The 72,089-nt window shown below is 40.3% G+C and overlaps 1 protein-coding gene across 1 annotated transcript; it reads left to right on the top strand.

The window, feature by feature from the left end:
* Positions 1-35,864: 35,864 nt before the first annotated feature.
* On the top strand, positions 35,865-40,655 carry LOC116410794. Its single transcript, XM_031901850.1, has 5 exons — positions 35,865-35,927; positions 36,151-36,225; positions 36,335-36,457; positions 36,555-36,680; positions 36,765-40,655. Exons 1-5 carry the CDS (start codon positions 35,888-35,890, stop codon positions 37,439-37,441), a joined length of 1,041 nt encoding a protein of 346 aa, XP_031757710.1. The 5' UTR covers positions 35,865-35,887; the 3' UTR covers positions 37,442-40,655.
* Positions 40,656-72,089: the final 31,434 nt, after the last annotated feature.

Below are 72,089 nucleotides of genomic sequence, written 5' to 3' on the forward strand. Positions count from 1 at the left end.
CATCGCTGGTAAGCATTATTGGCATAAACCTGCACTGAGCCACCACTAAAGCTGCCAGCACCTCAGAAACACTATCTATTTTGGCATATACTCATTGTGCTTTATTTCATTTGCTACAGTTTCACCTCTATTTCCTCAATCAACCAGTAAAGTTCAACAGATTTCCCCCTTGGTCTCTTTATTGGAGTGTGGGAAGGTTTAGCTGTATGTTAAGCTACACACTACCCCAGGGGAACACGTGGTGAGGGCAGAACACCAAGTGACACAAAAACCTTTGTAACTGGAAGAAATCAGGAAACCAGAGTACAGAATACAATATAAAGAAATATTAAAAGTCCAATTTGTAGACATTTCCCTTTTTATTCCCCCAGGATTCTCAGTAATTCCCAGCCCTAAATAATTCTGTTGGCTTTTGTGTTCAGTTCAGGCCTTAGAAATAACATATAGCACTTGGGAATGAATATACAGCCCAATAACCCAGCACTGGAGGATAAGATGGCAAATATCTCAACTGCCAACATACTACTGCCCTTACTGCTCAGGTATGCAGGGACAAATGCCCCCCACACGCTACAGAACCCCAACATACTGAAAGTGATGTTTTTAGCCTCATTAAATCGGTCAGGGAAATCCTTGGCTAGAAATGCAGCAATGAAACTCAGTAGGGCCAACGTTCCTATATATCCAATTATACAGAAGAAGAAAGAACCTGATCCTTCATTACACTGTAGAATAATGATATCTGCATCAGAAAGAGTATCATCTTCTGGAAATGGGGGATTGGAGGCCAACCATACAATGGAGATTATAATTTCACCCAAACAACATACAATGACTAATATGATGGCCAGTTGGGTTCCTACATACTTCTTCAGCTTGCTCCCAGGCTTTGTGGCATTGAAGGCAATAATAACTGTGAGAGTTTTAGCCAACACAGAAGAAACAGAAATAGTAAATACAACCCCAAATGTTACTTGTCGGAGGAGACAACATATCTGAGTTGGGCGCCCAATGAATAATAAAGTGCAGAGGAAACACAACATGAGAGAGATGAGGAGGAGACAGCTGAGATATCGGTTGTTGGCTCTCACTATAGGAGTCTCGCGGTACTTTATAAAGATTCCCAGGATTACAGCACAAGTGATGGATAATATTACAGAGATGGAGGATAAAGTAGAACCCAAATGGTCATCATAGGAAAGGTAATTTATATCCCTCGGGATGCAGCTGGTTCTTCCACTGTTTGACTTTTCATATTTAGAGCATTTTGTACAACTCTGGGCATCTGTAATAACATTGAAAAAAGGAAAATAAGTTGTTAGATTCTGAAAAAGCTTCAGAAAAAGCTGAAATACAGGAACCTTGTTCCACACAGAAATTATTTTCTCATCCATCCTTACATCTCACTCTCCATTGTGCAGCAGAAGAACAAGGGCGGGTCAACTGTCCCAACAGCCAATCCTTTGCTCTACAAGGTCAAGTGTAACTCAGGTACCAAATGCATTAAGGTTTCTCTCCCCAGTGTTACACTCATGAATAACCGGGAAATGTTATTAACAGTGATTGAGTTATTTCATTACTAAGACTGACATCCTGGGAAACAAGTGGCCATGGATATATTTACTTTAAAATAATGAAACAGACATAACTATGAAGAGCATAGGTCCAAGACAATGACAATTGTACCCTTTATCCTTCTGATATTGTGTTACCTCCTCAAATTGTGTATGGTTTAAGAGTCTTTAAAGAACATGTGCTCTGTAAAGTTCATGCAATGAAGAATGCAGGCTTACACAGGCAGAACTTACTTTGTTTAAAAAAAAAAAAAAAAGTCCTGCGTAGATTGTGTAGTGCAGTTGTTAAACTGATCTCAGGAGAGGAGGTTTGGAGAAAACACATGTTTCTCTAGCAGAGTGCACAGCTAAAGCAGAGTTTCTATGGAAATCAGGAGTGCCATATCTTGATTGGCTGCTAGACTGGAGGGTGAGAAGAACTGAGCATGCTAAGTAGTCACGAGGCAAAGTCAATTCCAAAATGAGGGGCCAAGGGAGTTACAGGAGGAGAAGCAATCCTGTGGTAAGGGGGTGCTGCAGCCTTACTATTAACCTTTTATTTGACGATGACCCACATTGCCATTAGTATGAGACGTACCTGTTATGTTAGACATCTCCCCATCGGCACACAGTACACAGGTATAACAGCAACTCAGTTGCCCTTGTATCTTAGCCTTCCTGAATCCAGGCTTACAGGGCTCGCTACACTGAGACTGGACAAACTGTGGGGCAGAATAGAAACATGAATTTATTGCATATAAAATAAATATGAGAAAATAAAGATTTAGGTAAAATTAACTTATTTCCAAAAGAATATTTAAAATGGGGTTTGCTCCAATATTGTGAGCAGTATAGGCGTGTACAAGCAATTGACAGATTCCATATTGGCTTGGTTTCATAAAATAATAGTATTAACATTGCAACGTTGCAGTTGAGACCCTCGCATGTACAAATGTCTTCTTTTTACTCCCCATCACTAATGGTGGAACCTATCCACCTATCCCCAGCAATCTCTTGGAAGAGAAGATTTATGGAAAACAGTTCTGGGACTCCTCCTCCTTCCTCTATATCAGTGCTGTCCAACTGGCGGCCCGCGGGCCGCATGCGGCCCGCGACCCCCCTCTGTGTGGCCCCCCACCTGTCTGGCTGCTTTGATGGCTTACCTTTGAGTAACCATTAAATGGTATCAGTACTGAGATTAGCTGGCCCCCTGCATGGTTCTCACCTCAGATTCAGGCTGTAATCCCTCTGTATTGTTTAAACATGTAATCCCCTGTGTTTTTCACACCTTTTAATACCTGCATTGTTCACCCCCTGCAGTGTTCACACCTCAGGCTCAGACTGTAATCACTCCCATTGTTCACTTCTTCACACCTCAGACATAGGTACTGTAGGCAGAGTATGGCACATACAGCCAGCATAGGGCAGGTAGAGTGGTACACACAGGCAGCATAGGTCAGGGAGGGTATGGCACACACAGGAAGGGTAGGGCAGGCAGAGTATGGCACACACAGTCAGGGTAGGGCAGGCAGAGTATGGCACACACAGTCAGGGTAGGGCAGGCAGAGTATGGTACACACAGGCAGGGTAGGGCACACAGAGTATGGCACACATAGGCAGGGTAGGGCAGGCAGAGTATGACACACACAGGCAGGGTAGGGCAGGCAGAGTATGGCACACAGAGGCAGCATAGGGAAGGCAGAGTATGGCACACACAGGCAGGGTAGGACAGGCAGAGTATGGCACACACAGACAGCATAGGACAGGCAGAGTGCTGCCTGTGTGTGCCATACTCTGCTTGCCCTATGCTGCTTGTGGGAGGTGAACCTGGCAGGGGTTTGTTGTGGGAGTTTGTTAGCAGTTGGAAATAGCCATTAAATGGTCCCTAAGGTGTGTAATTATGTTCTGGGGGTTGCTCTGCTATCCACAGGGGAGGAGGAGGCATATGGAATTTAAGGGTATATCTTAATATCACATAACTCTTTCACATATGAATGATGGTTGATATGCCCACAGTAAGGACCAAGCATTTGGGATTTTGCTGTGCTACGACCATTGTGATAAAATAGGTGTGGTTTGAAGTGGGTGTGGTTTCAAAAAGGGGAGTGGTCAAAACTGGCTTCCATTAGCGGCCCTCCACCATGTATGCTAGAGAAATTCCGGCCCTTGGCACCGTAGAAGTTGAACAGCACTGCTCTATATCCTTCCTGCTTAAAGCTCAAATCAGTTTTGATTAGTCTAAAACAAAAGAAACAGACACAAACCATAACAAAAACCCACAATTACTCACTAAACTGCAGGGGCACAATGTTTCAGGGAGGGTGGTCCATTGTCCCCCAATTGACTAAGACATACAAAAAATCTCCTTTGCTTTAACATCCTTGGGGGGGACAGGAACCCTGGGGACTTACTAAAGCAGCCCCATCAAGTAAAATACAAAGCAAAGGGAGAAACAAGTCATAGTCTTCCTCAGTTTGTAGATACAACTGATTGTTCCTGCCAAAACTGCTCTCTAAGAAGAACATCTCTAAAACTTAGCAGATGTGTGAATTGGAGACCATGGGGCAGACCTACACAGCCCTAATCTGCAGAAACCTTATTCCTCCTAGCCCAAGAAGCAATTAAATATCTGGTTGACCTCGCCCTGGGGATACTTGTCAAGAGCTATATATGCCTGCAGAATTGTTTCTCTGATTCATCTAGAGAGTTTTGTTTTTGTTGCAGAATCATCTTTCATTGACCCTAAGTCGGTATTGCAAATTGAGGCTGTCTACACAAATTAGTCCTCCTCAAACCATTATCCACATCCAATAAATGAAGCCTAGATTCCATGGCATTCTTCAGATTAGGAAATAAAGATTGGACCACGATAGGCTAGTTAACATAATACTCAGACATGGCCTTGGGAAGAAAAGCAGGAAGTGTTAAAAAAAAAGGAAGACCAGATAATGTGGAGAGACGGATCAGTTCAGCTTCGACTGATGAATTATCCAGAAATTCCTTCCAGGTTGGCCAACAAAGATCAGAAGGGGCTCCCTATCAGGATAGGTGCAAAATCCAAAATGGTGGTGCCCACAGTCACCAGGTAGGGTGCAGTGCTGGCATGGTCACATGTTGGCCATGGATTGGATGGTGGGCACTCCTGACACAGATTAGGCCCCTAGAGCAGGGTTGTATTAATAAATGGGTAAAATGGGCTTTTGCCCATGGCCCACCAAGGCAGGAAGCCCACCATTCAGACCTTTCATCTGCTATAACCTTTAACTAAAGCATCCCTCTGAAATACTTATTACACTGGAAGAGCCCTACAACACAACAACATTTTTAGGTTCTCTACTGAATTTTGCTTTCCTATTATGGTTTATCCCAGGTCCATGATGGTGTACCTGAACCCTACCTGTTTAAGGATACTACTATGACAAATTTATTGGGGTGGTTGCAGGCCATCCTGAATGAAATGGGTTAGCCCCCTACATGGGAAACCTGAAAATCAAGTCAAAAGTTTAGGCGCACCTAAGAGCTCACTGAGTAAGACCTATATTTGGGATTAAACTTGTGCCCTTGGCATTCTATTATTTTGAAATTGGCACCAAACCGGGTCAGCACGTGACATCATCATGCTACCAAATTAAAAAAAGGAGTTTGTATCCTGATCCCATGTTGGCTCCCATGAACTCAAAACACAAAGGAACCAGACTTCATCTGAGATGTTACCTCTGAAAAGTATGGGCCCCAGAGATTGGCGCTGTTATTGACAAACAATTGATCCCCATCAGATCTGGATGTGACAAAGCTCCCAACCTTTATGCTCTTTTTATTTCCTTCTCCAAAGAAGTACCATTTCAGAATATCATAACGGGCTGGTGGGTCTCCATTGTCTCTAAAGTATATCTGGTCCCCAGAAGACGTTCTGAATGCCACATGCCGCATCAATGCATTTAGCTTAAAAATATATTAAAATAAATATGTAATTTCTTTAAAAAATATTATAATATCCCTATACAGGTTGCCAAGTCTACTAATTCCCTTGAAAGAATTATGAATCATATAATCTAGATCATACAATTATCCCCAGTGGTCTGGAGGAAACATGTGGCTTAGATGTTGGATAAAGAAATTGAAAGACACATAGACAAATGCAAAGTGAGGCTACAAACTTGCAAAAATTACATAATAGTGTTGTGTATTTAAAAAGAAAAATAAGTTCTTTGATGTTGAACAAAAACTGAAAGATCACAAGTTGAGCACTGATATAAAGTATTTCTGGCACCATCTTGTCCTACTCACCCTTCTGTCATTCAATTCTTCTTACCTATAATTGGTCCCAGTATCTATAAGGATCCCAACACTTTTGGGTGCAAGGAACACCCACCTTCTTCCTGCCATTGTGATTGGGGTTGAGTTGGTAATTTCAATCCATCGGTACAAAAATAAGCATTCTTAACTACATCTTTAACCTCCAGTGGGAAAGTGTTAAAACAAGTAGTTGAGCCGAGGTACTACACGTGGGTACCATTATATCTGGGTACAAGTGACCCTTACAGGCTGGGTTATAGGTCTTAAAGTATTAATGTATAATTACTGTACAAAGGAACGTACCTGCCATTGCTTAAAGTACATGTGTAGGCTCTCTGCTGATTTAGGGGAATGTGTCATTGTGCCGTACAGTTCATGGAGAGTGTGAGCCATTGTGTAAACTGCAGTGTAAACCCCATAAGCTATTCTGTAATTAAATGTTCCGTAGGATTCCAGAACTGTATCATCAAATGTTTCATTCCCGGTACATTTTGCAAAAGGAAACTTGGCGGATTTGTCTGAAAATCTGCAATCAAATAACATTTCCCAGGTTTTTGAGAAGGAAGTATCTCGATATTTATATGGATTTACGGAATAGAAAAACTGCTTAAAACCAGGAATCTCCCCTTTTTGTAAGGAAAGTACCAAAGTGCCATTAAAAGTTACTAGCATTTGTGAATATCGCAGCTCGATTACACGGGAGAAAGATGAGGACGCAATCCATATTTTCTTCGGCATTTTATTAAGGGCAAAAAAAACATTAAAACTTTGAATATACTGTGAACTGATAAAAAGAATGATCACATTGGCTGTGGTCTTGTAGATTGTCTGCGCTATAGGCCTATATATGTCTGTAATATTTACTTTTGTGTCTGACAAATGTTGAAATCTAATGAGGAAGGCCAAGCAGCCGCCATCTTTGTTCATTTGATTTTGTAGCCTTTCACTTGCCCTGTGCCCAGTGAAATCGTCCGATACAATAAGCCCAACCCATTTCCAACCAAAATGCCCAATCAGGCTCATTATAGCATCAATTTCAGATAACTCATTGGGGATCATTCGGTAGAAAGACGGAAACTCTAGTCTGTTATTAAATATGGGATCAGCAGAGCCGTAACTGATCTGTAGATACAAGACAAAAAGTCAACAAAATAAAAATAAGAAACAGACATGGCATTAGCTACGTGCTACATAAACTAATACGTATCACTCCATAGATGGTGAAGGCAATAGACGGGCACTCATTTGTTGGTGACTTTTTCACTTTTGGCACAGGAATCTCTGTAACTGTTGGGCAGAGAAGTTATGGAATAAGGGACTCACTGGTGGGGTTCAATATTGGGTCAATGTCTTTTTAGCAACAAAATTATTGAAGAATATAGTTGAATAGAGGTGTAGCGAACCTCCCAAAACAAGTTCGCGAACCCGTTTGCGAACTTCCGCCAAAAAGTGCGAACTTTGCGAACCCCATAGACTTCAATGGGAAGGCGAACTTTAAAACCTAGAAAAGCCATTTCTGGCCAGAAACCTGATTTTAAAGTTGTTTAAAGGGTGCCACGACCTGGACAGTGGCATGCAGGAGGGGGATCAAGGGCAAAAATTTATCTGAAAAATACGTTGTTGACACAGCGTTGCGTTTTGTGCTGTAAAGGGCAGAAATCACACTACATTTCTAAACTTGTGTAATAAACTGCTTTAAAACGTCCGGCGTCTACATGCCAATCAAGTCGTGTAAAGGTTACAGCCGGTTCAATGTGTGGTTGGTGCTTGGTGCACTACTATGTGCAGCACACCTGTCTCCAACACACACAGACGGAGCTGCAGTACACAATGAAAAGAAGACTAGAGTAACAGTTATCAGAAAATAAAAGCAGTCCTTACAAGGACTATTGGGTTACAGCAGATGAGATCAGCAGGACAGCTGTCCCCAGCAGCTACATACAGAGCAGTAGAAAGTAGATTACTAGTTAGCAAAGCTACCTAAACTGTCCCTCAAACCCCTGCACAGCTCTCTCCCTATGCTAACTCATCAAGCACACACAGGCAGAATGTAAAATGGCTGCTGGGCTTCGGTTTATATATGGAAGGGAGTGGTCTGGGGGTGGTCCTGGAGGGAGAGCTGCCTGATTGGCTGCCATGTATCTGCTGGCTCTGGGGTGAGAGGTCAGAATTTGGCTCCAGCTAAGGCGAACCCAAAATTGCGAACTTCGCTAAAAGTTTGCGAACTTGCGAACTTGCGAACACCCGATTTTTGTGCGAATTAGTTCTCCGGAGAACAGTTCGCTACATCTCTATAGTTGAAGTGATCAGCCAATCATATTGCCCTTGGTGAGCAGTAAGGAAATGAATTAGCTGATGGATGCCCAGCTTTGGGGTTATTTGCTTTATCTGATTAACCCTGTAGAGGGTTTAGGAATGGTTGAACCTGATGTACTTTTTTAAAAAAATGTTTTATCCCCGTGTTATTAATAAGGGCAGAATTTCTAAATCCTAAAGTTTTAGAACCATCTTAGAGTATCCCATACTTATCATATCATCTTGCATGTTTTTCTGTCTCTAGCATTTGTTGGTTCAATTTATTGAATGTGAAAACAACCAAGAAAATATATCCTGCTTAATGCAGTCTTACCATTGACCAGTGGTTGGTTTCCAGAACTTTTTTAGCTGAAACCCAACTTTTTGGTGCAAAATTTGGCCAGGATGCCTCTTAGCATAAAACAGTGTCAACATATAAAACGGTAGATCTATCTGCCATTCAACCACATTGTACCACAAAAAAATAATTGTTTATTGCAAATCTTAACCTAAATGATCTTCAAGCCCATCAGTCTCCTGAATCTCACTTTAACTGGTCACCTCAACCAGAGCTCCAGGCCCTCTAGAGGAGCCTCAAGATTTGGGAAAAGCGGCCATAGACTGTGCTATTTAACTAATATTAAAGCCATTCAATAATTCTTTGGAACTCTTAAGCATTCTAAAGTACAGTATTCAATTCCAAAAATCTGATGTGCCTATTAGTTTAAAACTCATCTAGTGACTTTAAGCTCCTAAATGTTTTAATCAAAAAAGTATAAGAAACACAAAAACAACTAAAAAATATCTAACAGTCTTGATCTGCAGAAGAAACCCCATTTTTTAATTGACAGTGAACTACATTTTTCCATTGTCTTCTTCAAAAACAGACAGGATTAAGATGGCAAATAATTGTTATGTCAGAAGAAATGGCTGCCACTAGACCACAAGAAGACTTTGTAGGTATTTGTTCTACCTGAGCAGTGACTGGGGGCAACTTTGGATGCTAAATTTCTTTTCTCCAAGTCTGTACAGATGGAGCAAAGCGCTTTGTGCCAAGCCATACATGTGTTGATTTCTACATATTACTTCTTTTACTCTGATGGAGTTGAATCAATCAATGACTCAATGCACACCTAATAACCACAAATAGGCAGCAAATGGTATGTTTAACATATAATGCTCGTTATATGGTAAATATTCACAAAACAGTAAAAACAATTACAATGCATAATATACATACCACCAGTTGGACAAAATGTAATATACAGAAAAAGCAGATACATGTGGATTGAGAAAACCCCAATGTTTCGGAACACAGTCCTTTGTCAAGGGGATTCTTTGATGGAGTTGAATCCCATGGCCTCTTATGTCAATGAACTGGAAGGTCTATCATTATTCTCTTCTTAATTTCAATGTTCTTCATGGGTTGAGAAATAAGCACCAATCAGCTTGCAATGAGCAAAATGAGCAGCTCTGATTGGCAGTTGAAGGAATCTAATATTCCTCACCTCTGGTCCCAGATTGATTTACCAGTGACTTAACCATAAATTGAGAATTGCCAATATCAGGATAAATTGTCTATCGCAACAGATTGACTGTGACTTAACGGGATGAAATTATGGTGCCACTTTGCAGAGAGATTTGACAAAATTGGAAAACTGGGCAGCAAACTGGGAAATGAGCTTCAGTGTAGGAAAGTGAAAGGTTCTGCCCTTTAGTAGATATAATATAAATGTGAGTTATACACTAAATGGAAGTGAGTTGGGGGATCCTTAACCCTTTTACTTCTAAAGACGTACAGCCTACATTATTTGGCAGATAAAGATACTCTCTGCTGATGAGGCATGTGCCGCCGCTGCAGAGAGTTTTTAGAGATGACAGCCCCCTGGTCAACAAGCCAGGGGGGCTGTCATGTCGGTCCTGCTTCCTTCTTTCCCCCAGCGCCACCTCCCAGTGACTTCCTCCAACATGGAGGACAGGACTGCTGCACCGAGGACCAGGCAAGCTTCAGGACAGGTAAGGGTGATTGTTTTGCATTTATACACACATTTACACATACTTACATACATTAACTCACATATAGCACACAATTTAGCAGGTTTTTTTTAGTTTTTTTTTTAAAAGTCACAAAGCCACTAATTTTAGGAAAGCTTTGCAGATTGGTACTTTGGTGTTGAAAGGACTCTTTACCCATGTTGGATTTGTCAGAATGTGTACTTTCCAAAACTATAAGGTTTTATAGGTTTTTCTGCATAGTTAGGGGGTCTTACGGCACATAATACGCTGACAGGGGGCTCTGTAGGCAAAAGCTGAGTTGGCAGGCGAGAAATCCTTATGCGCTATTTTCATTTTGGGGTCAGTACATACCGCAGACTTTGGTATATCTATGCATATTGGGCATCAAACTGTTCAGTAGGCCTCTGGTGTTCCTATTTGGGGTGATTTGCCTTTGTACGCAAGAAATTGTGTGAGATAAATGCAGCAAATTGCAAAATGTTTATGCAATTTTCTGAAATGTCATAAAAATCGGCAAACTTAGGAAAGCTTCGCGACTTGGTACTTTGGAGTAAAAAGAAATGTGTACCCATTATAGATTCAGGGGAATGTGTACTTTCCAAAAATATATGGCTTTGTGGGGTGAGCGTACTTTTTTGTAGCATTAACCCACATAAAGGATGTAAATGTGTTGATTTTGCAGGAGCTTAAATGACAGATCATATCGGGTATGTTCCCATTGGGGCCCCTACATGCCACATACTTAGCTAAACCTATACATATTAGGCATCAAACTGTTCAGTGGGCCCCTGGCGTTCAAATTTAGGGTGTTTTATCTTGGTACCTAATGCTATGTGGGAGATAAGATGCTGCAAAATGGAAGCTTTGAGGGGATTTTTGGAAATGTCATCAAAATTGCCAATTTTTGAAAAGCTGTGTGGCTTGGTACTTTGGAGTAGAAAGACATGGGTACCCATTTTAGATTCGGGGGAATGTGTACTTTCCAAAAATATATGGCTTTCTGGGGTGAGTGTACTTTATACTAGCTTTATCCCACATATAATGATGTAAATGTGTTGATTTTGCAGGAGCGGAAATGATAGAAATGACAGTACATATGGGGGTATGTTCACATTGGGGCCCCTACATGCCACATACTTAGGGAAACCTATACATATTGGGCATGGAACTGTTCAGGGGACCCCTGGCGTTCATATTTAGGGTGTTTTATCTGGTTACTTAATGATCTGTAGGAGATAAGGTACTATAGACTGAAAGCTTTAAGCAATTTTTTTTTTAAATTTCACAAATTTTGATAAAAACCAATAACTTTAGGAAAGCATTGTGACTTGGTAGTTTGGAGCAGACAGACAGTTGTGCCTATTCTGTATTCCCCAGAATCTGTTCTTTTCAGAAATGTATAATTTTCTGGGATAAACCTTTTTTTAGTGGAATTTTTGGCCTTGAAATCTAAAGTATGCAGCTTTCTGGAGCAGTGCTTTGGGAATTTGGTAGTGTACTGCTGGGAGTTTGTGACCTATACAAGTGAGAAGTCTCCATAAAACTATATATATTTGGTATTGGCACGTTCAGGAGACATGGAACTTTCCAAATCAGTTGAATTTGAAATCAGTTGAAATGCATAAAATAATTTTTGTTTCTGGTATGTGTGTTTATATTATGGATTTTTTTTTTTTTGACATTTAGAAGGATATATCTTGTTATAGAATTGGAATTACACTAAAATTCTACCATATTTTGAAAGTTTAGGTTGTCCTTAATAAAAAAAACAACATATTGTTTTTCTGGGTAAACTAAAAGTCCCCACCGAGGAAAGGCCCATAAAGTGAAACAGTGCAGAATGTTCAAAAACTGTCTGGCAATACAAGTTGCGATTTGACCAAAACGGCTGGCAGTGAAAGGGTTAATGGAGAAGGATCTGGGGGTTTTGTAGATAACAAGTTGTCTAATTCCAGGCAGTGTCATTCTGAGGCTGATTTCACTTGGAAGTGTTAAACTTGAGGGACTTTGGTCTTTTCAAACCAAGTTTATTATGTGACTATGTTTGTACTAACTGTACCGAGCAGGTTTTGTAACAAAGCAAATGGCTAGGTGCTACGGTCAACATTGAAGAAACTGCCAAATCAAACAACCAAATCTTTATATAAAAATAACAATTACAATTTAAGACAATGAATGGGAGCAGCCTATGGAATCTATCCTTTTCACACAGACCTGAGGGTACCTGTAGATCCCTGCGAGCCACGCGATGGACAGAGATGATTCTGAAGACAAGTCTCCTATGAACCCCACAACCTTCCTGTTATTCCAGCAGCTGTAATTTGGGATTGGTTGTTCTGTTCCAGACAGGATGCCAAAAGCACTTGCAAAAGACTTTATTCCCGAGGCACAGGAGTCATAGATCCGATAGCCCAAAGTCACATTAGGCAGTATCTCCGGGTCCTTATTGATCTCCCCAATCGTATAAATGAAAACCAGTAGGTGGCGATAGTGTCTGAATGAGATTCTGTTATATAGGGAGACAGGCTTAACTATTAGATTCTGTTAATGAGATTAAACATTACGATAATGACAAAGCTTGCTCTATGTTATCATTTTATAACCCCCCCAAAAAATAAAGTAAATATCAATCCTGTTTCTTTACAAAGTGTATTGCCAAACAAACTCTACAATTTAGCATTTTTTGGTTGTATATAAAGTGCACTGAGACTGAATGATCTTGACACCAAATGGGGCAGTTTGTATTCAATGTAGTGTTATAAATCCTATAGGCAAAGTGAAAAGAAAACTAACTTGCCCTTACTGTGTGCACTGTGTACCCCAATGAAAATGAAGGAACCTATCATTTATCTGGAGAATTCCCCCAATGATCAAGTCCCCGTCACTAAAGTAGTTCATCCTGATGTTACTGTTCAGCCGGCACCCAGAGCTGGGACTGGGCATTTCAGCTGCAGAAGGGAGTACCTGGAACATCAGAACCAGTAGCAGAACCTTGAGTCTGGCAGGAAACAGAACCTCCATTGATCTACAGAACAGAGTAAAGAGATGATGCAGGTTCCTGAGCTGATGGGGGCAGAGAGGAGACATCCTTGTGCCAGTAACAGAGCAGCCAGAGTCTATATCCCTAGCAATGTTCCCTTAGTTATATATCTTCCCTGAACTGCAATCTATGAGCAGCTGCAGCCACTGACATATTTTAGCAGCACAGTTATAGAGTTTCCTAAATCAGCCATAATAGCCGGTGTCCTGCTCTTCCCAATACAGCAGCCGCCTTGGGATTTATGGACTTTGCTTAGAACGTCTCATTTTTTTCCATTCTTGGAGATGAAACTTAAAGCTGTGGTTTTTTGATGTTTTTAGGTTCAAACTCAATTCTAACATAATTCTAAGCAATATATATTCATTACAAATTTACACATAACTTTTAAAGCACTAAACGTTTTCAATAAATTCACACTGGAAAGTTGCTCAGAATTATGTTTTCTTTTATTAGGCAAAATATTATTTTGGCGTTGACATGCCTTTTAAAAAGCAAAGGCCCAAGCACTGACCCCTGCGGTACTCCACCAACAACACTGGCCCAATTAAAAATTGTTCTATTTACCCCCACTCTGTGTAATCTATCCTTCAGCCAGTTTTCTATCCAAGTACAAATAATATGTTCTAGGCCAATATTCCTCAATTTGATCATTAACCTTCTGTGAGGTACTGTATCAAACTCTTTAGCAAAGTCCAAGTAGATCCCATCCACTGCCATTCCAGCATCGAGGTTCCTGCTCACCTCCTCATAAGAGACAATTAAATTAATTTGGCAAGATTTGTTAAAAACACATAAAACCATGTGGCATAAACTTATAATATTGCGATTTGTAATGTATTCAAGTACCCTATCCCTTGTTACCCCTTCCAAAAGCTTTCCTACTACTGATGTCAGACTAACAGGCCTATAGTTTTCAGGATGAGAACAGTACCCCATTTTGAATAAGGGCACCACATTAGCAATCCACCAGTCTCTCGGCACCATGCCAGGCCTCAACAAATCCTGAAAAATTAAGTGAAGAGGTTTGGCAATCAGCCATAACAATGACTAGTTTTGGAGAAATCATGACTTTTGAATGCTGTTAGGTGCTACTAGGGCGTAGAAATGTTGCAACGTTGCTAACACCGCCCCTTTGTTCTAGGGTGTAAGCCACTAGATGGCAGAACTAAAATAACGGATGTACCTGGCCACACTATGGAGCTGGAGGAACTTGTTGGTGTAATGAAGGGTTTAAATATTGCATCAATTTCACACAGTTTCGCCAGGGCCGCCATCAGGGGGGCACAGGGGGGACTGTTGTCCCGGGAAACCATTTTTTAGCTCGGGCCCCCTTTAAACAATTATGGGCCCTGTCATTGGTGGCCAGTGGGGATTTCAACTGGTTGCGCCCCATACGTCAGTACGCACGGGGCACAGCTATATAAAACAGTGGATGCGGCAGCAGGGCGAAGCAGGCACTCAAGTGAGACGGACGATGGGGCAGCAGGATGATCCAGAGGAAGCAGGCGAACGCTGGCGGTGGGAGCTGGAAGATGTTAAGGGGTAGCTGCAGTACACTGGGAGGGAGGGGGAGCTGGGAGAGCTGGAGGACGCTGTGGGGGGGAGCTGGGGAAGATGCTAGGGTGGAGCTGGAGGACGCTGGCGGTGGGAGCTGGAAGATGTTAAGGGGTAGCTGCAGTACGCTGGGAGGGAGCTGAAGGATGTTAGGGGGGAAGCTGGAGGATGCTGGGGGGGAGCTGGAGGATGGTAGGGGAAACTGGAGGAAGTAGGGGGAGCAGGATGCAGTGGGGGGTGGGTCATAGTATGAGGACACTGGGGGGGCAGCAATGTTTTAGGGGGCCCTGGGCTGGCTACCAATGTTTTAGGGGGGCCTGGCTACCAATGTATGTGTGTCCTTTGTACTGATGGGAGTGGTCACTGGGGGAGGGGCCATTGGGAGGAGGGGGGCCCAGAAAATTTTATTGTGAGGGGCCCCGTGATTTCTGATGGCGGCCCTGAGTTTCGCAAAACATTCCTTCAGGAGCTACTGTGCATTTTTATCCAAATCCCTCCAACAATAAAGCTTCCCAGAGAAAGGTGGGGACACCTGGGGAATCAGAGTTTCATAAGTCTACCTGGTATGGGATGAGAACCCACGAGGCGTACCCACCAGAGCATTATGTGACACAGGCTCTCAACTGACTATTATTTACATGCCTTTCTACCTGAAATATCATAGTCATATCCCCTGTAGCCTGTGGGTACCCTGCCGGTATTTGGTGTGATGGTCATGTCTACATGGACTATTGCCTTGCAGTAGAGCCTGGTTTAGTAGAAGGCAAAGATACCCCTCTTAAAGTCTTCTCTTGTGACTGTAAAATATTCCATTCATACATTTCTGTTACAAATGCCCACAAACAGATGTGATCACTATAAAGAACATTAATTCTAACCAGTTGCCCGGCAGGGAGTAGCATATTTCTATTCTGTAGGATGTTAAGACTGCCAAACATGAGTAGTGTGAGACTTGGCAAAATTATAATCTTAGGTATTCTGGTACCCCCCCAGGGCACAGACAGTATGAGTATCCCAGTATTATTAACCATGATGCATAGTGCCAAAAGATCAAGAACCCAATATAATAACGAGATGCCCTGTGCCCCTCTGTGGCTTTGGTTCATTGGTTGATTGGATGCTAACCATGGGCCATGATTGCCCGTACTGCTTTGTCTTGATCATACATGAACATTGGCCAAGCTTCTTCTTGTAAATTCACAGGATCTAGTCTGATGGTAACCCTGCTTTGTGGGGGTCACAGGTATGTCAATGCATTGTCATAACAAATCACCCTCTTTTAGCTCCTGAGGTACAGAAGGGGGTAAATAAGCACTCACCCTAAATCTCATTTTTACTTTCCTTCAGGCTGGCCCCAGTGTGGGACTGGCTTGTCTGGGTACCAGGATTGTTTCTTGGGTGGGCCCTGCCCTTAGTGGTCCCTTTGCCCTTTCTGGAGCACAAAACATTTACTTTTTCTAGGTTCTGCTTTGTTTGAATTATTCACAGCAACGAGAAATATACAGAATACAATATAAAGAAATATTGAAAGTCCAATTTGTAGACATTTCCCTTTTTATTCCCCCCCAGGATTCTCAGTAATTCCCAGCCCTAAATAATTCTGTTGGCTTTTGTGTTCAGTTCAGGCCTTAGAAATATGATATAGCACTTGGGAATGAATATACAGGCCAATAACCCAGCACTGGAGGATAAGATGGCAAATATCTCAACTGCCACCATTCTATTGCCCTTACTGCTCAGGTATGCAGGGACAAATGCCCCCCACACGCTACAGAACCCCAACATACTGAAAGTGATGTTTTTAGCCTCATTAAATCGGTCAGGGAAATCCTTGGCTAGAAATGCAGCAATGAAACTCAGTAGGGCCAACGTTCCTATATATCCAATTATACAGAAGAAGAAGAAATAACCAGATCCCTCATTGCACAGGAGAATAATATAGTCTGGGTCAGAGAGAGTATCAGCCTCTGGAAATGGGGGGTTGTAGACCATCCACACAGCAGAGATAGCAATCACAACTAAAGAACATACAATGACTAATATGATTGCCAGTTGGGTTCCTACATACTTCTTCAGCTTGCTCCCAGGCTTTGTGGCATTGAAGGCAATAATAACTGTGAGAGTTTTAGCCAACACAGAAGAAACAGAAATAGTAAATACAACCCCAAATGTTACTTGTCGGAGGAGACAACATATCTGAGTTGGGCGCCCAATGAATAATAAAGTGCAGAGGAAACACAACATGAGAGAGATGAGGAGGAGACAGCTGAGATATCGGTTGTTGGCTCTCACTATAGGAGTCTCGCGGTACTTTATAAAGATTCCCAGGATTACAGCACAAGAGATGGAGAATGTTACAGAGATGGAGGAGAAAGTAGAACCCAAATGGTCATCATAGGAAAGGTAATTTATATCCCTCGGGATGCAGCTGGTTCTCCCACTGTTTGACTTTTCATATTTAGAGCATTTTGTACAACTCTGGGCATCTGTAATAACATTGAAAAAAGGAAAATAAGGTTTTAGATTCTGGGGTACAACTCAGTTGCCCAACTTATTAAACTAAAGAAAAAGCTGAAATACAGGAATCTTGTTCCACACAGAAATTATTTTCTCATCCATCCTTACATCTCACTCTCCATTGTGCAGCAGAAGAACAAGGGCGGGTCAACTGTCCCAACAGCCAATCCTTTGCTCTACAAGGTCAAGTGTAACTCAGTAACCAAATGCATTAAGGTTTCTCTCCCCAGTGTTACACTCATGAATAACTGGGAAATGTTATTAACAGTCATTGAGTTATTTCATTACTAAGATTGACATCCTGGGAAACAAGTGGCCATGGATATATTTAAGTTAAAATAATGAAACAGACATAACTATGAAGAGCATAGGTCCAAGACAATGACCATTGTACCCTTTATCCTTGTGATATTGTGTTACCTCCTCAAATTGTGTATGGTTTAAGAGTCTTTAAAGGACATGTGCACTGTGAAGTTCATGCAATGAAGAATGCAGGCTTACACAGTCAGAACTTACTTTGTTTAAAAAAGGGTCCTGCTTGGATTGTGTACTGCAATTGTTAAACTGATCTCAGGAGAGGAGGTTAGGAGAAAACACATGTTTCTTTAGCAGAGTGGTTTCTATGGAAACCAGCAGTGCCATATCCTTATTGGCTGCTAGACTGGAGGGTGAGAAGAACTGAGCATGCTAAGTAGTCAATTCCAAATGGAGGGGGCCTAGGGAGTTACAGGAGGAGAAGGGATCCTTATTGGTAAGGGGGTGCTGCAGCCTTACTATTAACCTTTAATCAACCAGTGTTGCAGGTATATACAGATTATTGGTGGGGGTTTACATGTATTTTAAAGTTGCCACCCTCTGCCTTTCTGTCATGATTTTGCTCCCATAGATGCTCTTTGTCGGAGGTATTTGACGATGACCCACATTGCCATTAGTATGAGACGTACCTGTTACGTTAGACATCTCCCCATCGGCACACAGTACACAGGTATAACAGCAACTTGGTTGCCCTTGTATCTTAGCCTTCCTGAATCCAGGCTTACAGGGCTCGCTACACTGATATTGGACAAACTGTGGGGCAGAATAAAAACTTGAATTTAAAGCTTATAAAATAAATGTGAAGATTTAGGTACAATAAACTTATTTCCTAAAGAATATTTAATTTGGGGTTTGCTCCAATATTGGGCTTGAAGTGAGCAGTATAGGCGTGTACAAGCAATTGACAGGTTTTTGTGAATCCATATTGGCTTGGTTTCGGAAAATAATAGTATTAACATTGAAACATTGCAGTTGAGGCCCTCGCATGTACAGATGTCTTCTTCTTACTCCCCATCACTAAAAGTGGAACCTATTGACCTATCCTCAGCAATCTCTTGGAAAAGAAGATTTATGAAAAACGGACAATTCTGGGACAACAAGAGAATCTGTGCTTGAAGAGGCCTTTATGGGGAGCAGTCACAACATGGTGTGCATAAGGAGTTTTTGGTATTACTTACCATTAAATCTCTAGTCACAGACAGGAACCTTGGGGTTAAGCTCCTCCTTATAGGAGGCAGGACACTGAAGTTAAAAAGGACACCTCCTTCTCCTTCCTGATTAAAGCCCTAAGTCAGTTTCGAATAGTAACTCCAAAACAAATGAAACACACACAAACCATAACAAAAAACTAACAATTACTCACTAAACCGTAGGGGCACAATGTTTCAGGGAGGGTGGTCCTTTGCTTTAACATCCATGGGGGACACAGGAACCCTGGGCACTTACTAAAGCAGCCCCTGTTCTCTAAGAAGAACATCTCTAAAACTTAACAAATGTGTGAATGGGGGACCATGGGGCAAACCTACACAGCCCTAATCTGCAGAAACCTTATTCCTCCTAGCCCAAGAAGCAATTGCATGTCTGGTCGGCCTCGCCCTGGGGATCCTTGTCAAGAGCTATATATGCCTGTGGAATTGTTTCTCTGATCCATCTAGAGAGTTTTGTTTTTGTTGCAGAATCTTCTTTCATTGACCCTAAAGGTATTGCAAATTGAGGCTGTCTACACAAATTAGTCCTCCTCAGACCATTGTCCACCTCCAATAAATGAAGCCTAGATTCCATGGCATTCTTCAGATTAGGAAATAAAGATTGGACCACAATAGGTTAGTTAACATAATACTCAGACATGGCCTTTGGAAGAAAAGCAGGAAGAGTTAAAAAAAGGAAGACCAGATAATGTGGAGAGACTGATCAGTTCAGCTTCGACTGATGAAATATCCAGAAATTCCTTCCAGGTTGGCCATAACAGACCAGAAGAGGCTCCCTATCAGGATACATGCAGAATCCAAAATGGTGGTGCCCACAGTCACCAGGTAGGGTGCAATGCTGGCACGGTGACGTGGTGGCCATGGATTGGATTCTGTGCCGGAGAAGACAGGATCAGTGGTGGGCACTCCTGACAGGGATTATGGCCCCGAGAGCAGGGCTGTATTAATAAATGGGTAAAATGGGCTTTTGCCCATGGCCCACCAAGGCAGGAGGCCCACCATCAGACCTTTCATCTGCTATAACCTTTAACTAAATCATCCCTCTGAATGTTTATTGCACTGGAAGAGCCCTACAACACAACAACATTTTTAGGTTCTTTACTGAATTTTGCTTTCCTATTATGGTTTATCCCAGGTCCATCATGGTGTACCTGAACCCTACCTGTTTAAGGGTAGTACTATGACAAATTTATTGGGATGGTTGCAGGCCATCCTGAATGAAATGGGTTAGCCCCCTACATGGGGAACCAGAAGATCAAGTCAAAAGTTTAGGCGCACCCAGGAACTCACAGAGTAAGACCTATATTTGGGCATTAAACTTGTGCCCTTGGCATTCTATTATTTTGAAATTGGCACCAAACCGTGTCAGCACGTGACATCATCATGCTACCAAATTAAAAAAAAGAGTTTGTATCCTGATCCCATGTTGGCTCCCATGAACTCAAAACACAAAGGAACCAGACTATCTGTGATGTTACCTCTGAAAAGTATGGGCCCCAGAGATTGGCGCTGTTATTGATAAATAATTGATCCCCATCAGATCTGGATGTGTCAAAGCTTCCAAGCTTTATGCTCTGTATATTTCCTTCTCCAAAGAAGTACCATTTCAGAATATCATAATTGGCTGGTGGGTCTCCATTGTCTCTAAAGTATATTTTGTGCCCATAAGAGGTTCTGAATGCCACATGCCGCATCAATGCATTTAGCTTAAAAATATATAAAAATACATATGTAATTTCTTTAAACAATATTATAATATCCCTATACAGGTTGCCATGTCTACTAATTCCCTTAAAAGAATTATGGATCATATAATCTAGATCATATAATTATCCCCAGTGGTCTGGAGGAAACATGTGGCTTAGATGTTGGATAAAGAAATTGAACAAAAACTGAAAGATCACAAGTTGAGCTCTGATATAAAGTATTTCTGGCACCATCTTGTCCTACTCAACCTTCTGTCATTCAATTCTTCTTACCTATAATTGGTCCCAGTATCTATAAGGATCCCAACACTTTTGGGTGCAAGGAACACCAACCTTCTTCCTGCCATTGTGATTGGGGTTGAGTTGGTAATTTCAATCCATCGGTACAAAAATAAGCATTCTCAACTACATCTTTAACCTCCAGTGGGAAAGTGTTAAAACAAGTAGTTGAGCCGAGGTACTACACGTGGGTACCATTATATCTGGGTACAAGTGACCCTTACAGGCTGGGTTATAGGTCTTAGTGTCCAATTAGTGAAACTTTCAAGAATCTACAAATGTAATGCTAGTCTTTTTAGAAAAACAATTACAAAGCCTAAAATGAGCAAAACTTATAAAGATCAAGACTAAAGGTATAAATGTACCGAGCTAGGCCTAAACAGATGGTGGTTATAGGGGATTCGATCATTAGGAAAGTGGACAGGGTAATCTGTCGAGCGGATCGCTTCAACCGGACAGTTTGCTGTCTTCCTGGTGCCAGGGTTTGGCATGTGGTTGATCGGGTTGACACATTATTGGGAGGGGCTGGGCATGACCCGGCTGTCTTGGTACATATCGGTACTAACGACAAAATGAACGGTAGGTGGGGGACTTTAAAGAGTGAGTTCAGGGATCTAGGCTCTAAGATTAGGCAAAGGTCCTCCAATGTAATTTTTTCGGAAATTTTGCCGGTGCCGCGTGCAAGTTTAGGGAGACAGCGGGAGCTTAGGGAGCTAAATGCGTGGCTAAAGTCTTGGTGTAGGAAGGAAGGGTTTGGGTTCCTAGAGCACTGGGCTGACTTTTCCTTGGGGTACAATCTATACAGCCCTGACGGATTGCACCTCAATGGAAGGGGGTCTGCTGTGCTAGGGGAGAGAATGGTTAAGAGGTTGGAGGAGTGTTTAAACTAGACAAGGGGGGGGTGGGTGAGCTAGAATTCCATGGGAAAATTAGTATAGACGGGGTAGGGGGACTAGCAAAGGGTTGTGGGGGAGGAGTGAGGGGGGCATATAGTTTATCAGATAAGGAGCTTCCGTTACAAGGAAAGCAGTCTCATAATTGCCTTAGCTCTAATTCTCCTTTAGCTAATGTAACATCAGAGGGAGAAGTAATAATCTCCGCTGCATGCTGGCTAATGCGCGTAGCTTGTCGGGTAAATTAGGGGAGCTGCAAGCTATTGCATGTATTGAAAATTATGATTTAATAGGTATCACTGAGACCTGGTGGGATGATAAATGCGACTGGGCTGCGAATTTAAATGGTTATACACTTTTTAGGAGGGACAGAGAGATTAAAAAGGGTGGAGGGGTTTGTCTTTACGTAAAGTCAGACTTAAAGCCATGTAATAAAGACATTACCAATGAAAACGTTGAATCTCTTTGGGTAGAAATTTCAGTAGGGCTGAAGGTCACAAAGAAAATGATCATTGGTGTATGCTATAAACCACCCGTATAGATGAGGGGGATGAGGCCCAGCTATTGTTGCAAATGGAGGAGGCTTCAAAACTGGGTCAAGTTGTTGTTATGGGGGACTTTAATTATCCGGCACTGACTGGGGTAATGGGGTGGCTAAGTCAGATAAAGCTAGTAGGTTTGTAAATATGCTAAATGACAACTTTTTATTTCAGGCGGTTCAAGAACCCACTAGGAATGACGCTATTTTGGACCTGGTGATTTCTAATAATAATGAACTCATCTCTAACATTTGTGTGGGTGAGCATTTGGGGAACAGTGATCACAACATGGTCTCCTTTGAGATAATGCTGCAGAGACAGCTCTATAAGGGAGTAACTAATACGCTTAATTTTAGATGTGCAGACTTTGCCAGTATAAGGGCATCTCTGCAATGTGTCAACTGGGAAAGGCTTTTCATGGGGTTAGACACAGAAGGAAAATGGAACATCTTTAAAACATTGCTTTGTAGGTATACACAACAGTATATTCCCCTTGTAAGCAAGGAGAGGCATCGCAAAGCAAAACCTTTATGGCTGAATAAAAGTGTTATTGTAGAGGTTGGTAAGAAAAAACGTGCTTTTAGGGCATTCAAGTTAGCTGGGACAGCTGGGGCTTTCATCAGGTACAAGGGGGCAAATAAAGCAGCAAAAAAGCTATCAAGCAAGCTAAAATAGAGATGGAAAGGGATATTGCTGCTAGGAGTAAAAAGAATCCTAAATTATTTTTTAATTATGTGAATAGTAAAAAAATGAAGCAAGAAGGGGTGGGAACTTTATTATCACGGGGGGGTAAGTTGGTTGATGAGAACGGGGAAAAAGCTGAAATTTTGAACTCTTATTTTTCATCTGTCTATACATCTGAGGAGCCAGATAATGAAGGCTTCCCTTGTAATATGCCCAGTGCTAGTAATTTAGCTACTGACGCGTGGGTCACTCGGGAGGAAATTCAAAAGAGACTTGAACATGTAAAGGTAAACAAAGGTCCAGGGCCGGATGGGATTCATCCCAGGGTATTATATGAGCTGAGCGCTGTGATTGCCAAACCTCTTCACATAATTTTTCAGGATTCATTGAGGTCTGGAATGGTGCCAAGAGACTGGCGGATTGCTAATGTGGTGCCGTTATTTAAAAAGGGATCCCGTTCTCAGCCTGAAAACTATAGGCCTGTTAGTCTGACATCAGTAGTAGGAAAACTTTTGGAAGGGGTAATAAGGGATAGGATAGTTGAATACATTGCAGTTCACAATACTATTAGTTTGTGCCAGCATGGTTTTATGCGTAACAGATCTTGCCAGACTAATTTAGTCGCCTTTTATGAGGAGGTGAGCAGGAACCTTGATGCTGGAATGGCAGTTGATGTTATTTACTTGGACTTTGCTAAAGCGTTTGATACAGTACCTCACAGAAGGTTAATGATCAAATTAAGGAATATTGGCCTAGAACATAATATTTGTAATTGGATAGAGAACTGGCTGAAGGATAGAGTACAAAGAGTGGTTGTAAATGGAACATTTTCTAATTGGACCAGTGTGGTTAGTGGAGTACCGCAGGGGTCAGTCCTTGGGCCTTTGCTTTTTAACTTGTTTATTAATGCCCTGGAGGTGGGCATAGACAGTACTGTTTCTATTTTTGCTGATGACACTAAATTGTGCAAAACTATAAGTTCCATGCAGGATGTGCCGCTTTGCAGAGCGATTTGACAAAATTAGATAACTGGGCAGCAAACTAGGAAATGAGGTTCAATGTTGATAAGTGCAAAGTTATGCATTTTGGTAGAAATAATATAAACGCAAACTATCTACTGAATGGTAGTGTGTTGGGGGTTTCCTTAATGGAGAAGGATCTAGGGGTTTTTGTTGATAACAAGTTGTCTAATTCCAGGCAGTGTCATTCTGTGGCTACTAAAGCAAATAAAGTGCTATCTTGTATAAAAAAGGACATTGACTCAAGGGATGAGAACATAATTTTGCCCCTTTATAGGTCCCTGGTAAGGCCTCACCTTGAGTATGCAGTGCAGTTTTGGGCTCCAGTCCTTAAGAAGGATATTAATGAGCTGGAGAAAGTGCAGAGACTGCAACTAAACTGGTTAAGGGGATGGAAGATTTAAGCTATGAGGTGAGACTGTCGAGGTTGGGGTTGTTTTCTCTGGAAAAGAGGCGCTTGCGAGGGGACATGATTACTCTGTACAAGTACATTAGGGGGGATTATAGGCAGTTGGGGGATGTTCTTTTTTCCCATAAAAACAATCAACGCACCAGAGGTCACCCCTTTAGATTAGAGGAAAGGAGCTTCCATTTGAAGCAGCGTAGGTAGTTTTTCACGGTGAGGGCAGTGAGGTTATGGAATGCCCTTCCTAGTGATGTGGTAATGGCAGATTCTGTTAATGCCTTTAAGAGGGGCCTGGATGAGTTCTTGATCAATCAGAATATCCAAGGCTATTGTGATACTAATATCTACAGTTAGTACTAGTGGTTGTATTTATAGTTTATGTATGTGAGTGTATAGATTGGTAGGTGTGGGTTGGGTGTGCTGGGTTTACTTGGATGGGTTGAACTTGATGGACACTGGTCTTTTTTCAACCCTATGTAACTATGTAACTATGTAACTATGTATAATTACTGTACAAAGGAACGTACCTGCCATTGCTTAAAGTACATGTGTAGGCTCTCTGCTGATTTAGGGGAACGTGTCATTGTGCCGTACAGTTCATGGAGAGTGTGAGCCATTGTGTAAACTGCAGTGTAAACCCCATAAGCTATTCTGTAATTAAATGTTCCGTAGGATTCCAGAACTGTATCATCAAATGTTTCATTCCCGGTACATTTTGGAAGAGAGCTCTTGGCTGTTTTCCCTGGGGCCAAGTCTGAAAATCTGCAACTAAATAACATTTCCCAGATCTCTGAGAATAAAGTATCACGTTGATATGTATATGGATTTAAGGAATAGAAAAACTGCTTAAAACCAGGAATCTCCCCTTGTTGGAAGGAAAGTACCAAAGTGCCATTGAAAGTTACTTGCATTTGTGAATATCGCATTTCTTTTACAATCCATGAGGACACAATCCATATTTTCTTTGGCATTTTATTATGGGCAAAAAAAAGATTCAAACTTGCCATATACTGTAAATTGAAAAAAGTATGATCACACTGGCTATGGTTTTGTAGATTGTCTGCTCTATATCCCTATATATGACTGTAAAATCTACTTTTGAACTTTTTATTTCTGACCAATTTTTAAGTGTAATGAGGAAGGCCAAGCAGCCACCATCTTTGTTCATTAGATTTTGTAGCCTTTCATTTGCCCTGTGCCCAGTGAAATCATCCAATATAATAAGCCCAACCCATTTCCAGCCAAAATGCCTAATCAGGCTCATTATAGCATCATAGCATCATTCGGTAGAAAGACGGAAACTCTAGTCTGTTATTAAATATGGGATCAGCAGAGCCGTAACTGATCTGTAGATACAAGAAAAAAATATCAACAAAATAAAGATAAGAATCTGCCATTCAACCACATTGTACTGTAAAAAGATAACTTAACCTAAATGATCTTCAAGCCAATCAGTTTCCCAAATCTCACTGGTCACCTCAGCCAGAGCTCCAGGCCCTCTAGAGGAGCCAGTCTCAAGATTTGGGAAAAGCGGCCACTAAGTGCTTTGGCCAAGCCATACATGTGTTGAGTTCTACATATTACTTCATTGACTCTGATGGAGTTGAATGAAGTTGAGTTGAATCCCAGAGCCTCTTATGTCCATGAACTGGAAGGTCTATCATTATTCTCTTCTGACTTTCCATGTTCTTCCATGGGTTGAGAAATAAGCACCAATCAGCTTGCAATGATCAAAATGAGCAGCTCTGATTGGTAGTATAAAGAATCTAATATTCCTCACCTGTGGTCCCAGATTGATTTACCAGTGCCTTATCCATAAATTGAGAATTGCCAATATCAGGATAAAATTTCTATCGCAACAGATTGACTGTGATTTAATGAGATGAAATGATGGTTCCACTTTGCAGAGAGATTTGACAAAATTGGAAAACTGGGCAGCAAACTGGAAAATGAGCTTCAGTGTAGGAAAGTGAAAGGTTCTGCCCTTTGGTAGAAATAATATAAATGTGAGTTATACACTAAATGGTAGTGAGTTGGGGGATCCTTAATGGAGAAGGATCTGGGGGGTTTTGTAGATAACAAGTTGTCTAATTCCAGGCAGTGTCATTCTGTGGCTGAGTTCACTTGGAAGTGTTAACCCTTCCACTGCCAGCTGTTTTGGACAAAGCGAAACTTCTACTGCCAGACACTTTTTGAACATTTCTCACTATTTCACTTTAGGGGCCTTTCCTTGGGGGGACTTTTAGTTTACAAAGGAAAACAATATATTGTTTTTTTCAGGACAACCTAAGCTTTTAAAATATGGTATGGAATTTTGTGTAATTCCAATTCTGTAACAAGATATAGGCTTCTAAATGTCTAAAAAATGAAAAAAAAATAATATTTTCCATAATATAAACACATATACCAGAAACAAAAATTATTTTATGCATGAAAATACAACTGATTGGGAAAGTCCCATGTCTCCTGAACGTGCCAATACCAAATATATATAGTTTTATGGAGATTTCTCACTTGTATAGGTCAAAAACTCCCAGCAGTACCCTACCAAATTCCCAAAGCACTGCTCCAGAAAGCTGCATACATTAGATTTCAAGGCCAAAAATTCCAGTAACAAAAGATTTATCCCAGAAAATTATACATTTTTTGAAAGAACAGATTCTGGGGAATACAGAATAGGCACAACTATCTGTCTACTCCAAACTATCAAGTCGCAATGCTTTCCTAAAGTTATTGGTATTTATCAAAATTTGTAACATTTTTTAAAAATCGCTTCAAAGCTTCCAGTCTATAGTATCTTATCTCCTACAGGTCATAAAGTAACCAAATAAAACACCCTAAATATGAACGCCAGGGGTCCACTGAACAGTTTGATGCCCAATATGTATAGGTTTAGCTAAGTGTGTGGCATGTAGGGGCCCCAATGGGAACATACCCCCATATGTACTGTCATTTCTGTCATTTCAGCTTCTGCAAAATCAACACATTTACATCATTATATGTGGGATAATGCTAGTAAAAAGTACATTCACCCCAGAAAGTCATATGTTTTTGGAAAGTACACATTCCCCTGAATCTAAAATGGGTAACCGTGTCTTCCTACTCCAAAGTACTAAGCCACAAAGCTTTCCTAAAGTTGGCAATTTTGATAACATTTCCAAAAATCCCCTCAAAGCTTCCAGTTTCCAGCATCTTATCTCCCACATATCATTAGGTACCAAGATAAAACACTCTGAATTTGAACCCCAGGGGTCCGCTGAACAGTTTGATGCCCAATATGTATAGGTTTACCTAAGTATGTGGCATGTAGGGGCCCCAATGGGAACATACCCCCATATGTACTGTCATTTCTGTTATTTCAGCTTCTGCAAAACCAACACATTTACATCATTATATGTGGGATAAAGCTAGTAAAAAGTACATTCACCCCAGAAAGTCATATATTTTTGGAAAGTACACATTCCCCCGAATCTAAAATGGGTAACCGTGTCTTCCTACCCCAAAGTACTAAGCCACTAAGCTTTCCTAAAGTTGGCAATTTTGATAACATTTCCAAAAATCCCCTCAAAGCTTCCAGTTTCCAGCATCTTATCTCCCACGTATCATTAGGTACCAAGATAAAACACTCTGAATTTGAACCCCAGGGGTCCACTGAACAGTTTGATGCCCAATATGTATAGGTTTACCTAAGTATGTGGCATGTAGGGGCCCCAATGGGAACATACCCCCATATATACTGTCATTTCTGTTATTTCAGCTTCTGCAAAACCAACACATTTACATCATTATATGTGGGATAAAGCTAGTATAAAGTACACTCACCCCAGAAAGTCATATTTTTGGAAAGTACACATTCTGATGAATTCAAAATAGGTAAAGTTATTTTTGTACACCAAAGTTACACAAGCTACGCTAAAATCAGATCAGGAACACTAATATAGGGATAAAAATGCAAAAAAACCATAAAAATTGTGCAAATCAATGAAACAAGAAAATAAGTCACATGACAGTGTAATTAGTGGTCAGAATATCTGATCCAATAGTCACGCTGTCAAAATAAACAGTTTTTAGGGAAAACAATTTAAAAAAAGTTTTTGTGAGTTTGTGTATACCTTTGCACATGTAAAAGTTGTGTGACAGTTTGTATATAAGTGTATATAAGTGTATATAAGTGTGCAAAGTGGAAAAAAAACCTGTGCTAAATTGTGTGTTGTATGTATAAATGTATGTAAATGTATGTAAGTGTAAAAGTGTGTATAAATAAAAATTAAATTGCACTTACCTGTCCTGAAGATCAAATAGCTTGCCTGCTCCTCCATGCTGCAGTCCTCGGGAGGAAGTAGGTGGGAGATGGTGCTGGGGGAAGAGGAGGAAGCAGTACAAACAGCAGATGCAATGCGATCGCACCTGCTGCTTGTAGGACGGTCCTGCGGCAATCGCATCGCAGGACCAACCTCCAACCCCCTCAGCTTGTTGCCAAAGGGGTTGGGGGCATATCTATTGCTAAACCAGCAATAACGGAGGTACTATGTTGTTGGCAGAAAACTGCTTTTTTTTTTTTTTTTTTTTTAAAACAACGTAGTACCTACGTTGGTGGCAGGGAAAGGGTTAAACTTGATGGTCTTTTCAAACCAAGTTTAATATGTAACTATGTTTGTACTAACTGTACCAAGCAGGTTTTGTAACAAAGCAAATGGCTAGGGGCTACTGTCAACATTGAACAAACTGCCAAAACAAACAACCAAATCTTTATATAAAAATAATAATTACAATTTAAGAGAATGAATGGGAGAAGCCTATGGAACCTAACATTTCCAGACCTGAGGGTACCTGTAGATCCCTGCGAGCCACGCGATGGACAGAGATGATTCTGAAGACAAGTCTCCTATGAACCCCACAACCTTCCTGTTATTCCAGCAGCTGTAATTTGGGATTGGTTGTTCTGTTCCAGACAGGATACTGAGAGCGCTTGCAATAGACCTCATTCCCGAGGCACAGGAGTCATAGATCCGATAGCCCAAAGTCACATTAGGCAGTATCTCCGGGTCCTTATTGATCTCCCCAATCGTATAAATGAGAACCAGTAGGTGGCGATAGTGTCTGAATGAGGGGATTCTGTAATGTAGGGAGACAGGTGTAACTATTAGATTCTATTAATGAGATTAAATATTAAGATAATGACAAAGCTTGCTCTATGTTATCATTTTATAACCCCCACAAAAAAGTAAAAATAAAACCAGTTTCTTTACAAAGTGTATTGCCAAACAAACACTACAATTTCACATTTTATGGTTGTATTCAAAGTGCACTGAGATTGAATGATCTTGACACCAAATGGGGCAGTTTGTATTCAATGTAGTGTTATATATCCTATAGGCAAAGTGAAAAGAAAACTAACTTGCCCTTACAGTATGCACTTTGTACCAGAATAAAAATGAAGGAACCTATTTTTTATCTGGAGAATTCCCCCAATGATCAAGTCCCCATCACTAAAGTAGTTCATCCTGGTGTTACTGCGCAGCCGGCACCCAGAGCTGGGACTGGGCATTTCAGCTGCAGAAGGGAGTACCTGGAACATCAGAACCACTAAGAGAACCTCCATTGATCCACGGAACAGAGCAAAGAGATGATGCAGGTTCCTGAGCTGATGGGGGCAGAGAGGAGACATCCTTGTGCCAGTAACAGAGCAGCCAGAGTCTATATCCCTAGCAATGTTCCCTTAGTTATATATCTTCCCTGAACTGCAATCTATGAGCAGCTGCAGCCACTGACATATTTTAGCAGCACAGTTATAGAGTTAGTAGTGAAGCGTCTACACCTTTCGTCAAACCGCCCACTTCCGGTAAAGTGACAGGTGCCCCGCCCCCTTTTTGGTCTAATGTGTCAGATGTCCCGCCCCTTCCGGTTTAAGTCCCACCCACTACACCCATCGATCGGCGCTTGAGCCCCGCCCAGTACACCCCACAGGAATGTCACCACGTGACCCTGAACAACCAATGGGATGGCTTATTTAAGGGCGGCACCACGTGACCCTGACCAACCAATGGGGATGTCTTATTCAAGGGGCGGCACCACGTGACCCTGAGCAACCAATGGGGATGGATTCATGGTTATTGAGGACATGCCCGGGCATGTATAGTGTTATGCCCGGACACGTCTGTGACTAAAAAAAAAGGATTCTGCGCATTGTGGTTATAGTGGTTGTTGCATTACAATCATGCCACGACGGAGGAATAAAAAACACATATTACAAAGGCAATATTTTAACCCCAGAGCACCTGGCTCTTATGGCGGTATTGAAAACCTGTACAGAGAAGTAAAAAAACACAGGTTAAAAAGAAAAGATGTAAAAGAGTGGTTAAATCAGCAAGATGTCTATGCACTGCATAAGCCTGTTAGAAAGAACTTTAAAAGAAACAAAGTTGTGGTTTCAGATATCGACTCACAGTGGCAAGCAGATCTGGTATCCATGATAGATTTGTCTAAAGAAAATGATGGTATAAAATATATTTTGACAGTTATAGATGTCCTATCAAAATATGCCTGGTGTTGCGGCCTGCGCAATAAGACAGGGACAGCGGTGGCCACGGCCTTTCAGAGAATATTTGAAGAGGATCACCGAACACCGATTAAAATACAAACAGATCGTGGTAAAGAATTCTTGAATAAAGAAGTAAAGCAGCTTTTTGATAAATACAAAATAAGACATTTTGTTTCATCAGACACTGTGAAATGCTCTTTAGTGGAACGGTTTAACCGTACATTAAAGACTAAAATGTGGCGATATCTCACAAAACGTAACACTTTTAGATATATTGATATTTTGCCCAACTTGGTATATAGTTACAATCACACATATCACTCATCAATTCGGTGTAGACCAGCTGATGTTACAAAACAAAATTCATTAAAAATCTGGAAGAATCTTTACTATGAATATTTTTCTTCTAAAAAGATTAAACCCAAATTCAAAATCGGTGATGATGTCAGAATTTCTAAATATAAAGGAACTTTTAGTAAAGGGTATGAGCAGAGTTACACAGATGAAATATTCACCATTTACGATATAAACACCAGGGGGCTCAGACCGCTTTATAAACTGAAGGATCTGGCTGATGACCCCATAGATGGCTCTTTCTACGCAGAAGAAATACAAAAAGTTCCTCCAGATCAGAATCGCATATACAGAATAGAGAAAATTATTAAGAGAAAAAATATTGACGGCATTAATCTATTCTTTGTTAAATGGATGGGTTACCCCCCAAAATTTAATTGTTGGATTGAAGAGAATCAATTGACTGATTTATAGACCATGGATGAGGGATCATTCTATATGACCTTGCCCAGCAATGCATCCTCCAAGATATATCCTGACAACACCATATCTAATTACACAACTAAATTAGCAAAAAGTGTTGACCTTCGAGGGCCATGGGAAGTAGCCCTTACAGAAATACAATACCCCCACACATGGAACACCTTTGACCCCCATGAAGGTAATTTTGTCGTTGGGAAACAGGATGATCTTTTGAAAGAGTATCATATTAAATCGGGGTATTATAACACTATTAATGAGGTTGTGAAAGCAATAAATGCGAGACTCGATAGTTTAAAAATTCCACATGAGCATATTAAACTGCGTTATGATGATTTAGAAAGAAGCGTATCAGTATCTGAATCACCAATATACACTTTTGCACCCGGAGAAAAGCTTGCCCATATTTTAGGTATGGATGGTTATATAGCTCCATACGGTACCTCTCTACCAAAAGTCAAAAAGATTTATGCAGATATAAAAGCAGGATTTTACACAATGTTTGTGTACTCAGACATAATACAACATCAACTAGTGGGCGATAGTTATGTACAACTTCTCCGGACTGTAGAAATCAGTGGTAAAAACAATGAGATAATCACACAGCGATACACACGACCAGATTACATACCTGTATGCAAACAGCACTTTGATTCAGTGGCAATTTCAATTTATTCGGACCAGTGTAAACCAGTTAAATTCAAGTACGGTAAATGCCTGGTGCGATTACATTTTAGACCCCGCAAGGAACTGTCATACTAAAAATGCTGTCCAAAAGAACGTATGGGGATCCGGCTGTATATACCCATTATTACATTACACAAAGTGGCCATGGGCTGGATGGGTTCCGTGGCAGTGAATATATGTATGGAGCAGGAATCGGGGGTCTCTTCCGCGGTTTTTTTAGGACTATCTCCCCGATTTTTCGAAGAGGCCTAGAAATTATAAAACCACATGTAAAGAATGCTGCGAGAAACATAGTCAAAGACGCAGTTGCCAATGTCTCAACAGCTGTTATGGATAGAATGACCCGACCAGCGCAAGAACAAGAAGGATCAGGCATTGCATACATAAGTAAAAAGCCAAGGAAATATAAGAGGCGTTATAATTCAGCTTTCTTAACAATGGCAACCAATAAAAGCACACAACGTAAAAGACGCCGTGTGCAGAAAACAGCTAGACGTTCACCCGGTGACATCTTTTAAGAGAGCAACATGGCTTTTGTACACGACAGTTCTGATGAATGTGCTAAATCTGAACTGGACATCTTTCAAATACCTCCTACACAGACAAGTATTGAAAAATCCCTATATGTAGAGTCTCAGCCCATAGCGGCACTTGCAGACAATGCGCCGCTGGAATTTTTTATATCAGGGAGTGGTGAATATTATTATGACCTAAATAACACACTCTTGTACATACTTTGTAAAATTGTTAAACAAGATAACACAGTTATAGGGGATGGGGCTCGTGTGGGCTTTATCAATTACCCTATAGCCAGTCTCTTTAACCAAGTGGATATAACTTTGGGTGATCGACTCATTTCACAATCTGATAATCTATATACTTACAGAGCTTACATTGAAACCCTCCTGAACTATAGCCCACAAACTCTATCTTCACAATTCACGGCCGGCTTATTTTATAAAGACACAGCCGGCCATCATCATGATAGGACGCCTAATGGGGAAAATACAGGATTCAACAAAAGGGCCCGGTTTACAGCCGGCTCAAAAACTGTAGAAATTATAGGGCCCATTTATGGTGATGTTTTTAATTCACCGCGCCTGATTCTGAATGGACTTGATCTCAAAATTAAACTATCCAGAAATAAAGACGCTTTTTGTCTGATGACTGCTGATGCTGAACACTATAAAGTGCAAATATTACAAGCGGCCCTCTATGTTAAAAGAGTGCAGGTCTCTCCAGCAGTCAGAATAGGCCACAGCCAAGCGCTGTTGACAACAAACGCAAAGTATGCCATTGATCGAGTTTCTCTGAAAGTATACAGTATACCTGCAGGCACAAGGATCACAAACCACGAAAATCTCTTTCTGGGGCAAATTCCTAAAATTGTAATATTAGGATTTGTGGATAATGAGGCTTTCAGTGGAAGCTACCAGAGGAATCCATTATGTTTCCATCATTATAATATAAGTCACGCGGCTTTATATGTTGACGGACAACAGGTACCTGGTGGGAGAGGATTTCAGCCTACCTTCCAAAATGACGCAGCAATTCGTGAATACATGGCCCTTGTACACCTTTCTGGCAAGCAAAAATCAGATAATGGGATTTCAGTGGATCGTGAAGAGTTTATGAATGGTTTTACTTTATTTGGATTTGATTTATCACCAGATCAAGAACCCGGAGCACATTTCTCTCTAGTAAAGACGGGCAATCTAAGAGCTGAAATAAGATTTGCAGAACCTACACCAAACACCATTAATATGATTGTATATTCTGTAAATGCAAACATTATTGAGATCAATAATAGAAGAGAAATATTGTATGACTACAATTAAAAATGAATAACTTGGAAATTACCCACATTATGAAATCAGATGCAATTGCCCAGAGAATGTTTATGGGTGTGTTTCCATGTGATTTATTACCGCGACATAAGGTCCAACAGAAGCCTGCTGCATATATTGTAAATACAGACAGTTCAGAAAAACGAGGCCGTCACTGGATCTTGATCATTTTATGTGATAATAAGAACTCTATATTTTTTGATAGCTATGGGTTATCACCAGAAAATGTTGTATTTCCTAAGGATTTTATACAATTTTTAAAAAGAAATTCTACAAGAATAACATACCAAAATAGACAGCTACAGGATACTGTTAGCTCATACTGCGGTCATTACTGTATATTCATGTTACACCATATAGCCCGTGGTGTGTCTTATAAAAATGTATTAAAATTCTTTAATAGTGATTTTAAAAGAAATGATAGAATAGTAAAACATTTTGTAAATAAACGTATGCTGTATTTAACATTTAGACTTAGACAGTGTTGTCATAACAATCAAACATGTATACCGTATTGTGAAAACACAGCTATGATCTGTAACTGATACTATTAAACTATACAATAAACTTATTTAATAATGGACAACATTTGTGTGTATTTTCTAAAGCAAAAGTGATACATGCTAGTTTGAGATGCAAAGGTGTTTTCCCATAATGTAAAATTAGGGGGGGGGGGGGGTTGTCAGTGAACATATTAGGGAAGTGTGACCGTTTCAAATATATAATCACTAATGACAGATGTATGCCCTTTGGCCATCAGTAACTGACCAGAAACAAAAGACAAAAGCACATATGCTATATCAATTATATTGGCAATAAGTACCACATGTGTCTGGGAAATATGACCTCGGGAACTGGCCAGAAACAAAAGACAAAGCACATATGCTATATCAATTATCTAAGCACTCAGGACACTCTGTGTCTGGGGACTCTTGACCACAGGAACATGATCAGGGACAAAAGCATATACAAATTAGCAACATATGTTTAAATGGTATCTAGTCTAATTAATTATAAGTTGAGGGGGAGTGTTAAATATGGTAATATCTAAAACTTATAATTTAAGCAGACCCAATAGCAGTGCAGATAGTTTTGGGGCGTAATTTAGGCCTAGCCAATCGCAAAAACAAGGCATCTATGGGCGGTAATACAGGATGGCCATAAATACAGCGTACCATGAGACCTGGACAATACAAAAGTTTTATTCACAGAAACATTTTTCTGACGATAAAAAAAAACAAGGTATGTATTATTTTATATCTTTCATATTTTTATACTTGTAGATTTATATATATATATATTTTTTTTAGTTATACCTTATTAATTGTTATATATATTTTTGTAATTGTTATATACAGAACATTTTAATCGCATTTATTTCTTAAAATTAATTATTATTTAGTTATTTGATGGCTTTTGTTCTATATTTTGTGCAACTAAAGCTTATTAAAATGTTATACTTTTATGTTCTGTTTATGCACATCATTTTAGTATACTCTGTAAACAGCCTGTTGTTCACACATAGAGGGCTGATGGTTTCCTAAAATTTAGACTGTTTTTTCAGACGCTTATTTTAGTATATATTATAAGGATAACGTCCCAGCGTAGATTTATAAGTCTGTTAAATTGATGTAAATAATGTTAGTATAGCTTCAATATTACATTACATTATTTGTATTGTGTTGTTTTTCTAGATGTCTCAACACAGCGCTAATAGCATGTTTAACAACTTTGGGGACATTACAGATTCTCAGTTAGGTATGTTTTTACTTTATCTTTCTATGTAGCTATCTATCTATCATCTATCTATGTGTCTATCTATCTATCTATCTATCTATCTATCTATCTATCTATCTATCTATCTATCATCTATCTATCTATCTATCTACCTGTCTTTACTGTATGTTTGATACAGTAATCATTGTTTAATTAGTAAACTTGCTATCTTTTTTTTTTATTTATTATTTCATTTTTGTTATAGCGGCTGTTATGGATGTTGTATTACCACCATTGCCCTATTCACAAACAGAAGATATTTTAGGACTAACAGCTAGAGGTAAGCGTACTGTATTGTTTGTACATTAATCACAGTTATTAGTATAGGGCTCAAATATAACGTATGATATCATAACCACGGCGCTTAGAAAACTATATTTTTATTTTAGACCTAAACATTCTTGACTGTGCAACTCTAAAAGAGCCCGACATTGAGATCATTGCGCATAATGTTGAGAGCCGTGCAACACACAAAAAACCATCACAGACTGAAAAAAGGGGGAAAACATTTCGTGAGTGTACATTAATAAGACATGTTGTTGCTTTGTTTTTGTTTTGTTTTGTTTTTTCACCAAGGTACCTAATTAGTTTATGATTTTGTCTCTTCAGGTAAAAAAATCAAGGCAAATAACGCATCAGAAAAGGAGAATATTCCCCCTGTAGAGCGTGTTTTGATGCCTTCAGCCCCACGTAAAGTAACCCAAGCTGAAATACACAATAGAACAACTAAAACATGTAAGTACAGAACTATAGCAAACTAATCTTCTTTTAAATAGTATTTACATTTTTTTAATTCTATTTTTTCTTGTCTCTTTACAGCTAAGAGAAGTAAAACAGGCCAGATATCTGATACAAAAGAAAGAAGAGCAACCAAAAACATCACAAATCCTGTTGTTCCTGGACTCCACAAAACAGAAGTCGTTAAATCAAAGCCATTACTAAAAAATGATTTTAATGGATCAATAAGGACCTTGCCATTGTCTCCAGTTTCTAATCTTGATGAATCTACATCACAAGCTGTCAAGGGTGGTGAGTCAGCATGTATAATACCAAGTAATGTTATCAGGTATGTTCCAAAGCAGTCTGTTATACAGAGCACACCTTTAGCTGGTAGGGGTGTAAGTAATGTGAAGAGGCAACTCACATATGAAAATACCCCACCTGCTAAACAAAAACGCGTCGCAGAAACACAAACAGAAAACAGTTTAGATGTTGCGTTACCAGCAGAAGGCCTGTATACTCACATTTTACATTTTACAGGTCTTAGAACTTGGAGTAAAAAAGTACAGAGTGCATTGAGTCATATGGGGAGTCTAAACCACAGATGGCTTAACATGGTTAATTTTTTAGGGCACCTTAACAGACAGGCCATGGCATTAGGTAGTACGGCGCCTGAAGAGTCTAAGGGTGCAGAGATAATAGCTGTTTCTGAAAAGTACACAAAATTAAGTAAGGTTCTTAAGGCTTTTGAAAAAGAAATAGGTGAAACAGCATGACTAAAAATGGTTGGTGGTGGTAGGTTAGAAAAATTTCCCAAACTGTCTGTGAACAGAACTAAAACTATCAATCGGGCTGTTAAAATGTTAATAAGTGCCAGGGCTTCTTTGAAGGCTAGGGCACATAGACGTCTTTGTTGTAACAATGCAAATCTGCATGCTACAACATCGACTTCTTTACCCATTCAATCAGGGGTCCTCAAAACACATGACACACCACACAAATCTGATAGGTTACAAATACAGGCCACGCAACAGAATAGTGGGCGCAGTAATGTACAGGACAGTGACCAAAGACTGTGTTTGGAAGCTGTTAATGCTGATCATGATCAAAATACTGGTGTATATTTAGATGCTATTTACCATCAACAGAGAGACCTAGCCAACTTTAACGGTGTTATGTATATTGACCATTTTAGATTTATAAACTTAGACAGAATACACTCATTTGTGGATGCTGTTAATGCTGTGCATTCCAGTATTCAAAATTTACTGAACAGAACCTTACCAGACATAGCACCAGGAGATTTTGTACAGTTGCGTCTTGAGGGTGGGAATGCTTTTGACCCTGTATATTCCACAAAACAGTCTAGTGAAGCTTTTAATGCTGACACTTTTTTGAATTGCATTGCGAATGCTTTACAGAGTAATGCAGAATGTCTTGCTGGCAATTCTCTAAAACTTGTGGTAGTTGTGATCAGGAATAGGCGCGGTGGTGTGAAAAAACGGTTGCGTGCAATCCCTTACAGCAAAATTATCAGTGGTAAAAAGCAATGGTTGTATGATTTTAACAATTATACTACAAATCTGTGTCTGGCAGCCAGTCTATACGCCTTGATGGATAATGATGATGTCGGTGATGCCGTTTTACTAGAACGTGCCAAACAGTTACACAGGGTTCTAGACATACCAGAGGATCAGCTAGTGTCTTTTAATGACATTGCGGAGTTTGAAAATTACTTAAACGTTAACATTAAAATTCTGTATTTCAGTCAGGGGCGCTGGCAGTTTTATCATACAGGGGCGGCATCCAGAGAAAAGATTTTATTTGTTTTACACCATGAAAACCATTATTATGGTATTAAAAATGTGAAAAGTTTTATTGGTGAGTCATACTTTTGTGAGAGATGCAATTCTGTGTATCACCACAAGAATAATCATGGCTGTCAGCAGTTTTGTAAAGCATGTCATAGAATGGATTGTAGGGATGAAATAGGTATTCAGCCTAGGTGTTTTAACTGTCGTGTGTTTTGTCGTTCAAAAGACTGTTTGGAATTGCATAGACAGCTGGCTCTTGATGACGAGAGCATTTGTAGACTTAAAACGTTTTGTGACTCCTGCTACCGATATGTGTGTAATGGGGATGAGCATAAATGTGGTGGGCTGCGCTGCAGTGTGTGTGGTGTGCGTGTTGGGAAATTTGACACACACATTTGTTACATGCAAAAGTGCAAAGCACAAAAAAGGTGTGAAAAATACATTATCTATGATTTTGAATGCATGCAGGAGACAGGCACACACATTCCAAATTACATCTATGCCGCAAACTTGCACGGTTCCCCCGCTTGGGAGTTTGAAGGTAACGACTGTGTGCAAAAATTTGTCCAGTTTTTTACTAGTGGCGTATTTGACCATTACACATTCATTGCACACAATGCAGGGAGGTACGATTCGTATTTTATTGTTCAAGAACTGATCAGGGAAAAACTCCAAATACAAATAATAAATCAAGGGGGTAAACTGTTGTGCGTAACACTACCTGATTTGAAAATGCGGTTCATAGACTCTTTAAACTTCCTGCCCATGAAGCTCAGTAAATTACCAGAAGCTATGGGCTTTTCAGGGTCCAAAGGTTATTTTCCACATTTTTTTAACACAGAGCAAAATCAAAACTATATTGGGCCCATGCCAAGCATCAAATTTTATGGTACAGATTACATGATGCCTGGTGAGAAAAATGAATTCATGACATGGTACACAGAACACAAAGATGACACATTTAATTTTCAGAAAGAACTAAAAGCATATTGCAAACAGGATGTGGAGGTTTTAAGAAAGGCCTGTGAGTGTTACAGAGACAGGATCATGGCAATGACAAAAAAGAAACGTACATATTACTGTAAGCGTAAAAAGAGGCGTGTTGTAGTCCGTAGATCTATTGATCCTTTTCAACTTGTTACACTGGCGTCTGTCTGCATGGCTATGTACAGATTTAAATTCATACCATTAAACACTATAGCCATTGTACCAGGAGACAATTACCACAAGACACAAAAACGTTTTTCTACACCGGCTATCCAGTGGCTTTTGTATGTAGCACATACAGAAAATATTCCTATACAGCATGCATTAAGGGGTGGTGAAAGGAGGGTTGGAAGGTACTTTTTGGACGGCTATGCTTTTGTTGATGGTAAGCACGTTGCTTTTGAATTTCAGGGCTGTTTTTATCATGGTTGTCCTGTTTGCTACAATGAGGCTGACTCCAATGATGTAACAAATTCAACATACGGACAATTATACTACACATTTTTGGTTAAAAAAAGATATCTGCAAGAATGTGGCTTTATAATTCGTTTGATGTGGGAGCATGAATGGCATGAAATGCTTGAAAAGGATGAACAGCTTAAAGAATTTATCCATAAAATGCAGTTTCCAATACCCCTGGATCCCCGTGATGCGCTTTATGGCGGTAGAACAAACGCTATCAAACTGTATCACAAAGTAGAGGATGGTGAAAACATAAATTATTATGATTTCACTAGCCTTTACCCCTTTGTTAATAAAACCAAGACCTATCCAGTTGGGCACCCAAAAATAATTTACGAAAATTTTGGTTACATCAAAAAATACTTTGGTCTTGCTAAGGTCAAAGTATACCCACCAAGGGATTTGTTTTTTCCAGTCTTACCTATGAAACTGAACAAAAAACTCATGTTCCCTCTCTGTTACACATGTGCTTTGAATTGTCAGGCAGAACTATGCACACACTCTGATGAGCAGCGCTCTCTGACTGGTACGTGGACGACTATGGAACTAGAGGTAGCTATAGAAAAGGGTTACAGAATAACACAAATCTATGAGATCTGGCATTTTGACAATTCCAGCAATGACTTGTTTACACAATACATTAATCTACACCTCAGGGACAAACAAGAAGCATCAGGTTATCCAAACTGGTGTACTGATGCGGCCAAGAAAAAACAATACATTGCCGCATTTTATGAAAAAGAGGGCATTCAGTTACGTGATGATAAGATAGCCGTAAACCCTACAAAACGTCAAATTTCCAAATTATTTCTCAATTCATTGTGGGGCAAGTTTGGCCAGAGATCTAACCTACCACACACCAGCATTGTCACAGACCCTGATGAACTTTTCAAGTTAGCATTTCTGCCTTACTATGAACTTTCTGAGGTTAATTTTATAAATGATGAGACAGCTGCTGTAAATTGGAAATACAGTAAGGAACGGTACACAATCAATAAAAACACCAACATCTTTATAGCCTGTTTTACTACAGCATATGCCAGACTAGAATTATACAAACTTCTAGACAGGCTACAAGAAAGGTGCCTCTATCATGACACAGACTCTGTTATTTTTGTGAGTAAAGAAGGTGACTGGAATCCACCACTGGGTGATTATCTGGGTGAACTGACCAGTGAGGTGCCAAATAACACACATATCACAGAATTTGTATCTGCAGGGCCCAAGACATATGGTTACAGGCTTAACACTGGTAAAACAACCTTGAAAGTGAAAGGCATAACGCTCAATGTTGCTAACACCCAGGTTATTAATTTTGACAGCCTGAAAGATCTGGTTCTGGATTACCCACACAATACAGATGTTAAGACGCAAAAGACAATAGGAACAGAACAATCTGGTATTGTCAGAAACAAGAAACGTTGGCAGATAGAGACCAGGACACTACGGAAAACACAAAAGTGTGTTTATACAAAGAGACAGCTGTCAAACGATTTTACAACATTACCTTTTGGCTACTAAATAGAGGCCATGGATACACGGCTTCAACATCCATTCTCCTGTATTTTAGCAGGACCATCAAATTCAGGGAAAAGTTATTTTGTAAAACAGCTATTAGTCAATGCTGATACACTTTTGTCACACAAACCTGATAATATTGTTTGGTTTTATGCATGCTGGCAAAAATTGTATGATGAATTATCTTCTTCATTTCCCCATATTAGGTTTATTGAGGGTCTGCCTCAAACATTTATGGATGATGATTTGTTCCCTCCTGGTAAGGTAAATTTGACAATTGTTGATGACCTTATGGAAAGTGCTAGTGAGAATGTTGAAATAGAAAAAGCATTTACCAAGTATGTGCATCACAGAAATTTAAGTATTATGTATCTTGTGCAAAATGTGTTTTGTCAGGGTAAGAAAAGCCGGACAATAAACTTAAACACCAAATATATGGTGCTTTTTAAAAATCCGCGTGATAAGTTACAAATTATTACACTGTCACGACAAATGTACCCTGGAAAAACACGTTTCTTTTTAGAAGCTTTTGAGGATGCAACAAGTCAACCCTATGGGTATTTACTAGTTGATTTAAGATCCAACACCCCTGAGGAACTCCGGTTAAGAACGGGTCTATTCCCACCATCCCTACCAGCGGTGTACGTAGTTAAGAAAAATTGCTCTAAAAAGTAAGTTTTTTCATTGTTGTGTGCATTCTTAATACTATATGCATCGGTGGTAGGATGTCTAGCAGACTGCGTCGCAACTGGGCCCTTTTAAAAGCCCTTGTGACCGCTAGAGCATCTGATAGAAAATCTATTTTACGAAAAGCCAGTAATGATTTGATAGCCGCCATTAGTGAAATTGCTCTTAATGTGCTTAAAGGGCGAATACCTCTAAAAAAGCCCCAAAAGAGCATTCTAAAGAGGTGGCGAAAAGCTATAAAAAAACTAAGTGATAAAAAATTTCCTATCAGAGGTAAAAAACGACTTGTGACACAGACAGGGGGTGTCATTGCTCCTCTTTTGAGTTTTGCGATTCCGTTAATAGCTAGCTTGTTTGGTAATAAGACTGCTAGCTAATCATAATGGAAAATGCTGATAAAATGTACCTGGTATCCAAGCTTGAACTTGACAGGCTAAAAAGACCCCTTCCCGCAGTACCTGACATCCGCCAGAGTGTTACACAGCGTTTAGATACTGAAATCAGTGAAATTTTACATAGGAATGACTTATCAGATGATGAAAAAATTAAAAGATACACAACTGTGTTGCAGAGATACTTGGTATTTGCTAAACAGGATGCAAAGGAATTGTCAACTTTAACATTGCTAATGCCTAATAGTACACAACAAACACCAAGTGCCATCAGTAACGAAGATAATGCTGTCCCAGAAATACTAAGACATGTAAATGTCCGTTTCAAGAAAAATGCAGAACTATTGTTAAACAAACTGCGACAGGCTGGAGAAATCACATCTTGGAATGAAAGAGGGGAATTTATTTACAAAGGTAAAACCCTCCCTGGCTCCAACATGTTGGACTTGGTACGCACTACCACACAGAGTCACGGAATGATCAAAAGCAAAATTCCGCATGGCTGGGATTCTTTTATGCACGCCATGGCTGAATTAAACATCCCCTCTACAGTTGTTGGCAATTCAACTACGAGATCACTTCTGGACAATGTAAAAATACAGTTACATGGGGCTTCTTCACCGCTGAACACTATGTCTCTTGGACCTTATAAAAAACAAGCTTTAACAACCGCATCACCAGGATTAACACAGGGTAGTTTACTTCCAAAGAAAAGAGGTTTCCCTTTGTTACAGACAACCTGGTTGACGCTGTAAATATTTTGTAACACTGTAAATACGTGTTGTGTTTTAATGTGAATATTGATTGTATATTACATTTTTGTTTTATCTATTCATACTGTTTACCATTCTACTGTATGACTTGTTATTTAATAAAGAGAATTTAATGAATAAAAAACGGTTGTGCTGTTGTTATTTTAATAAAAGTTTAATAGAGGGCATAGCGACATATTACAGAGAGTTTGTGCTTTTACAATATACAGCAAAAACTATAACCACACTGCGCAGAATCCTTTTTTTTTTTTAGTCACAGACGTGTCCGGGCATAACACTATACATGCCCGGGCATGTCCTCAATAACCATGAATCCATCCCCATTGGTTGCTCAGGGTCACGTGGTGCCGCCCCTTGAATAAGCCATACCCATTGGTTGGTCAGGGTCACGTGGTGCCGCCCTTAAATAAGCCATCCCATTGGTTGTTCAGGGTCACGTGGTGACATTCCTGTGGGGTGTACTGGGCGGGGCTCAAGCGCCGATCGATGGGTGTAGTGGGTGGGACTTAAACCGGAAGGGGCGGGACATCTGACACATTAGACCAAAAAGGGGGCGGGGCACCTGTCACTTTACCGGAAGTGGGCGGTTTGACGAAAGGTGTAGACGCTTCACTACTAGAGTTTCCTAAATCAGCCATAATAGCCGGTGTCCTGCTCTTCCCAATACAGCAGCAGCCTTGGGATTTATGGACCTTTACTTAGAACGTCTCATTTTTTCCATTCTTGGAGATTAAACTTAATTCTAAGCAATATACATTCATTACAAATTTACACATAACTTTTAAAGCACTAAACATTTTCAATAAATTCACACTGGAAAGTTGCTCGGAATTATGTTTTCTTTTATTAGGCAAAATATTATTTTGGCGTTGACATGCCTTTTAAAAAGCAAAGGCCCAAGGACTGACCCCTGCGGTACTCCACCAACAACACTGGCCCAATTAAAAATTGATTTCCCCCCACTCTGTGTAATCTATCCTTCAGCCAGTTTTCTATCCAAGTACAAATAATATGTTCTCGGCCAATATTCCTCAATTTGATCATTAACCTTCTGTGAGGTACTGTATCAAACGCTTTAGCAAAGTCCAAGTAGATCCCATCCACTGCCATTCCAGCATCAAGGTTCCTACTCACCTCCTCACAAGAGGCAATTCAATTAGTCTGGTGGAAGTACATGTCCCAATGAGAGGGGCGGGGGCGTAGATAGAACACACCTGTTACTCTAATGTGAACCAAAATGGATTCATAAAATGGGTACAATAGAACATAGACTCTATATCACTATATACATGGACTGAACAATAGTATTAGGTACCTTGTTTATAGACTATAGTGATCATGACTGCTGTTAGGTGCTACTAGGGAGTAGGCCACTAGATGGCAGAACTAAAATAATGTATGTACCTGGCCACACTATGGAGCTGGTGGAACTTGTTGGTGTAATGAAGGGTTTAAATATTGAGCTGTTGAGGCTGAACATATAGTGCATGAGGCCTCCACAATAAAGGTCACTGTGATGGAGCTATAAGGCTCGTTGTGCTCTTTGGGTAACTGTTTTACAATTTTTGTAACTATATGCAGCCAAAATGGAGTCTGCAAGCTGTTGAGAGGCACCTACTACTCCAGAACACATTCCACAAAGGACAATTGATAACCTCTGGAACCGGTTGCAGATTTCACACATGAACTTTAAGTAGTGATTCATATGAATTCCATTTGTTTTGATTTCATTGAACTGAAACAAGTACTAAAGCACTTAGGCACCACATAGTCACTTCTTAAAGGGGTCTGTACTGCAATTTAATAGGTTAATATTTTGGTCTCCTTAAGGCTTTTAATTTTTGCATCAATTTCACACAGTTTCACCAGGGCCGCCATGATCCTTCACTTTAAAGGGGGCCCGGCCGTGAAACCATTTTTTAGCTCGGGCCCCCTTTAAACAATACGGGCCCTGTCATTCGTGGCCAGTGGGGATTTCAACTGGTTGCGCCCCGTGCATACGTCAGTACGCACGGGGCGCAACTATATAAAACAGTGGATGCGGCAGCAGGGCGAAGCAGGCGCTCAAGTGAGACGGACGATGGGGGCAGCAGGATGATCCAGAGGAAGCAGGCGAACGCTGGCGGTGGGAGCTGGAAGATGTTAAGGGGTAGCTGCAGTACGCTGGGAGGGAGCTGGAGGATGCTGGCAGGGGGAGCTGGGAGAGCTGGAGGATGCTGTGGGGGGGAGCTGGAGAAGATGCTAGGGTGGAGCTGGAGGACGCTGGCGGTGGGAGCTGGAAGATGTTAAGGGGTAGCTGCAGTACGCTGGGAGGGAGCTGGAGGATGCTGGCAGGGGGAGCTGGGAGAGCTGGAGGATGCTGTGGGGGGGAGCTGGGGAAGATGCTAGGGTGGAGCTGGAGGACGCTGGCGGTGGGAGCTGGAAGATGTTAAGGGGTAGCTGCAGTACGCTGGGAGGGAGCTGAAGGATGCTAGGGGGGAGCAGGAGGATGCTGGGGGGGAGCTGGAGGATGGTAGGGGAAAATGGAGGAAGTAGGGGGAGCAGGATGCAGTGGGGGTGGGTCATAGTATGAGGACACTGGGGGGGGCAGCAATGTTTTAGGGGGCCCTGGACTGGCTACCAATGTTTTAGGGGGGCCCTGGCTACCAATGTATCTGTGTCCTTTGTACTGATGGGAGTGGTCACTGGGGGAGGGGCCATTGGGAGGAGGGGGCCCTGAAAATTTTATTGTGAGGGGCCCTGTGATTTCTGATGGCGGCCCTGAGTTTCGCACAACATTCCTTCAGGAGCTACTGTGCATTTTTATCCAAATCCCTCCAACAATAAAGCTTCCCAGAGAAAGGTGGGGGCACCTGGGGAATCAGAGTTCCATAAGTCTACCTGGTATAGGATGAGAACCCACCAGAGCATTATGTGACACAGGCTCTCAACTGGCTATTATTTACATGCCTTTCTACCTGAAATATCATAGTCATATCCCCAGTTGCCTGGCAGGGAGTAGCATATTCCTATTCTGTAGATGTTTAGACTGTCAAACATGAGTAGTATGAGACTTGGTGAAATTGTAATCTTAGGTATTCTGGTACCCCCCAGGGCACAGACAATATGAGTATCCCAGTATTATTACCCATGATGCATGGTGCCAAAAGATCAAGAACCCAATATAATAATGAGATGCCCTGTGCCCCTCTGTGGCTTTGGTTCATTGGTTGATTGGATGCTAACCATGGGCCATGATTGCCCGTACTGCTTTGTCTTGATCATACATGAACATTGGCCAAGCTTCTTCTTGTAAATTCACAGGCTCTAGTCTGATGGTAACCCTGTTTTGTGGGGGTCACAGATATGTCAATGTATTGTCAAAACAAATCCCCCTCTTTTAGCTCCTGGGGTACAGAAGGGGGTAAATAAGCACTCACCCTAAATCTCATTTTTACTTTCCTTCAAGCTGGCCCCAGTGTGGGACTGGCTTGTTGGGGTACCAGGATTGTTTCTTGGGTGGGCCCTGCCCTTAGTGCTCCCTTTGCCCTTTCTGGAGCACAAAACATTTAATTTTTCTAGGTTCTGCTTTGTTTGAATTATTCCCAGCAATGAGAAAGATACAGAATACAATATAAAGAAATATTGAAAGTCCAATTTGTAGACATTTCCCTTTTTATTCCCCCCCCAGGATTCTCAGTAATTCCCAGCCCTAAATAATTCTGTTGGCTTTTGTATTCAGTTCAGGCCTTAGAAATATGATATAGCACTTGGGAATGAATATACAGCCCAATAACCCAGCACTGGAGGATAAGATGGCAAATATCTCAACTGCCACCATTCTACTGCCCTTACTGCTCAGGTATGCAGGGACAAATGCCCCCCACACGCTACAGAACCCCAACATACTGAAAGTGATGTTTTTAGCCTCATTAAATCGGTCAGGGAAATCCTTGGCTAGAAATGCAGCAATGAAACTTAGTAGGGCCAACGTTCCTATATATCCAATTATACAGAAGAAGAAACAGCCTGATCCCTCATTGCACAGGAGAATAATGGTATCTGCATCAGAAAGAATTTCATCTTCTGGAAATGGGGGACTGGAGGCCAACCATACAATGGAGATTATAATTTCACCCAAGGAACATACATTGACTAATATGATGGCCAGTTGGGTTCCTACATACTTCTTCAGCTTGCTCCCAGGCTTTGTGGCATTGAAGGCAATAATAACTGTGAGAGTTTTAGCCAACACAGAAGAAACAGAAATAGTAAATACAACCCCAAATGTTACTTGTCGGAGGAGACAACATATCTGAGTTGGGCGCCCAATGAATAATAAAGTGCAGAGGAAACACAACATGAGAGAGATGAGGAGGAGACAGCTGAGATATCGGTTGTTGGCTCTCACTATAGGAGTCTCGCGGTACTTTATAAAGATTCCCAGGATTACAGCACAAGTGATGGATAATATTACAGAGATGGAGGAGAAAGTAGAACCCAAATGTTCATCATAGGAAAGATAATTCATTTCCTTCAGGATGCAGCTGATTCTTCTACTGTTTGACTTTTCATATTTAGAGCATTTGGTACAACTCTGGGCATCTGTAATAACATTGAAAAAAGGAAAATAAGGTGTTAGATTCTGAGGTACAACTCAGTTGCCCAACTTATTAAACTAAAGAAAAAGCTGAAATGTAGGAACCTTGTTCCACATAGAAATTATTTTCTCATCCATCCTTACATCTCACTCTCCATTGTGCAGCAGAAGAACAAGGGTGGGTCAACTGTCCCAACAGCCAATCCTTTGCTCTACAACAGTGGTTCTCAACCTTCCTAATGCCATGACCCTTTATTACAGTTCCACATGTTGTGGTGACTCCCAACTATAAAATTATTCCTAAGACCATCGGAAATATTTGTTTTGGATTTTGCTCCCATTGAAGTTCTCTGTCTGAGATATTTGACGATGACCCACATTGCCATTAGTATGAGACATACCTGTTATGTTAGACATTTCCCCATCGGCACACAGTACACAGGTATAACAGCAACTTGGCGCCCCTTCTACTTTAGCTTTCCTGAATCCAGGCTTACAGGGCTCGCTACAGCGAGAATGGGCAAACTGTGGGGTAGAATAGAGACATGAATTTGTAGCCTATAAAATAAATGTGAGAAAATAAATACTCCAATTGTTTCAGAAAATAATAGTTTTAACATTGCAACGTTGCAGTTGAGGCCCTTGCATGTACAAATGTCTTCTTCATACTCCCCATCACTAATGGTGGAACCTATCGACCTATCCCCAGCAATCTCTTGGAAAAGATTTATGAAAAACGAACAATTCTGGGACAACAAGAGAATCTGTGCTTGAAAAGGCCTTTATGGGGAGCAGTCACAACATGGTGTGCATAAGGAGTTTTTGGTATTACTTACCATTAAATCTCTAGTCAGTTAGAGAAAACAGGAAACTTGGGGTTAAGCTCCTCCTTATTGGAGGCAGGACACTAAAGATAAAAAGGCTCCTCCTCCTTCCTCTATATCCTTCCTGATAAAAGCCCTAAGTCAGTTTCGAATAGTAAGTCCAAAACAAATGAAACACACACAAACCATTACAAAAAACCCCACAATTACTCACTAAACTGCAGGGGGGCAGTGTTTCAGGGGGTTTTCAGAGGGTGCCCCCCGAGTGACTAGACATCCTTGAGGGGCAAAGCAGTTCCATCAAGTAAAATAGACATAGTCTTCCTCAGTTTGTAGATACAACTGATTGCGGAACTTTCCTGCCAAAACTGCTCCCTAAGAAGAACATCTATAAAACTTAGCAGATGTGTGAATGGGAGACCATGTGGCAGACCTACACAGCCCTAATCTGCAGAAACCTTATTCCTCCTAGCCCAAGAAGCAATTAAATGTCTGGTCGGCCTCGCCCTGGGGATCCTTATCAAGAGCTATATATGCCTGCGGAATTGTTTCTCTGATCCATCTAGAGAGCTTTGTTTTTGTTGCAGAATCTTCTTTCACTGAGCCTAAAGGTATTGCAAATTGAGGCTGTCTACACAAAGAAGGCCTCCTAAGACCATTGTCCACATCCAATACATGAAGCCTAGATTCCATGAAATTCTTCAGATTAGGACATAAATATGGGACCACAATAGGCTGGTTAACATAATACCCAGACATGAAGGAACAAGGACAGTTTAAAAATCACCTTATCAGGAAGACCAGACCAGATAAGGCAAAGAGAATGATCAGCTCAGCATCAATTAATCAAATAGTTATCCTGAAATACCTTCCAGGTTGGCCAATACAGACCAGAAAGGGCTCCCTCTCAGGATCGTCAGGCACTTCAAGATGGCAGCGACCACGCCCACCACGTGGGATGCAGTGCTGGCATGGTCATGTGGTGGCCATGGGTGACACCATTTTGAATTCTGTGCCAGAGAAGACAGGAGTGGTGGTGGGCATTGGGATTAGGTCTCTAGAGAAGGGGTGTATTATTAAATGGGTAAAATGGGCTTTTGCCCATGGCCTACCAAGGCAGGAGGTCCAACATCAGACCTTTCATCTGCTATAACTTTTAACTGAAGCATCCCTCTGAAATGTTTATTGCAGTAGAAAAACTCTACAACACAACATTTTAGTTTCTTTGTTGAATTTTACTTTGCAATTATGGTTTTTCCCAGGTCCATGATGGTGTACTTGGACCACCTGTAGTACTATCACAAATTTATTGGGATGGTTGCAGGGGGCTGACCGCTGAGACCTTTGCTCTGGGCCTGCTGGTACCTTAAAACAGCCCTGCTCTATGGAGGCTCCAGCTGAGGATGGCACTGGTCACAGAGCTAACAACATGTGTGTGATTGCAGCCAATCACATTCCTGAATGAAATGGGTTAGCCTCATACACGGGGAACCAAAAGCTCGAGAAATTTAGACACAACCAGAAACTCACAGAGTAAGACCTATGTTTGGGTATTGTGTCCTTGGCAATCTTTTGTTTCAAATTTGTCATCAAACCGTGTCAGCACGTGACATCATCATGCTACCATTTGGCACCAAATTTAAAAAAAATGGATTTGTATCGTGATCCCATGTTGGATCCCATGAACTCAAAACACAAAGGAACCAGACTTTATCTGAGATGTTACCTCTGAAAAGTACGGGCCCCAGAGATTGGCGCTGTTATTGATAAATAATTGATCCCCATCAGATCTGGATGTGTCAAAGCTCCCAACCTTTATGCTCTGTATATTTCCTTCTCCAAAGAAGTACCATTTCAGAATATCATAATTGGCTGGTGGGTCTCCATTGTCTCTAAAGTATATCTGGTCCCCAGAAGACGTTCTGAATGCCACATGCCGCATCAATGCATTTAGCTTAAAATATATAAACATACATATGTCATTTCTTTAAAAAATATTATATTATCCCTATACAGGTTGCTAAGTCTACTAATTCCCTTGAAAGAATCATGCAACTGCCCTTTAACGCCTTTCTCTTTTGTTTGGGCTCAAAACTAAACACCTGCTTGTGCCTAATCTAAAGGTCTATCATTGTCATTCACTCAGGGCTACGAATGGACAAGTAGAGACTCAAGAGATGTCAAGGCATATGACCTGCCTACAAAGGATAGACACTTGAGTACAGTAATATATTTACATATAATTATCCCCAGTGGTCTGAAGGAAATATGTGGCTTAGATATTACAGGTATGTTGGATAAATGATGAAAAAATTAAAGAACAAGTTCTGCCTGATTCTTAGATGTTGATACGCGAACAAAAACTGAAGAACCGCAAGTTCTGGCACCATCTTGTCCTCCTCAACCTTCTGTTATTCCTGTCAAGTCTTCATACCTATAATTGGTCCCAGTACCTATCAGGATCAGGACCCGAAAACATCTCTAATAATAGGCCTAGCCCCTCCCCCCTTGTATTTTTTGAATGCCCCTGGTAGAATCTTAGTTACAAACTTCTCCATAGCAGCAGGGCGAATAGGTAACAGGTGCTGGAATTCCTGTGTGCTCTGAACCGTACGTTGGCTTGGCATCGGAGGACCTTCAGCACTTAACACCTAAAATTCTACCTTAATCATTCAAGAAAAACAAGGGGGAAAAGGCTAGGCCTATTATTAGAGATGTTTTGGGGTGAATAAGGTATTAAAATATTTTTGTGTTACTGGCTCTTTTACTACATCTTTAACCTCCAATAGGAAAACAAGTAGTTGAGCCGAGTTACTACAAGTGGTACAAAGGAACGTACCTGCCATTGCTTAAAGTACATGTGTAGGCTCTCTGCTGATTTAGGGGAACGTGTCATTGTGCCGTACAGTTCATGGAGAGTGTGAGCCATTGTGTAAACTGCAGTGTAAACCCCATAAGCTATTCTGTAATTAAATGTTCCGTAGGATTCCAGAACTGTATCATCAAATGTTTCATTCCCGGTACATATTGGAAGAGAGATCTTGGCTGTTTTCCTTCGGACCAAGTCTGAAAATCTGCAACTAAATAACATTTCCCAGATCTTTGAGAACAAAGTATCATCTCGATATGTATATGGATTTACGGAATAGAAAAACTGCTTAAAACCAGGAATCTCCCCTTGTTGGAAGGAAAGTACCAAAGTGCCATTGAAAGTTACTGGTGTTTGTGAATATTGCAGCTCGATTACACGGGAGAAAGAGGAGGACGCAATCCATATTTTCTTTGGCATTTTATTAAAGGCAAAAAAAATATTAAAACTGTTAATATACTGTGAACTGATACAAAGAATGATCACATTGGCTGTGGTCTTGTAGATTGTCTGCGCTATAGGCCTATATATGTCTGTAATATTTACTTCTGACCTATTTATATCTGACCAAAGTTTAAGTCTAATGAGGAAGGCCAAACAGCCACCATCTTTGTTCATTTGATTTTGTAGCCTTTCACTTGCCCTGTGCCCAGTGAAATCATCCGATACAATAAGCCCAACCCATTTCCAGCCAAAATGCCTAATCAGGCTCATTATAGCATCAATTTCAGATAACTCATTGGGGCCCATTCGGTAGAAAGACGGAAACTCTAGTCTGTTATTAAATATGGGATCAGCAGAGCCGTAACTGATCTGTAGATACAAGAAAAAAATGTCAACAAAATAAAAATAAGCAGCTAATTAGCTACGTGCTACATAAACTAATACTTATCACTCCATGGATGGTGAAGGCAATAGATGGGCACTCATTTGTTTGTGACATTTTCACTTTTGGCACAGGAATCTCTGTAACTGTTGGGCAGAGACGTTATGGAATGAGGGACTCACTGGTGGGGTTCAATATTGGGGTCAATGCCTTTTTAGCAACAAAGTTATTGAAGTATATAGTTGAAGTGATTAACCAATCATATTGCTCTTAGTGAGCAGTTAGGAAATGAATGAGCTGATGGATGCCCAGCTTTGGGTTTATTTGCTTTATCTGATTCATCCTGTAGAGGGTTTTGGAATGGTTGAACCTGATGTGCATTTTTGGTAACTAAATTGAATATGTAAATAGAGGTATTTTCTAAACCTTAAATTCTAGAATCATCCTAAAGTATCTCATATATATCATATTGTCTTGCATATTTTTCTGTCTCTAGCATGTGTTGAATTTATAGAATGTGAAAACAACCAAGAAAATATATCTTGCTTAATGCAGTGTTACCATGGACTAGTGGTTTGTTTCCAGAACATTTTTAGTTCAAACCCAACTTTGTGGTCCAATATTTAGCCAGGACCCCTCTTAGCATAAAAGAGTGTCAACAAATAAAATTTTCCCATATCCTTATCCCACACTTGACGGCTATGTTTAACCAACTTCAGAAAGGAGATAAATTTCCAGCTCAAACACTAATGGCTTCAATAACACCTATCCCTAAGCCAGACACAGACTTGACAGAATGTAAAAACTATCGGCCAATCTCGATTCTAAACTTGGATATTAAGATACTGGCTAAGGTGTTAGCTAACCGCCTAAGTGTAATCCTACCGAGTTTGATTCAGAGAGATCAGGTGGGATTTGTTTGAGGGAGACAGGCAGCAGATGCTATAAGGAGACTAATCCTTCTTACGGCTTGGGCAAATAAAACCAAAACTCCATCAATGCTTTTAAAACTGGATGTTAAAAAAGCATTTGATTCTTTAGCTTGGCCTTATCTAAAATATACTTTGCAAAAATGGGGAATAGGTATAAATTTTACAAGATGAATACAAACGTTATACGACAACCCCACAGCCAAGATCCATATTGGACCATACACTTCTCCCTCATTTACTATCGAGAGAGGTACACGTCAGGGGTGCCCTTTGTCCCCATTACTCTTCGACTTAGCACTAGAACCTTTGGCTATAGCAATACGGAACAATCCTGACATTTGTGGCTGTAACCAAGGTGATCAACAACATAAACTCAATATGTTTGCTGATGATATCACGCTATTCATCACCCGTCCATTACTGTCGTTACCTAACTTATATTTGATTTTACAAAAATTTGGTTCTATCTCAGGTCTCACGATAAATCATACTAAAACGGAGGCATTAAACATAAATCTACCACATGAATTAACAAAATTGTTATCCCTTAATTTTGAATTTAAATGGAATAAAAATTATATAACGGTTTTAGGAATCCAACTGACCAAAACATTTGAACAACTATACCAGGCTAATTACCCCAAATTATACGGTAAAATAAGTAAACTTCTGGAGGACTGGGGCAAATACCACATATCATGGATAGGTAGAATAACAGCAATAAAGATGGTTTTACTCCCTAAACTCCTTTATCTATTTAGAGTGCTCCCTACTCCACTTAAACGTATAGATCTTAGGAAATTAGAAGCTAACCTATCTGCATTTATTTGGGATAAAAAAAACCCTAGAATATGGATTAGCACATTACAGAGGTCAAAAATGGAAGGAGGTCTGGGACTTCCAAACCTCTGGAAATACTATATAGCAGCTCAATTGACACATATTCCCCTTTTACATACCAACAATATTTCTCCCTTATGGGTACATTTAGAAAATAGTATGGCAGCACCCTATACAGCAGAATCCCTGCTTTGGACGCAAATGAAACATAGGCCAAGTATCAACAGCCCCACATTGAGACACTCACTGGCAATTTGGGATACCTACGCTGCTCTATACAAGTTACAATCGCCCCATACTCCAGTATTCCCAATATTCAAGCATCCGCAATTTCTACCAGGGCAACAAGTATGTTCATTCCAATGGTGGAGCGATCAAAACCTTAAGAGAGTTGGGAATTTGCTCACTGTCAGGGGCCCCTTTACAATTAACTATTTGAAAGAGAATTATAAGCTCCCAAACTCTGAATATTTTCGAGCATCCCAAATACTCCACTTGGTGTCACAATGCTGGAAACAGAATACATCTCAATCTACAAAACAAACCTATTTTGAGAAATGGTGCACAGATGGTATCACCCCCCTGAAAGCTATTACAATTATGTATCAACACATTAACTCTCCCAAAGAACTATTAAACCTTCAATACATTAAGTCATGGAACAAGGAATTAAATAAAGCCCTTGGAGAACCTGACTGGAAGAAACTATGGGAAAATATACGGAAAAGCTCAAATAACACAATTCTACTGGAAGCAGGTTACAAAGTCCTTTTCAGGTGGTACCTTACCCCTAAGAAACTTGCACATATTTATCCTAATATTAGTGAGAACTGCTTTAGGGGGTGCTCTATACCAGGGACCATGGCCCATGTATGGTGGACATGCCCGCAAGCAATTAGATACTGGATACGAGTATATAACATGATATTTGCTGTTTTAAATGTGAATTTACAAAAAGACCCATACGAGGCATTAATCGGAGCACCGGCCCAAGGGGTGACCAATATACAGCAGAAACTAATCAATCAAATATTCTTAGCCGCAAGGCAAGTTTTAGCGAAATCTTGGAAATCCCCTTCCATCAATTACAATTTACTTAAACCCAAGATAGACTGGATATTCACAAATGAAAAGCTAACTAGTATTGCTTTAGATAAATACCCACTGTTTCTTAAAATTTGGCAACCGTGGATTGACTATAGGTTTGGAGGAACTCTTTTCTACCTTGACACTATCTGCTTAACAATTTGTAGTGAAAAGTTTTAATACACTTATGTTTAACATCATGCTCCTCTGGTACTAACTATCCCCTTGTTTTTCCCCGTTTTTTGATATTGAATAGCACATTAGCCTTTATTTACATAAGAAAATAATATTTGCTACTGTTACCGGTTAGATTTGATACTATACTTGCAATCTGTAACACCATGACATTACTTCCTAAATGCTAATGTTTGTAAAAAACAAAAAAGAATGCAATTTCGTGCGCAGAATGTGAAATATTATACTGATTGCTGTAAAACAATAAAAAAAAATTAATGACAAAAAGAGTGTCAACAAATAAAAAGGTAGTTCTATTTGCCAATTAACCACATTGTACCGCAAAAAAAATTGTTTATTGGAAATCTTAGCCTAAATGATCTTCAAGCCCATCAGTCTCCTGAATCTCACTTTAACTGGTCACCTCAACCAGAGCTCCAGGCCCTCTAGAGGAGCCTCAAGATTTGGGAAAAGTGCCCATAGACTGTGCTATTTAACTAATGTTAAAGCCATTAAATAACTCTTTGGAACTCTTAAGCATTCTAAAGTACAGTAGAAATATTCAGTTCCAAAATCCTGATGTGCCTATTAGTTTATAATTAACCTAGTGGCTTTAAGCTTCTATATTTTCATCCAAAAAGTATAAAAAACACATGAAAAACTGAAAAATATCTAACAATCTTGATTTGCAGAAGAAACCCAATTTTTCATTGACAGTGAACTACATTTTTCCATTCAAAAACAGACAGGATTAAGATGGCAAATAATTGTTATGTCAGAATAAATGACTGACACTAGACCACAAGAAGACTTTGTAGGTATTTGTTCTACCTGAGCAGTGAATGGGGGCAACTTTGGATGCTAAATTTCTTTTCTCCAAGTCTGTACAGATGGAGCAAAGTGAACTGCAAAGTGCTTTGGCCAAGCCATACATGTGTTGATTTCTACATATTACTCCATTGACTCTAATGGAGTTGAATGAAGTTGAGTTGAATCCCAGAGCCTTTTATGTCCATGAACTGGAAGGTCTATCATTATTCTCTTCTGACTTTCCATGTTAGAATAGAATATATCTTTATTGTCATTGTTACATAGTAAACAACGAGATTTTAAAAAGAAGCAAGCAACAAATCAAAGCAGTGGCATAATAATAGAAAAATAATTTCTACTGTTTCATATTTAAAGCCATAATTGCTCTTGGATAAAAGCTGTCTCTCAGATGATTAGTTCTGGCTTTCATTGCTCTATATCTCTTCCCCGATGGCAAGAGCTGGAAGAGACAGTGGCCAGGATGAGTCGGATCGGGTGCAATGCCCAGAGCTTTTTTCCGACAACGGGAGATGTAAATGTGTTCCAGGGTTGGGAGCGTGCAATCAATTTTTTTCTCTGCTGACCTAATAACCCTCTGAAGTGCCTTAACATCTTTGGAGGTACAGGCACCAAACCACACACATATCCATACGTAAGTATGCTTTCGATGGAACAGTGATAAAAAGGCAAGAAGCAAATTTTTAGGTAGATAGTTTTTCCTCAGAACTCTTCCATGGGTTGAGAAATAAGCACCAATCAGCTTACAATGAGCAAAATGAGCAGCTCTGATTGGCAGTAGAAGGAATCTAATATTCCTCACCAGTGGTCCCAGATTGATTTACCATATCCATAACCGGAGAATTGCCAATATCAGGATAAATTGTCTATCGCAACAGATTGACTGTGACTTAATGAGATGAAATGATGGTGCCACTTTGCAGAGAGATGTCACAAAATTGGAAAACTGGGCAGCAAACTCGAAAATGAGCTTCAGTGTAGGAAAGTGAAAGGTTCTGCCCTTTGGGAGAAATAATATAAATGTGAGTTATACACTAAATGGTAGTGTGTTGGGGGGATCCTTAATGGAGAAGGATCTGGGGGTTTTTGTAGATCACAAGTTGTCTAATTCCAGGCAGTGTCATTCTGTGGCTACTACAGCAAATAAAGTGCTGTCTTGTATAAAAAAGGGCATTGACTCAAGGGATGAGAACATAATTTTGTCCCTTTATAGGTCCCTGGTAAGGCCTCACCCTGAGTATGGGGGCAGTTTTGGGCTCCAGTCCTTAAGAAGGATATTAATGAACTGGAGAGAGATAATTTCTTGAACAAGCAGAATATCCAAGGCTACTGGGATACTAAAATCTACAGTTAGTATTGATGTTGGTATATATGATTTATGTATGTGAATGTATAGATAGGTCAGTATAAGTTTGGGGGCGCTGGGTTCACTTGGAAGTGTTGAAATTGATTGACTTTGGTCTTTTTTCAAACCAAGTTTAATATGTGACTATGTTTGTACTAACTGTACCGAGCAGGTTTTGTAACAAAGCAAATGGCTAGGGGCTACGGTCAACATTGAACAAACTGCCAAATCAAACAACCAAATCTTTATATAAAAATAACAATTACAGCAGCCTATGGAATCTATCATTTCAGCACAGACCTGAGGGTACCTGTAGATCCCTGCGAGCCTCGCGATGGACAGAGATGATTCTGAAGACAAGTCTCCTATGAACCCCACAACCTTCCTGTTATTCCAGCAGCTGTAATTTGGGATTGTTTGTTCTGTTCCAGACAGGATGCTGAGAGCGCTTGCAAAGGATATTATTCCCGAGGTACAGGAGTCATAGATCTGATAGCCCAAAGTCACATTAGGCAGTATCTCCGGGTCCTTATTGATCTCCCCAATTGTATAAATGAGAACCAGTAGGTGGCGATAGTGTCTGAATGAGATTCTGTTATGTAGGGAGACAGGTTTTACTATTAGATTCTATTAATGAGGTTAAATATTAAGATAATGACAAAGCTTGCTCAATGTTATCATTTTATAACCCCCCCAAAAATAAATATAAATCCTGTTTCTTTAAAAAGTTTATTGCCAAACAAACTCTACAATTTAACATTTTTTGGTTGTATTTAAAGTGCACTGAGATTGAATGATCTTGACACCAAATGGGGCAGTTTGTATTCATTGTAGTGTTATATATCCTATAGGCAAAGTGAAATGAAAATGAACTTGCCCTTACAGTGTGCACAGTGTACCCCAATGAAAATGAAGGAACCTATCATGTATCTGGAAAATTCCACCAACAATCAAGTCCCCGTCACTAAAGTAGTTCATCCTGATGCTTTTGCTCAGCCGGCACCCAGAGCTGGGACTGGGCATTTCAGCTGCAGAAGGGAATACCTGGAACATCAGAACCAGTAGCAGAACCTTGAATCTTGTAGGAACCTCCATTGATCCACAGAACAGAGAAGGAAGATGATGCAGGTTCCTGAGCTGATGGGGCAGAGAGGAGACATCCATGTGCCAGTAACAGAGCAGCCAGAGTCTATATCCCTAGCAATGTTCCCTTAGTTATATATCTTCCCTGAACTGCAATCTATGAGCAGCTGCAGCCACTGACATATTTTAGCAGCACAGTTATAGAGTTTCCTAAATCAGCCATAATAGCCGGTGTCCTGCTCTTCCCAATACAGCAGCAGCCTTGGGATTTATGGACCTTTACTTAGAACGTCTCTCCCCTTTCCATTATTGGAGATGAAACTTAAAGCTGTTTTTTTATGTTTTTTAGTTCCATTAAAGTCCAAAAATTGGACAGGGCCCCCATTAGCTTATAACATAATTCTAAACAATTTACATTCATTACAAATTTGCAATGGTTTTTGACTTATTTATATACAATTGCAAATAGTGTAGTGTTTACCAATCCTTTTCTATTCCCTGCCCTGGGGGCTCTGACTGAAACACTGTAACACAAGGCAGCAGCCTGACAGACCTGACTCGCTGGGGGAGACTGACCTTTGCAACATTTTGTAAAACGTAACAGTAAAGTACAAATATGTTCTCGGCCAATATTTCTCTATTTTATCATTAACCTTCTGTGAGGTACTGTATCAAACGCTTTAGCAAAGTCCAAGTAGATGACATCAACTGCCATTCCAGCATCGAGGTTCCTGCTCACCTCCTCATAAAAGGCGACTAAATTAGTCTGGCAAGATCTGTTACGCATAAAACCATGCTGGCACAAACTAATAGTATTGCGATTTGCAATGTATTCAAGTACCCTATCCCTTATTACGCCTTTCAAAAGTTTTCCTACTACTGATGTCAGACTAACAGGCCTATAGTTTTCAGGCTTAGAACGGGATCCCTGTTTAAATAACGGCACCACATTAGCAATCCGCCAGTCTCTCGGCACCATTCCAGACCTCAATGAATCCTGAAACATTAAGTGAAGAGGTTTGGCAATCAGTCATAACAATGACATGTCCCAATAAGGGGGGGGGTGGGGGGGGGGCGGGAATAGAACACACCTGTCATGCCAATGTGAATCAAAATGGATTCATAAATTGGGTACAATAGAACCTCTTGGCATGAATGAAACATTGATGTTTAAGTGTATTTTGTAACATGATATATTTCCATGTTCAGATTTGCTAAATATGGACTCTATATCACTATATAAATGGACTGAACAATAATATTAGGTACCTTTTTATAGACTATAGTGATCATGACTTTAGAATGCCATTAGGTGCTACTAGGGAGTAGGCCACTAGATGGCAGAACTAAAATAATGTATGTACCTGGCCACACTATGGAGCTGGTGGAACTTGTTGGTGTAATGAAGGGTTTAAATATTGAGCTGTTGAGGCTGAACATATAGTGCATGAGGTCTCCTCAATAAAGGTCACTGTGATGGAGCTATAAGGCTCGTTGTGCTCTTTGGGTAACTGTTTTACTATATGTGTAACTATATGCAGCCAAAATGGGAGTCTGCAAGCTGTTGAGAGGCACCTACTACTCCAGAACACATTCCACAAAGGACAATTGATAACCTCTGGAACCGGTTGCAGATTTCACGCATGAACTTTAAGTAGTGATTTATGAATGGCGTACCCACCCGAGAATTATGTGACACAGGCTCTCAACTGACTATTATTTACATGCCTTTCTACCTGAAATATCATAGTCATATCCCCTGTAGCCTGTGGGTACCCTGCCGGTATTTGGTGTGGATGATGGTCACGTCTACATGGACAATTGCCCTGTAGTAGAGCCTGGTTTAGTAGAAGGCAAAGATACCCCTCTTAAAGTCTTCTCTTGTGACTGTAAAATATTCCATTCATACATTTCTGTTACAAATGCCCACAAACAGATGTAATCGCTATAAAGAACATTAATTCTAACCAGTTGCCTGGCAGGAAGTAGCATATTTCTATTCTGTAGAATGTTTAGACAAACATGAGTAGTATGAGACTTGGCAAAATTATAATCTTACGTATTCTGGTACCCCCCCAGGGCACAGACAATATGAGTATCCCAGTATTATTACCCATGATGCATGGTGCCAAAAGATCAAGAACCCAATATAATAATGAGATGCCCTGTGCCCCTCTGTGGCTTTGGTTCATTGGTTGATTGGATGCTAACCATGGGCCATGATTGCCCGTACTGCTTTGTCTTGATCATACATGAACACTCACCCTAAATCTCATTTTTACTTTCCTTCAGGCTGGCCCCAGTGTGGGACTGGCTTGTCTGGGTACCAGGATTGTTTCTTGGGTGGGCCCTGCCCTTAGTGCTCCCTTTGCCCTTTCTGGAGCACAAAACATTTAATTTTTCTAGGTTCTGCTTTGTTTGAATTATTCACAGCAACGAGAAAGATACAGAATACAATATAAAGAAATATTGAAAGTCCAATTTGTAGACATTTCCCTTTTTATCCCCCCAGGATTCTCAGTAATTCCCAGCCCTAAATAATTCTGTTGGCTTTTGTGTTCAGTTCAGGCCTTAGAAATATGATATAGCACTTGGGAATGAATATACAGCCCAATAACCCAGCACTGGAGGATAAGATGGCGAATATCTCAACTGCCACCATTCTACTGCCCTTACTGCTCAGGTATGCAGGGACAAATGCCCCCCACACGCTACAGAACCCCAACATACTGAAAGTGATGTTTTTAGCCTCATTAAATCGGTCAGGGAAATCCTTGGCTAGAAATGCAGCAATGAAACTCAGTAGGGCCAACATTCCTATATATCCAATTATACAGAAGAAGAAACAGCCTGACCCTTCATTGCACAGGACAATAATGGTATCTGCATCAGAAAGAGTATCAGCCTCTGGATATGGGGGGTTGGAGACCAACCATACAATGGAGATTATAATTTCACCCAAACAACATACAATGACTAATATGATGGACAGTTGGGTTCCTACATACTTCTTCAGCTTGCTCCCAGGCTTTGTGGCATTGAAGGCAATAATAACTGTGAGAGTTTTAGCCAACACAGAAGAAACAGAAATAGTAAATACAACCCCAAATGTTACTTGTCGGAGGAGACAACATATCTGAGTTGGGCGCCCAATGAATAATAAAGTGCAGAGGAAACACAACACGAGAGAGATGAGGAGGAGACAGCTGAGATATCGGTTGTTGGCTCTCACTATAGGAGTCTCGCGGTACTTTATAAAGATTCCCAGGATTACAGCACAAGTGATGGATAATATTACAGAGATGGAGGAGAAAGTAGAACCCAGTTGGTCTCCATAGGAAAGGCAATTTATATCCCTCGGGATGCAGCTGTTTCTTCCACTGTTTGACTTTTCATATTTAGAGCATTTTGTACAACTCTGGGCATCTGTAATAACATTGAAAAAAGGAAAATAAGGTGTTAGATTCTGGGGTACAACTCAGTTGCCCCACTTATTAAACTAAAGAAAAAGCTGAAATACAGGAATCTTGTTCCACACAGGAATTACTTTCTCATCCATCCTTACATCTCACTCTCCATTGTGCAGCAGAAGAACAAGGGCGGGTCAAGTGTCCCAACAGCCAATCCTTTGCTCTACAAGGTCAAGTGTAACTCAGGAACCAAATGCATTAAGGTTTCTCTCCCCAGTGTTACACTCATGAATAACTGGGAAATGTTATTAACAGTGATTGAGTTATTTCATTACTAAGACTGACATCCTGGGAAACAAGTTGCCATGGATATATTTAAGTTAAAATAATGAAACAGACATTATTATGAAGAGCATAGGTCCAAGACAATGACCATTGTACCCTTTATCCTTCTGATATTGTGTTACCTCCTCAAATTCTGTATGGTTTAAGAGTCTTTATAGGACATGTGCACTGTAAAGTTCATGCAATGAAGAATGCAGGCTTACACAGGCAGAACTTACTTTGTTTAAAAAAAAAGGTCCTTCTTGTATTGTGTACTGCAATTGTTAAACTGATCTCAGGAGAGGAGGTTTGGAGAAAACACATGTTTCTCTAGCAGAGTGCACAGGTAAAGCAGAGTTTCTATGGAAATCAGCAGTGCCATATCCTGATTGGCTGCTAGACTGGAGGGTGAGAAGATCTAAGCATGCTAAGTAGTCACGAGGCAAAGTCAATTCCAAAGGGAGGGGGCCTAGGGAGTTACAGGAGGAGAAGCAATCCTGTGGTAAGGGGGTGCTGCAGCCTTACTATTAACCTTTAATCAACCAGAGTGGCAGGTATTTACAGATTATTGGTGGGGGTTTACATGTATTTTAAAGTTGCCACCCTCTGCCTTTCTGTCATGATTTTGCTCCCATAGATGCTCTTTGTCGGAGGTATTTGACGATGACCCACATTGCCATTAGTATGAGACGTACCTGTTATGTTAGACATTTCCCCATCGGCACACAGTACACAGGTATAACAGCAACTTGGTTGCCCTTGTATCTTAGCCTTACTGAATCCAGGCTTACAGGGCTCGCTACACTGAGACTGGACAAACTGTGGGGCAGAATGGAAACATGAATTTAAAGCTTATAAAATAAATGTGAGAAAATAAAGATTTAGGTACAATAAACTTATTTCCAAAAGAATATTTAAAATGGGGTTTGCTCCAATATTGTGAGCAGTATAGGCGAGTACAAGCAATTGACAGAATCCATATTGGCTCGGTTTCAGAAAATAATAGCATTAACATTGCAACGTTGCAGTTGAGACCCTCGCATGTACAAATGTGGAACCTATCCCCAGCAATCTCTTGGAAGAGAAGATTTATGGAAAACTAACAATTCTGGGACTCCTCCTCCTTCCTCTAAATCCTTCCTGCTTAAAGCTCAAAATCAGTTTCGATTAGTCTAAAACAAATGAAACAGACACAAACCATAACAAAAAACCCCCAATTACTCACTAAACTGCAGGGGCACAATGTTTCAGGGAGGGTGGTCCAGTGCCCCCCGAGTGACTAAGACATACAGAAAATCTCCTTTGCTTTAACATCCATGGGGGGGACAGGAACCCTGGGGACTTACTAAAGCAGCCCCATTAAGTAAAATACAAAGCAAAGGGAGAAACAAGAAATAGTCTTCCTCAGTTTGTAGATACAACTGATTGTTCCTGCCAAAACTGCTCTCTAAGAAGAACATCTATAAAACTTAGCAAATGTGTGAATGGGAGACCATGGGGCAGACCTACACAGCCCTAATCTGCAGAAACCTTATTCCTCCTAGCCCAAGAAGCAATTAAATGTCTGGTTGACCTTGCCCTGGGGATCCTTGTCAAGAGCTATATATGCCTGCAGAATTGTTTCTCTGATCCATCTAGAGAGTTTTGTTTTTGTTGCAGAATCTTCTTTCATTGACCCTAAAGGTATTGCAAATTGAGGCTGTCTACACAAATTAGTCCTCCTCAGACCATTGTCCACATCCAATAAATGAAGCCTAGATTCCATGGCATTCTTCAGATTAGGAAATAAAGATTGGACCACGATAGGCTGGTTAACATAATACTCAGACATGGCCTTTAGAAGAAAAGCAGGAAGTGTTAAAAAAAAAGGAAGACCAGATAAGGTGGAGAGACTGATCAGTTCAGCTTCGACTGATGAAATATCCAGAAATTCCTTCCCGGTTGGCCATAACAGACCAGAAGGGGCTCCCTATCAGGATAGATGCAAAATCCAAAATGGTGGTGCCCACAGTCACCAGGTAGGGTGCAGTGCTGGCACAGTCACATGTTGGCCATGGATTGGATGGTGGGCACTCCTGACACAGATTAGGCCCCTAGAGCAGGGCTGTATTAATAAATGGGTAAAATGGGCTTTTGCCCATGACCCACCAAGGCAGGAGGCCCACCATCAGACCTTTCATCTGCTATAACTTTTAACTAAAGCATCCCTCTGAAATACTTATTGCACTGAAAGAGCCCTACAACACAACAACATTTTTAGGTTCTGAATTTTGCTTTCCTATTATGGTTTATCCCAGGTCCATGATGGTGTACCTGAACCCTACCTGTTTAAGGATAGTACTATGACAAATTTATTGGGATGGTTGCAGGCCATCCTGAATGAAATGGGTTAGCCCCCTACATGGGGAACCAGAAAATCAAGTCAAAAGTTTAGGCACACCCAGGAACTCACAGAGTAAGACCTATATTTGGGCATTAAAATTGTGCCCTTGGCATTCTATTATTTTGAAATTGGCACCAAACCGTGTCAGCATGTGACATCATCATGCTACCAAATTAAAAAAAGGAGTTTGTATCCTGATCCCATGTTGGCTCCCATGAACTCAAAACACAAAGGAACCAGACTTTATCTGAGATGTTACCTCTGAAAAGTAAGGGCCCCAGAGATCGGCGCTGTTATTGATAAATAATTGATCCCCATCAGATCTGGATGTGTCAAAGCTCCCAACCTTTATGCTCTTTTTATTTCCTTCTCCAAAGAAGTACCATTTCAGTATATCATAACGGGCTAGTGGGTCTCCATTGTCTCTAAAGTATATCTGGCCCCCAGAAGACGTTCTGAATGCCACATGCCGCATCAATGCATTTAGCTTAAAAATATATAAAAATAAATATGTAATTTCTTTAAAAAAATTATAATATCCCTATACAGGTTGCCATGTCTATTAATACCTTTAAAGAATTATGGATCATATAATCTAGATCATACAATTATCCCCAGTGGTCTGGAGGAAACATGTGGCTTAGATGTTGGATAAAGAAATTGAAAGACACATAGACAAATGCAAAGTGAGGCTACAAACTTGCAAAAATTATATAATAGTATTGTGTCATTACAAAGAAAAATAAGTTCTTAGATGTTGAACAAAAACTGAAAGATCACAAGTTGAGCTCTGATATAAAGTATTTCTGGCACCATCTTGTCCTACTCACCCGTCTGTCATTCAATTCTTCTTACCTATAATTGGTCCTAGTAACTATAAGGATCCCAACACTTTTGGGTGCAAGGAACACCCACCTTCTTCCTGCCATTGTGATTGGGGTTGAGTTGGTAATTTCAATCCATCGGTACAAAAATAAGCATTCTTAACTACATCTTTAACCTCCAGTGGGAAAGTGTTAAAACAAGTAGTTGAGCCGAGGTACTACAAGTAGGTACCGTTATATCTGGGTACAAGTGACCCTTACAGGCTGGGTTATAGGTCTTAAGGTATTAATGTATAATTACTGTACAAAGGAACGTACCTGCCATTGCTTAAAGTACATGTGTAGGCTCTCTGCTGATTTAGGGGAACGTGTCATTGTGCCGTACAGTTCATGGAGAGTGTGAGCCATTGTGTAAACTGCAGTGTAAACCCCATAAGCTATTCTGTAATTAAATGTTCCATAGGATTCCAGAACTGTATCATCAAATGTTTCATTCCCGGTACATTTTGCAAAAGGAAACTTGCCAGATTTGTTTGAAAATCTGCAATCAAATAACATTTCCCAGGTTTTTGAGAAGGAAGTATCTCGATATTTATATGGATTTACGGAATAGAAAAACTGCTTAAAACCAGGAATCTCCCCTTGTTGGAAGGAAAGTACCAAAGTGCCATTGAAAGTTACTGGTATTTGGGAATATTGCAGCTCGATTACACGGGAGAAAGAGGAGGACGCAATCCATATTTTCTTCGGCATTTTATTAAGGGCAAAAAAAATATTAAAACTGTCAATATACTGGGAACTGATAAAAAGAATGATCACATTGGCCATGGTTTTGTAGATTGTCTGCTCTATAGACCTATATATGTCTGTAATATTTACTTTTTTGTCTGACAAATCTTTAAATCTAATGAGGAAGGCCAAGCAGCCGCCATCTTTGTTCATTTGATTTTGTAGCCTTTCACTTGCCCTGTGCCCAGTGAAATCGTCCGATACAATAAGCCCAACCCATTTCCAGCCAAAATGCCTAATCAGGCTCATTATAGCATCAATTTCAGATAACTCATTGGGGATCATTCGGTAGAAAGACGGAAACTCTAGTCTGTTATTAAATATGGGATCAGCAGAGCCGTAACTGATCTGTAGATACAAGACAAAAAGTCAACAAAATATAAATAAGAAGCAGACAGGGCATTAGCTACGTGCTACATAAACTAATACTTATCACTCCATGGATGGTGAAGGCAATAGATGGGCACTCATTTGTTGGTGACTTTTTCACTTTTGGCACAGGAATCTCTGTAACTGTTGGGCAGAGAAGTTATGGAATGAGGGACTCACTGGTGGGGTTCCATATTGGGGTCAATGTCTTTTTAGCAACAAAAATATTGAAGAATATAGTTGAAGTGATCAGCCAATCATATTGCCCTTGGTGAGCAGTCAGGAAATGAATTAGCTGATGGATGCCCAGCTTTGGGTTTATTTGCTTTATCTGATTCATCCTGTAGAGGGTTTAGGAATGGTTGAACCTGATGTACTTTTTTAAAAAAATGTTTTATCCCCGTGTTATTAATAAGGGCAGAATTTCTAAATCCTAAAGTTTTAGAACCATCTTAGAGTATCCCATACTTATCATATCATCTTGCATGTTTTTCTGTCTCTAGCATTTGTTGCTTCAATTTATTAAATGTGAAAACAACCAAGAAAATATATCCTGCTTAATGCAGTCTTACCATTGACCAGTGGTTGGTTTCCAGAACTTTTTTAGCTGAAATCCAACTTTTTGGTCCGAAATTTGGGCAGGACCCCTCTTAGTATAAAACAGTGCCAACATATAAAACGGTAGTTCTATCTGCCATTCAACCACATTGTACCACAAAAAAATAATTGTTTATTGGAAATCTTAACCTAAATGATCTTCAAGCCCATCAGTCTCCTGAATCTCACTTTAAATGGTCACCTCAACCAGAGCTCCAGGCCCTCTAGAGGAGCCTCAAGATTTGGGAAAAGCGCCCATAGACTGTGCTCTTTAACTAATATAAAAGCCATTCAATAATTCTTTGGAACTCTTAAGCATTCTAAAGTACAGTAGAAGTATTCAATTCCAAAAACCTGATGTGCCTATTAGTTTAAAACTCATCTAGTGGCTTTAAGCTCCTAAATGTTTTAATCAAAAAAGTATAAGAAACACAAGAACAACTAAAAAATATCTAACAGTCTTGATCTGCAGAAGAAACCCCATTTTTTCATTGACAGTGAACTACATTTTTCCATTGTCTTCTTCAAAAACAGACAGGATTAAGATGGCAAATAATTGTTATGTCAGAAGAAATGGCTGCCACTAGACCACAAGAAGACTTTGTAGGCATTTGTTCTACCTGAGCAGTGAATGGGGGCAACTTTGGATGCTAAATTTCTTTTCTCCAAGTCTGTACAGATGGAGCAAAGTGCTTTTGGCCAAGCCATACATGTGTTGATTTCTACATATTACTTCTTTTACTCTGATTGAGTTGAATCAATCAATGACTCAATGCACATTTAATAACCACAAATAGGCAGCAAATGGTATGTTTAACATATAATGCTCGTTATATGGTAAATATTCACAAAACAGTAAAAACAATTACAATGCATAATATACATACCACCAGTTTGACAAAATGTAATATACAGAAAAAGCAGACACGTGTGGATTGAGAAAACCCCAATGTTTCGGAACACAGTCCTTTGTCAAGGGGATTCTTTGATGGAGTTGAATCCCAGAGCCTCTTATGTCAATGAACTGGAAGGTCTATCATTATTCTCTTCTTAATTTCCATGTTCTTCATGGGTTGAGAAATAAGCACCAATCAGCTTACAATGAGCAAAATGAGCAACTCTTATTGGCAGTTGAAGGAATCTAATATTCCTCACCTCTGGTCCCAGATTTATTTACCAGTGACTTAACCATAAATTGACAATTGCCAATATCAGGATAAAGTGTCTATCACAACAGATTGACTGTGATTTAATGAGATGAAATGATGGTGCCGCTTTGCAGAGAGATTTGACAAAATTGGAAAACTGGGCAGCAAACTGGGAAATGAGGTTCAGTGTAGGAAAGTGAAAGGTTCTGCCCTTTGGGAGAAATAATATAAATGTGATTTATACACTAAATGGTAGTGTGTTGGGGGGATCCTTAATGGAGAAGGATCTGGGGGTTTTGTAGATAACAAGTTGTCTAATTCCAGGCAGTGTCATTCTGAGGCTGAGTTCACTTGGAAGTGTTAAACTTGATGGGCTTTGGTCTTTTTTCAAACCAAGTTTAATATGTAACTATGTTTGTACTAACTGTACCGAGCAGGTTTTGTAACAAAGCAAATGGCTAGGGGCTACGGTCAACATTGAACAAACTGCCAACCAAATCTTTATATAAAAATAACAATTTCAATTTAAGACGATGAATGGGAGCAGCTTATGGAATCTATCATTTCCACACAGACCTGAGGGTACCTGTAGATCCCTGCGAGCCACGCGATGGACAGAGATGATTCTGAAGACAAGTCTCCTATGAACCCCACAACCTTCCTGTTATTCCAGCAGCTGTAATTTGGGATTGGTTGTTCTGTTCCAGACAGGATTCCAAAAGCACTTGCAAAAGACTTCATTCCCGAGGCACAGGAGTCATAGATCCGATAGCCCAAAGTCACATTAGGCAGTATCTCCGGATCCTTATTGATCTCCCCAATCGTATAAATGAAAACCAGTAGGTGGCGATAGTGTCTGAATGAGGAGATTCTGTTATGTAGGGAGACAGGCTTAACTATTAGATTCTATTAATGAGATTAAATATTAAGATAATGACAAAGCTTGCTCTATGTTATCATTTTTTAATGCCCCAAAAAATAAAGTAAATATAAATCCTGTTTCTTTACAAAGTGTATTGCCAAACAAACACTACAATTTAACATTTTTTGGTTGTATTTAAAGTGCAATGAGACTGAATGATCTTGAACACCAAATGGGGCAGTTTGTATTCAATGTAGTTTTATATATCCTATAGGCAAAGTGAAAAGAAAACTAACTTGCCCTTACTGTGTGCACTGTGTACCCCAACGAAAATGATGGAACCTATCATTTATCTGGAGAATTCCCCCAATGATCAAGTCCCCGTCACTAAAGTAGTTCATCCTGATGATACTGCTCAGCCGGCTCCCAGAGCTGGGAATGGACATTTCAACTGCAGAAGGGAGTACCTGGAACATCAGAACCAGTAGCAGAACCTTGAGTTTGGCAGGAAACAGAACTTTAATTGATCCACAGAACAGAGCAAAGAGATGATGAAGGTTCCTGAGCTGATGGGGGCAGAGAGGAGACATCCTTGTGCCAGTAACAGAGCAGCCAGAGTCTATATCCCTAGCAATGTTCCCTTAGTTATATATCTTCCCTGAACTGCAATCTATGAGCAGCTGCAGCCACTGACATATTTTAGCAGCACAGTTATAGAGTTTCCTAAATCAGCCATAATAGCCGGTGTCCTGCTCTTCCCAATACAGCAGCAGCCTTGGGATTTATGGACTTTGCTTAGAACTTCTTTCCTAAAGGTTAAAGCTGTAGATTTTAGACTTGTTCCCTATGGGTCCCTACATATACCAAAGTAGGTATGGCTATGAAAAAAAGCATCAAAGAACCCATTAAGTTTTGGCTTTGTATTTCTGTAGGGTATTGAGGCATATGGGCTTGTTACATGAAGACTCTGCTTCTGTAAAGTTGGTACTTGGGGCTGGTGTGCTTCTAGCTTGGGACCAGTGTAGGCCTTTACTATGAGAAGTACTGTAGGCATGACACTGTAAATACCTTGAACCACAGCAGAACTTACAGGCAGTGCAGGGGCAGACCAGAGCAAATTGACCAGCAATTTTATCAATTGCACAAACAACCTAGTGTGGAAGAACTTCTTCTCAGTTCCTCACTCACATAGCATTCCTCAATAAAGACTCCAGGACCCCATCACACTGTACAGTCCCCAAGATTTACTCAAGCTGCTTCTCCACAGGCCGCGCAGCTTCTCCTCCAACCTACATCTGAACGCTCTCAATTCCCTACCTGGCACACTTACACAGGGGCTCCACCCCACAAATACTCCCTCATCCTTGGGACCCAGGCTGTCCTTGCTATCTTATTATTGTTAGAACCATAGTAGTCACATTGTGTGGTTTTCATTAAAGAGAACAAGACTTTATGATACTGAAGAAACCTCTGGTCATATGATGGTTTCTTTTAAATTCAAAAAATATCAGATATTCATGAGAAATGGAACGGTTTATAGAGTATAGGTTTTGAGTCTCTAAAGGAGGCAGCTGCAAATAGCTCTTTTAGAAGATTTTTGGGAGTGGAAACAAATAAAAAAAATCCAAACCTTCTTCACAAACCTATCTGCTAGATGGGAGGGTTTAAGATTTAGAACATAACAGTACAGTGTAGTCACCCGATTCAATGATTTTGGAATGGGATTTCAAGCAAAAAACTGCCCAGACCCTTTTCAGAATTGTAGAGACACCTTTCAGAAAAATCAAGTTACTCAACTCCGAGGATTTTTTGCAGAAGTCCATAGAGGGTTTCCTTGAGGTTGTAAAGTCGTACTATGCTAGTTTTTTCAGGCATTAGGCCTTGGAGAGGGTGCAATTGGTAGAATAACAAGAAATCTCCAGGGCATGATGGACAGCAGAATCCTATAAGACCTTTTGAGGAGATGTCAGTCCCAGTGGTAACTAAGATGGGTGTCAATGAGGTATTCTGCTTTATTGCTGCTGTCACATGGGAGATCATTGAGAACTAAGGGCTGACTTCCTTTCTTAATTTGGATAGAACAATTTTGCAAGGATTCGTTTTTCCAGGTTAATTTTATTTTCTGGCACTTTATCATCCTATCAGTTTTCATGGTGAAGAGGCAGAGCCTCTTTGGTGCAATCCTTACTTTAAGGGAAGACTTGGAGTTATGCAGAGCTCATGGGGCAAAAACATTAGATCAGATAAAGGCTTTTGATAAGGTTGACCTCAACTATCTATGGGTGGTTTCATCTAAATAAGGTATCCCAGATAGATGAATTCGTTGGATGAAGATATTGTATGATGGGGCAAAAAGCTTTCCACTGATTAATGGCAGGGAAGGGAAGGATTTAAGTTGGGGCCAGGGTAAGGCATGGCTACACTTCCTGAGGATGGTGAAGGACAAAGGCTTGGAGTGGGATTGCATGCCTGTTGGGCAGCCACTCACCTTTGCAGCCTACATGGATGAGGTGTCAGGAATCATTTCTAAGAAAAAGGTTGTTGATGCAGTCACTGATTGCATCAGAAGTAGTTTGGGCACCTTTAGCTCTTCTGTCGACCACAAAAGTTAGAATTTTTTGGGGTTTCTAGGAGGGGAGCCAATTTTTCAGGTTGGTAATTTCTCAGTAGCCCCAGTTCAGGTAAAGATCATGGGAGTT

This window comes from Xenopus tropicalis, chromosome 5 (genome assembly GCF_000004195.4).
Source record: "Xenopus tropicalis strain Nigerian chromosome 5, UCB_Xtro_10.0, whole genome shotgun sequence".
NCBI lineage: Eukaryota > Metazoa > Chordata > Amphibia > Anura > Pipidae > Xenopus > Xenopus tropicalis.

Bases quoted from the DNA above. Each gene is read 5' to 3' on its own strand.
- LOC116410794 (XM_031901850.1), top strand. From the start codon at position 35,888: ATGTTTAACAACTTTGGGGACATTACAGATTCTCAGTTAG. The intron at 35,928-36,150 runs GTATGTTTTTAC...TTTTTGTTATAG, and splicing joins CATTACAGATTCTCAGTTAG to CGGCTGTTATGGATGTTGTA. The intron at 36,681-36,764 runs GTAAGTACAGAA...GTCTCTTTACAG, and splicing joins CAATAGAACAACTAAAACAT to CTAAGAGAAGTAAAACAGGC.